Here is a 72,089-nt window from a genome sequence, read left to right as displayed (position 1 = left end):
TCCCACCATGTGCAGGGCCTCTGCAACGCCACAGGGGCACGACATGCAGACATTCCAGCTCCTGCTGTGGTCTCAGGGAAGCTCCTCATCCCTCCAGTGTGGTGGCACTCGGAGGATGCTACCAGGGGTCAGCAGCAGGAGTGAAACAGAGGACCTGCAACAAGCTCCCAGCAGATAAAATCTGAGTGAAGCCAAAACCTGTGGCTCAAATTGACTTTCTCAACATGGGATAAGGTGAGATTTAATAGCTCTGTGTTCTCCTGCCTCTTTCAAGGCTCAGTCTGCTTTCTAACAACTACAGAGTGCCAAAGCAAAAGGACTGGCCTAGAACCCACCCAAGTGAGACAGAAGCTCAGTTTGGGACTCCCTTGCTCTATGTCAGTAGTGTAACGTAAGGGAGTTAAAACAAAACCTCATAACCTGAATTTTTCTCCTCACCTGTTATGAATCAACCATTCCAGTGTCTCCCTGCAAGGCCAGAGCCCTGGCTGGCACAGCAGCTCTGGGCAGCAGCTCCCCCACAGCTCTTCCACTAATGGCAATTCTGCACACCTGAGCACCAAGAGGCAGTTTGAATTGTGAGCTGCCAAACCTGGCCTGAGCCCCAGAGAGCCATGTTTAAACCCAGACCACCAGCTGTCTTCATTTGCTAAGGGACCACAGCTGGAACCTCATCTCTTCCCTCAAAAGGGTTTGATGAGGGAACTTAGATTTGCTGACTTTTTTAGTAGCTCCTTTCTCCCATCTTCCAAAATCATAACAATACAGAGAAAGAAGAAATTTAATAGTGTGGGGGAAGAGGGGCACCAATAAAGAGAAGTCTGTAAGTTGTTGTATGGTAGGACTTGCTCAGTGGCCAGGCTGGCCAGCACAGGCTGCAGTGGGGCAGGGCTTGTCCCTGCTGAGCCCCACAGAGTGTTTCTGGGCAGGGGCCCAAGAGGCTGCAGTGCCCCAAAACAGGGGCAACATCACAGGCAGGCCTTGGTGCTGGCAAAGGCTGGGGCCAGGAGCAAGGGGACAAGCCCCTGCAGAGGTACCCACACAACAAAAGGGGAAACTGTCTTAGGAGCAGCAGTGTTTTTATGGAATCCAAACGCCAAAGCTCCAGTGAGACACAGACTTTCTGTATTAATTTAACACTGAGGGCTTTTTAGAAATGTCTTGAAATTGTTGCTGATAAGGATAAATGTGAGTGGCAGGAGGGGGCTGTGGTCCCATGTGGGGACTGCATTTCTCCCCAGCCCGTGTGTGCAGGGGGGTGTTTCTCCTCCTGTCTCCATCACAGAGAGTGGATTTGGCCCTGCAGTTTCTAGGAAACAAGCCTTCTCCCCTCTGAAACTCATGTTTTATTTTTTTGCAGTTTTAAATGTACGTCGAGGAAGCCAAGTTCTGTGGCCATTACTGCAGAGTTAATAACCCTTTGGAGACTGCAGACATGTGTTATATCCATCTTCCCCAGCAGTCACTTGGCTTGGTGCCTGGAAAATGCCAGCATGCAAGGGGTTAACTTGGCCATTACTCAGCCTTCTCCCTTCTCTCCAGCCACCCTTCTCCAAACCCTTCCTGTCCAGGTCCTAAGCGGGTAAGCCTGACCTCATGGATGCTCTCCTGCCTGGGACATTCTGATGCCTTCTCCTCTCTCCCAGCAGCTCCTGGCCTTGCTGTGGTCTTCGAGCAGCCAGGATCCCTTCCCTGCTGTGGGCAGCACCTGCCCTAGTGCTGCAGAGTTGGGACAGGCTGGTCAGGCATGGACCTGGTGGGTGCTGCTGTTACCCATGTACGTGGTCCCCCAAAGAAGCCAGAGAAACCTTAATGACAAGTAGGGACTAAGAAAAGCTACTTTGTCCTTAAAAAAAATCAATATATACAGCTCTGTAGGTGCCAGAAGTGGGTTTCCTACAAATCAGTCTTTCCCAGTGAGGCAGAGGTTTGGTTAAAGCTTCTTCCCTGGGTAAAGGGTGTTGAAGGGTCTGCTCCATGTGGAGTCTCCAGTGTCTAGTACAGTTGAGGCAGCTCTCAGGACAGACACTTACAGGAGTTCTCCTCTCAGCAGCCTGAATTCTTCCAAGCCAACGAGAGAAAAAACTCCCTCTGGGACATCTCTGTCAAGTCTGGGTGAAAATGGACAGCCTGTTCCTGAGCTCCTGGGGATAAAGAGCAGACAGAAAAGAGACTGTGATACTGGAGGTGTCCGGGGACTGAGCTGAGCCACCAGCACCTGGGTCAGCCTGCTTCAGTTAAGGTAAGTCCATGGCAGGAGACCCCTCCCTTCCTTTCTTCTAGCAGGAAGCTTTATTCACAGGCTGACAAGGATTCCCTTTTGACACAGGGAGTTTGCTCAGGTTTTTTGTTTGCATCTGTCTCATAAACAGTGGGTGCATTGCACGAGGTTTCCCCAGGAGATCTTCCTTCCAGAGCCTTCCCCTCTGCTTGTCTCAATGGGCTCACAGCTTCACCTAGCTGCAATGGGGGAAAACATCCTATTTTCATGGAACACAGAGACAAGAGAAGAAAAATATTCCTGTGGGATAAGGGCTGAGGGGTGGACTCCTGAAATTTTGGCTCACTTCACACCTGTCCCCATGAGAGTGGAGATCTGGCTACATCCCTGCACTGGTGCCACTACTGTCTGCACAAAACCTCTGGGCTGTCTGGCTGCCTTGGTGCAGATGTTTGGAGGGTGCAGCACTGTTGGGAGCAGAAAGTGACATCTCCCACGTGTCACTGTGGGAGAGACAAGCCAGGAATACAGAAGAGCATGCTCCCTTGAGTCACAGAGCTGCAGGGTGCCAGGAAAATCCACTCCCTCCACTGCAGATAGCACTTTGTGGAGAGACATCAGCAAGGCAAGTGTTCCCCCACCTCTATCCAGATCATGCTGGGGTTTTCACACACAGACAAGGCCAGTCCAGGGTCTGTGTGGTGTCTGAGAGCTGTGCTGAGATAGTCATCACCCAGGCACTATGCACCAGCCACACATCACTCCCCAGGCATGCAGCAACAAATGGACAAAGGAAAGAGCTGTTGTTGTTTGAGGCTGACCCTAAAGTTCAGCAAGGCTTTTTATGAAGTCCAGTGTTGCCACCTCTGATGATGTTATCAGGAACCTGGGAATAGCTGGCACTTTCTTTTGTTCTGATTTATCGTTTGTTTGGGTTTTTCCTCTCGAGGCCTTGACTCCTGCAATCATGAGACTGATTCCTCATTTAACTCCATCACTCCATGTTTGACCTCATGACAGGCTGGGAAATGTGAGCTGTGGGAAGCCTGGAGGCTTATTGCCCAGGAGCAAATGAAGAAGTTCCCAACCACAGGATTTTTTAAAATAATCCCTTCTCAAAAAACAATGCTGTTGATTCCTTTTTTTGGTGTGGAGGCAGATTTTCTGAATGCTTGGAGCTAACAACACAGAGCCCTTCATGCAGGCATTACCTCCTTCCTTCCCTGAGCTGGCCATAACCCACATCTGTTGTTCCCCTTCTCTCAAATCATCTCCCTTTGTATCCAACACCAGCCTTGGTGTGGATACCCACCCCCTCAAACCGAATATTTCACATAAGGCTCCTTCTTCTCTGCATATTCCTTGCAGCAGGGCACAAGAAGCCAGAGGAGGGATTTGGAAGCCAAGGAGGTGGTGTGTGGCTTGGAAGAGAGACAGAGGTGATGCTGAGGGGATGCACCAGACAGTTCTGCTGTCTGTGTGGATCTCTACAGGGGCCTGGATGTGGTGGCCCAGTGCAACTGTACAGACCTAAAGTGGCTTCTTTCCATCACAAAAGTACTAATAAGGGAAACTGCTGACTTAAAACACTTAATAATGTTTTCCTATTTCTTTAACACCTCTCCCTTGAGCACTCTCTCCTCCCTTCACAGTGTCTTGGCCAATTACACTTGCAAAACAAACAGAAAACTCAATATCCCCAGGAGCAGGGATTGCCAGGGGTCAGGGGCCCTCGTCAAGCTCTCTGGTGGGGGCTGCGAGGTGGGTCACAGCACAGGAGCCTGCTCTTCTCCAGCCAGCAAGGCACCTTCCTGTCCCCTGAGAGGGGGGCCCACAACCAGGCCGTGCTGGGCTGGGGTGCCCCTCACTGTGGCCCACCAGAGCTGCAGGGCCATGAGGGGGGGAGTGTGCCAAGGTGGAAAGGGCTGTCCTCCAAGCACAAGCACCAAAGAGCTGAGAAAGGAGCTCAAAGCTTTGTCAAACCATTTGAACCAACTTCTACACAAATTAATTGATCAAAACCCTCCACCTTTAACCCATGAGCAGTGGCAAGACAGACAATGTAACAGCATTCAGAGTTACCTTTCCTCACAGGATCAATCCTTTACTCAAGTTTGTGCTAAGTTTCCTGGTTGCTCCCATGTTGGAGATGAGCAGCAGTTCTGTAAAGCCACTGTCAGAAGCAGTGAAGGGTTCACAACCCAAAACCTCTGACTGCCTGGAAATTTTTAAAAACCAGTAACACAGTTTTGCTAACCCCCTCCCCACACTTGTCTGCTCTGTAGTTTTCCTGCAGTTCTCCCCCTCTGGGACACACAGACTTTGAGCTCCCTCCCCATCACCCCCAACTGAGTCAGGAAATTCCCAGGAGGACAAACACCCCCAGCAATGAGGGAAGTGTGGTGCCACAACCTTTACTATGAGCTCCACAGCCTGGAGATGCAATCTGGGACATTTGGTCTCTTGATGTCGCAAATCTGTTAGTTGTCTAACCTAGGGGTCACTTGGAGCACCTACTTGAGGAAACAGGCCCCCATTTTAGGTTCAAGAAGCAAAAGCTTCACAGGGGACAAAGGAGCAGGGCAGACAGGATGTGCTGTGACTGTTGCATGGCCACGTTTGTCATGCTGTGCACTTTGACAGTTTGTACAAGTCACACTCTTCTAAGTGACAGCAAGAGCTGCCTTTTCCTCCACAGCCAGTACGGAAACCCGACTGCCCGTGTCAGCAAAGTCTGCTCAGAGCCACTAGGTAAGAACTGGCCAGATAGAGGGTCAGTGCAGGATCTGGAGGGAGCAATCCTTCTGCAGCCCAGTGCACAGCCTGCTCTTTGATCAGCAACAGCCACCAATATCTCATCCCAAGCCTTTTTGGGCCAATATTGTCATGCTTTGCAAGGTCGTACAGTGAACCAGGAGCAGAATCAGGACCCTGCTCTGACACTAGATCCTCTCTCCCAACAGAGCTGCAGTTGACCTGGCTTGGTTGCAAGTATTTCTTCACAAAAGCACAATATTAGCCTCACTGAGGACTCTTCTAACTGCCTGCTTTCTGGGCTGGACACACACAAGGAATGAGGAGTCTCAGTTAACCTGCTGGCAGTAGGAATCCCACTGGCTCTGTCCATGAGCTGCGGTGGAATGATGGTGCCAACAGCCAGGTCCCACCAGCCCACAGCACCCCCAGGCACAGCCAGTGCCACGGGCAGCCTCAAAGCTTCCATCTCTGCTGGGACACTGGAGTCAAAGCCTCCTGGCTCTGAAAGAGAAATCTAGAGAAGAGATGGGAACCATAGAGGCTGCCACACGGTTACAGCTTCCGAGCACCTCCTGTTCATCCACGGCCACCTATGGAGAGAGCTCAAGTCAAAACTTCATCCCACTATCAAAGCAAATCAGTTCTCAGCTCTCTGGGCATGGCCTGATCCTGAGGGTTGTGCCCAGTGGGATTCAAGATGCTTATTTAGACCAACAGATCCCTCTTCCCTACTGACGCTCGCGGGGAGCGCGGGAGCGTGCGGGCGGGTTGCTTGGCTCAGGGATCCAGTGCACAGGGGTTAGTCCATGGGGAGGGTGCCCTCCCAGCACATTCTCACAGGTGTTTTTTCTTACACAAACCCACTTCTCAACATTTTCAGTCCCTTGGGTTGCTCTGGCCATAATGCTCAGCCCCTGTTGGATTTAAGGGGTTCGAGATGCAACTGCTCCTCAGTCTCCATCTCCTTTTGTGCTTGGGAGGTCCCACTGCTCCCTCCCTTGCAGATGACCACACTGAGCCTGGCCCAAATCCTTCTACCCTTAGAGCTTTGCTTTGTTGCTGGCAATGGTGCAAAACACAGAGCACCTCATGTGAGAATCTGCCTCCTAAGGTGGGATAACAGTGTAACCCTCCCAGAGTTTTATCATCCTTATTTGCACTGCAGACGTTCAAGATCCAGGTGAGAGTTGGGCTTCTCTTCCTCGCTGCTGAAGACTCTGTGGCTTGACCAGTAAGCACTTAAAACAGACAATACAAAAAAGTCCAAGCAGTAAAGCAGAACCAGAGAAGATTTAACATCCTTTCTTCCCCAGCCCTTACCCCAGCCACACCCGGTACAGCTCTGGTACCAGGGGAGCCAGCGGGACCCAGGGAAATGGACACTGGTGACTCTCAGACAGATGTCACCCCTCAGGACACCAACATGTGTCCCCTGCTCTGGTCCCAAACACTCCAGCTCAGAGAAATTCGCAAGGCTCTTTTACCCACCTTGTACCAGGCACTTGTCTCAAGCTGGAGACCGCCCGAGGGGAAATTACCAGTTGGAAGGAAGACTTTTGCACCCCAACATTCCACGGGATCTCTTTCTTTTAAAGGGCAAAAAGATGGACAAAACGGCTGTCTGGGAGCGGGGTGGGAGCAAGGAGCCGTGTCCTGCTATTGCCACCTCGTGGGCCCTTGCAGCAATAACCAGCCCACCAGGACCCGCCAGGTTGGTGGCACAGGTTCCCCAGCACCCACCGAGCTGCTCCAGCAGGACAGAGGAGAGTCCATTCCCTCGGCAGGCCGTAAGATCCTCTCCTGATGTGTAAGCTGGAGAAATCTAGAGGTTTCTCTGTTCCCAGCATCGTGTTGCAGAGCAGGAATTTGTCTTCCTCTCAACTAACGTTCAACAAAACATTCAGTCCTTTCATGGCCCAGGAGGATGCTCAGCTGAGGGACCTTGTGTCCCATCAGGATGTGGGACTAAGCCCAAAAGCTGTGGCTGAGCTCTGACATTTGCTCTGGATAAATCCCTAAATGTAGAAAAAAACCCCAAATAAATTATTGCATACAAGAAATGGAGCATCAGTATCTGCAACCCACAGCACAGACATGGTGGTGCTGCTTTACCATTTCCCTCATGTTGGCCCTGTATGCCAGGCCAGAGGAAGGCACAAGCACCCCAGATTCCCTCTGGCCTGGATTTTATGCCACAGCAGAATTACTGCTGGGTACAGAGGGGAAACTGCAGCACAAAAGTGGTTGAAACATTCCTTGCTTGTTGAATAATTCCTCCTTTAAAACAGTAAAGGAACTAGGTAGGATTTGCACAGCCTGATAAGAGGTGGCACAACCTGATAAGATTTAGTTTTTGCTTCCCACAGATTTTTCTCCTGAAATACTAAGACTTCTGCATTGTGTGCAGCCCACAACATAACCAAGAGACTTACCCCTCCGTGTGAGCACTAAGAAGGCCTTTTGGCAGCTTTCTTCTGATCTTTGTTGTAGAAAGCAAACACACAGATCTTCTAGGGACTCTTCTAGGACTCTCAGTCATCCAGGAATAGCACCAAACCAATGCTGAGAAGCAAAGGGTGTCAGGCTTGCCCAGCAACTGGAGGTGAACCGTTGAGTCATTGCCACAGCTGCAGGTCTGTTGGCCCCCACTGGTGGCTGCCCTGGCCCACTCTCTACCAATACCCTCCCTGTCCACTCACTCACATGCTAGGAACTTTCTAAAGGACCATTTCCTAGGTCCTGCTGCCTTTGCTCTCACCTTGGATTGGCTGGGCTCAGTCTGGAACTGCTGGTGCTCATGGAAAACGAGTTGTCCTGGCTACAGAGTTCATCTCGGGGGCCAGGCAAAGTTGGCTTCTACTGCTTGGAAAGGGCTGATCCCTAGTGTTGCTGAACTACCTTCTTTTTCCTTCTCCTCCTCCTCTTTTTCTTCTTCCTAGCCTCATTCCTCCTTTGCTCTGTGGTTCTTGGTGATCTGAGTTCTGTTTAAACTCTCACTGTGTCACCCCAGCTATTGCACTCCCAGTTCTCTCCCTCTGCTCCCTGCCCTCCACTGGCCCAGCAGCCCTCTCACACACTCCCACACGAAGCTGGTTGTGACAACCACAGCTCATCGTGTGCCTTTTCCTGGTACATGTGGCCTTGGAGGGCAGGCTTTAGTACCAGTGACCCAGGCTTTGCTGAGATGCTGAGCAGCACAGAGGACAGGAGAACTGCTTGCTGAAAGTGAAGTTCTGGTTTGAAAGGGGTGGGATCCTTTCCCAGGGATATCTCCTGAGGGATAGATGCTCAGTCTGGGCAGAGGCAAAGGCAGAGCTGTGGTCAGGGAAGTGTCCTGCAGGTGGAAAATCTCATTTTCCAGGGAGGATGTTGCTCCAGGCTATAGGAATAGGAAACCTCAAGTGTGGTCCCTGCTTCTGTTGGCTGGAGAATGCAGTGCCATGCTGTCCTTATCATTTCATCTGGTGGAGGTCTGAATCCAGCTCTCATCAGCAATCAATCATCTATTTCACTGCTCAACTCTAACTTTTTTAGACCAGCTTCTTTTGTGGCAAGAAAAATATGGACTTTTCACCACCTGAAACAACTGCCTGGGAGCTGTTTCTTCCCACCCTGCTCAAAGCAGAGTAATATTCTATAGCCACAAGGACATGCTTCTTGCACTTCAAAGTCACCATGGATAGGGTTTATACTTGTTATTCCACTTCATGATTCTGACTTTGAAATGATTATGGGGTCTCCTCTGAATGCTTTATGGGGTAACGAAACTCCAGAAGAGCAGGGCTCTTTCCAGCTGAGTAAATAGAAGGTATTTTCATAAATCTTCAGACTATTGAAACATCAACAACATTATCCTACATGGGTTGTTATGACTTTGTATTTGCAGAGTCATATGTTGAAGCTTAGACTCTTTCTTCCAGCCTTGTCTTCTATGAAGCTAGAAACTTCAAGTAATCCCACCGAGGGTCCTTCAGTCGCACGAACACCCACAGCCCTACTTGAAGTTCTCTGTTGTCAGCCAGGCTGAAGAATACATTGCTTTGATCACCTCCATGTCCTCAACTGGGAATCCCATTCTTTTGCAAGGGATTAATGCCAGGGCTTGGTCTCCTCTCTGCTGCGTGAGATCTCAACACATGTGGATGACAGGACAGAAAGTGGAACTATGGTTCTTCCTACAGGAGTTCTAGTTTTCTGGCCAATGATTTCCCCAGTACTTGGTGAAGTTTCACCTCTCATCTCTGCCATCCCAAATAGCTTACACTTCAATAGGCACGTGTATGGAGTATGTGCAAACACTGCTGCAGGTTGGAGCAGGGATGAGTCATGGAGAAATCTCTGCTGCTGAGGTTAAGCAGCAATGCAGGAGACCACAAACCTGTGTGGCAGGACAGCAACCACAGCTTTTCCTGTGGGTGTACAGATGTTGTGTGTGACCTTCAACAAGTCAGAGGTGTTTATGCTCTGCCAGGTCCACACCTCAGGCAGCCAAAGCTCAATCCCTACAGGCAAGAAACAAACCCCCGACTCCCTGTGGCACAGATGGGGCAGGAGGGAGCCCATAGAACTGGCAGGGACATGGGCACAGACATTTTCAGTGACTGAACATGCCCACTGAGATCAGCCCAGAGGTAGATTCCTGGCTCCTGTGCTGCTCCACAGAGAAAGGCTCCCCAGCCCCTGGGCAGCTGATGGCCAAACCAACTCTCTTCAGCATTTCCACAACTGGGTGCTGTTCCTTCTTGGTGTGGACTTTCCTTTCTGCCCACTTGTTATCTGTTATTCTCCAAACCCACATCTGGGGGAAGTGCCTGTTGAGATGGTGTTTTTCTTTCTAAATCAGCAAGTTCTATTTTATTTTATTTTTTTTATTCTTCACAGTTTGCAAGTTGTTTGTTGCCAAAACTCACATATCCCTGTTTGCTTGATTTTCCATCTACTTTCTTCTTACTCATAAGCTTAAAGAAATGAATTCAGATAATAAAACCAAAGTGTTCTGCCACAGTTAATTATTTGGGCTGAAACACCTTCCCTTATGTTTGCTTGCCCATGGGCAGAGATGGTAAGTCAGAACCTCTGTGATCTTCCTGACCAGGGAGGCAGAAATGGAAAGAGTAAGAAACATGGAACAGCTTTTCAGCTGACAGAAACCAGCACAGCTCCCTTGTTTTCAGCAGAGCTTCCCTGCTTTTGCCAGCTGAAGATCCATGTCTGAGTTGTCTCAAGGTGCTTCTGGTAAGCCATGTAGGTAGTAATCCCACAGCAGCCTCCCTGGGCAGCTGGCACCACAGGGTATGTATTAATATGAGCCCTCCTAGGAAAAAAAATTAAAATCATTATCTCTGTATTTTCATATTATTCTAACATTTCTCAATTACACCTCTCATCATAAGCAGCCCTAATATGCACAACAAAAAACAACTGAGTAAAGATACAAAAAGCTGTTGGCATCTAGAGTGTTCCTGGTGTACACAGGACCACTGGCAAATACTTTGGTCAAAGCATAAATCCTGAATAACACAAATGATGGATAATGCACCCATGAATTTTGCTCCCTCTCCATTCATGAATTGTCCAGGAAAAAACAAGTTTGTTTACAGCAACTGGTTACCTCTTATGAAGGACATGGATCATCCAGCCTTTTCCAGGTAAAGTAAAAACTGGGAAGAGTAAGGAATTAGCTCCTCAACAGGCCCTCACTGGAAAGCTGGGAAGGAATGGAAAGTGGTGACAAGGGCACAGCAAGGCAAGGAAAACAAGGAAATCCTCACATAGGTACCTGTTTTTTAAAAACATTGATTTATTATGTGTAGCACAACACACCAGACAAATCCAGTGGCATTAAGAACAACAAAAAATAGATAATTATACTGAATTACACAATTGACAAAATGAGTCCTGTGGAGTAAAGGAGATATATACATCAAATTCAGGGTGGACTGGTGAATCCATACAATGAATGAGTACAGGGGAAGCATGGTACACATGGACAGGAAAATCTGAACAAAATTCAGAGAAATTAAATGGAACAGAAGAGTTCCTGCTGTCTCATGGACTAAGATTTCACTTTTGGTCTGTAATTTTATCCCAAATATTTTGGCATGGTCCAAGTGACAGCAGGGCCAGATGCACAGTTTCAAATCATTAACCCAGGACCCATTTTGTGAAAATGATCAAAACAATGCGTTGGAGTCTGTCTTCTGTGCTCACACCCATTACCTACTATTGTTCTGCACTTGCATTTCACAACAAAATTAACAAAATTAAAAGAAACGTAAAGGGCATCAAATAGACTGAAAATCTGGAAGCACCATGGACATTCATTTATTTAGCACCAATTGTGTTCCTCCTGACCTCAGCTTCCTGCTTCTGAGTTTCTACCAGCAAAAAATGGACAATGAAACATGTGACTTCAGGAATGACAAATCTGATGTTAACACAGGACGTGTCCAGCCCTGCTGTGACAATCTGTTCTTCTGGGCTGTGGGGATTTGTCCACAGTGGTTTCTGTTCAGAATTTTTGGGTCTCGTCACTTTGGGTGGCAGTGATCTTTGCCTTCCAGGGCCTTCCCTCCATAGCCCAAACTGCAACTTGATGTAGTTATTTGGTTGTTTACTGTGCTTAGACTTAATCTTCACCTGCAGGACATTATTTTCTCCATATTCTTCTGTACTCATCCCAAATTTGCCAAAACATTTGATGTTTCAGTGGATTGCTCTACCTTTTACTCTTCCTTTAAGACCCCAGTTTCACATCGATTTTAAACAACAGGTCTTGTAATTAGGTTGGATAACTGCAACCCAAAGTTTTTCCTAGGCAAAACTCCAACAGAGTTAATTGGCTTCAGTGGGAGACTTGTCCAAGTAGGAAGGGTAAGATTTGGCCTCAAGGAGACTATAAATTCCAGTCTAAAACTCAGTAGTCGTTCAGAGACTCACTCCTGTGACAACGTCATTCTTTGTGTTTCCTTTCCTGAATTCCTTTCCTAGCCCCAGTGGGAAAGCTTTCTGGGACCAAAATCAAATGATAATACCCTGGCCACCTCCCCAAACCCCGTTATGTCTTATAGAAAGTATCATTGTCTCCACTGCTCTCCAAAGGGGTGTAAAGACTCCAAGACTTTCTGTCAGGAGAGGCCAGTTCTGTTCACAGAGGCAATAAACAGCCCCAATAAGCAACCGTGACCCTGCCAACCTCACCAGTTGCTTTCCATGGTGTAATAAGTACTTACACTCCAAATAAACCCACACTGCAGTATTTAAGGAATTCTCCACAGCTCTGTAAGGAAGCACACTGCAGCATAGCAACTAACTAAGGGAATTCATCCCAAGCAGCACTGTCGAACTGCAACCACGGCCTCGGGATTCCTGTCCCACCACTGCACATGTCCCATCCTTCTCAGAAGCTGTAGGCCATACTCCTTTCTCAGTGTAACTCCCTTTGTGCCAAAAAAATGAACATCTGAGGTATTACATGGTCCAAAATATAAGCAAAAAATTAAACACAGCCTAGTTCAACAGACCATATATATTTTTTTTCATACTGCCTGCCTCTGTAACAAAGTACTCCTACAGTTTCTTGTAACTGCAGAGAAAACAGTTCATATCTGAGATCCCAAACATTTCCCATCCTTTCAAATGCTTCAGCCACAGAATTATATTCCCCTTTGCCAAGGAAATCTTGAGAAAACAAGTCCCTCATCTAATGCTTCCCATAGGTCACCAAGTTCCTGCCTGAGCAGCCTGAAGGGGAAAAGCACCTTTCTGAATCAAAAGCTCTGCACTGAGGCTGTTCTAGCTCTGGTCCCCCTGTTCTCTCTCAAGCTACTGGATGATCACCAGATGATCTCAGCTACTGTAGAAGCTCATGGAGAGCTTCTCACCTCTGAAAATTATGAGACACATAATTTATGATCCTGTGAGCTAAATGCACCTGGAAATGAGGCTGGTACTGCCCTGCTGAAGAGCCCAGGCCCTCCTTGGAAAGCCCCAGGACTAAAAACACTGCTGTGCCCTGCACTGGTGCCAGAACAAAAGTGCAGACGTAGGATAGAGGCACTTGTGGTAGGAGAGGCTGATAAAACATCCACTGTTCCTCCACTTGTTACAGCAGGAACAGCAGTACGTGGCCTAAGTCACATACTCACAGCCAAGTTTGGCTCTAGTTGATGTGATTCCCAATTTTCCAAAAGAGCAGAGGTGGAAATACAGACCCTGATATCAAACGGATACACAGCCCTGATGATGGGACATCCCTTGCTTGTCTCCTGCTCCCCCAGTGCCCCCATAGGTGCAGAGGACACCCAGGGACCACAAAACAGAATTGAGCAGACTCCTTCCTGAGCAGTCATCCAGTGCTGTGTGAGACAAGCTCACAAGAAAGAAATGGATGACATTTATTTTTAATCTCTTGAGCTGTAGATGTGTCAGGAGCAAGGGCTGTGCAGCAGTTCTGAAGACAAACAAGAAAAGCAAAAGAACCTGGGAGAAGACCAAATTTTCATTCTCTATCTTCCCTCCCCACTGCAGCTTCTGTTCCAACACTGGGCTAAAATGACTCAGATAGACATTTGGGAAACCTGGATCTCAGTGGAGAAATGAGGCTGAGTTGTGCTGATTTAGCAGTGACTTCCTTGACAGGTAAACCTCAGAACACAGTATTTGAGCTCCCTCTCATACAGCATATTTTGGAGAAAGACTAAAGTCCTACAGAGAAGTCAGCTCTTCACAATAAAGTAATCTGGCATCCTCCATGTCAGCTTCCAGTGGCCTCCAGGACATGCAATATAACTCCCCCAAAATAGCCACTTTGATGACAGTTAAAAACTGAAAATTAAAGACTAAGATGTTAGTCACTGTACAACAATGTTAATTTTTTTCCTACACTGAGTAGTTTTGATTCCTAATAGAGTCCACACTACCCACCTACCACAAAACATCTGTGAATTAAACTGCTTGGTGAAATACACCTTATACCAGATTGAAAACCAACGTTGGAATCAATGGGGCAGTAAATAATCTGACCCTCCTGAGCTCTGAGCTTGCAGATACTGTCAGAGCAGAACAGGCAGTGTGTCCAAACACTTAACAAGGATTCAGAAAGTGGGTCATTAACACGTTTTGTCATGTTATGCAATTTTTCCCTCCCCTCCAAACTGGGCTGTTTTCCAGCTCCAGTAGCCAACAATAAATCAATCACAGTCTCTCATAAGCCTTTTGACTTAAATTCTATCCTGTAGGTTGGGTTAAAAACAGAGCAAAAATCACTGCAGGAGGTGGCTACTGGTGACTGCTGTTTAGGAGATGTTTGCTTGACCCACAGCCATTCTTGTTGCCATTCTTTGTGGGATCCTCTTCATTATCTGTAACAGAATCTTCCTCCTCTTCATCACTCCGGTCATCTTTTAAGTCCTAGGCAGAAGAAAGCACTGTGAGCATATTCTGTACTTGCTGTTCACTGTCAGAGAAGTTACCAGGCTGCTATTATCAGTGCAATACAGACCTTCCAAAAAGGCCTACTGGTGCCAGACCAACAAGTCTTTTCTTTTCCATGTGAATTGGGTATCTGGATCTTCGCAATGGTTTTGAAATAAGAGCCAATTAATTTAATTAGTCAGGTGCCCCCATCTGTAATTGCAAAATGAAGAGATGGTGCATAGAAGTTCCAGAATATGAGATTTTTTTTCCTTGGAAGTTCCCCATCATCCTTTAAAGACAAAACCTCTCTGTCCTTCATTTGCCTTGAAAAACAAAAACACATGCTAAAGGGAACAAATGAAAGGGGAGCTCTGGATACACTGGACAGTATCAAAGCTGCCCACCCCAGAAATACTCCTTTCCCCCAAAATGGAGGCTGACATCCAAGGACAGACCAGTTATCAACACTTTAATCTTGCAGAACCCAATGGTCTTCAGACAAAATTTCTCCCATGACCTTGGCCCAGTCATTCTTGCTTGTTTCCCTTTTCTCCTGTAAAGCCTTACCAGTAATCCCTGGGTGCTGTGGGATTAATTAACAACTGTGAAGTGCAGAGAAGATGAAAAGAATTTTGTATAAAAGCTGGATATGATGAATACACTCACCCAAACATAGGAGTTGAGAGGCTGCCTGCTTCTGACAGGTATAAACTAAACAGTGACTAGTTGTGCCAGCACCTCCTGCTATTCACTTTGCTTAAAGAGACTTATGGGCCCTAAACCCTTCCTCCCTGCTGGATGGTGTACACAGCATGTCAACCTGTGCAAAGGGGAGGGTCTCCACACAGCTGTCAGACATAAGCTGGGTATGTCATCCTGCTCAGGGAACTGCCAGGGAGGAGGGGACAGCTGCTCCATTAGCAGGGATGAAAGGGGGTCAGAGAGCCAGTCTGCCCACATGAAAATCCCTTCCCAGCTCTACAGGAACAGCTTCTAACACTTGGCAATCCTGCTTCAGCCCCAGACAGTCAAATGTGGTCCTTGCTAATCAATGTTTTCCACCACACAGAGAGAAGACATTGTGTCACCCCAGCATTGCACAGCACATATTAGGGATGGGTAAGACAATTCTGTGCTTTTTGGCACAGTACATAAAATATACCTTTACTCTCTTATTTTTCAGCTCCTGCCATAACCCAGGACCCTACAAAGTGTTCAGAAGTTTGGGTCAAACAACTGAGGCCCTGGCATTAAAACCAAACATCTCTGCTTCTCTTTCAGTGCAACAAGACCTCTCCAGCTTCTCACAGTTTAACAGCCCTGCAGGACTGTTTGCTGAGGGACACCCAAGGCTTCCCTTCATTCCAGAGCATGTTGCCTCCAGAGCTGTGTGCTGGAGATGATCTGCTGACCATACAGCGACACCAGGGACTGCTCCATCATGGATAAATCTGATCTCCTTGTCATCTATCAGGACCTCAACTGCCCAGGCACAGACTGCATGTACTTCCTCCTCCCAGGGTGATGTGCCAAGGTCAGAGATGAAGCACAGAAAGGAGAAACCAGTGTTGTTCCTGCCCATCCTATATCTGCTCTTGGAATGAACTAACAAGTTCACTTCCTCAGCCTGCTCATCTGAGGTCTGTCGTAAGCATCAAATTCACACAGAGAAAACAAATGACAGTTCAGTTAAAAACTCACCCAATTGCAGCCTCACATCCCTCTATGTGTTACACTTCTAGTGACATGCATAGGACTGGAAAGAAAACAGGACTGAAAAGCCCAAACTCAGTCTCATCAGAAACTATAAACTTCCTGGAGATTTTCTTTTGCCTTTTCCCTAACAACATACAAAGTGTATCAAAACAAACAAATCTTACTGTAAATATTGTGAGACAAACTTGGCATGCCCTCAGTTGGAGAAAAGGAAAGACAGCCTTTCCCACAAACACAATTTATGAGGTTCTGCCTTTTTCAGATCACCTCTTTCACTCCTGGTAGCTTTGCAATTTTTATTTGCAGCAAAGACCAATACTGAGGGTGTGGGGGGAGGCTTGTTACCTTTTTGCAACCAGAAATTCTTAAAAAAAACCAAACCAAACAACCAAACCTCAGTACAGTGTGGGGTGCAGAATCTGCCAGACTCACTGAAAGTGCTCTCATCCTCCTGAGCAGCCTCTGCCTGGAAACATGGGGAGTGCCAGGGAGGAGCTTGTTTGTGGTCACTGGGGATAGACTCGAGCCAGTGAAGTTCCTGTGGGCAGGTGCTGAGTACCTACCTCAGTGTGCTCCACAGAATCTGCTGGTGCTCAAGTGCATGCTCAAGAACAGCTGGCAACCTGCTCCACTTGGAATGTTAACTGGAGTGTGACATCCATTCCTGTTTCCTGCAGGAATGAGCTGGCATTTCCAGCGTGGAACTGGAAACTCAGATAGGATTTGCTTCCCACTTTTAACACTCTCAAACTGGAAGCTCTGATTAAAGGCACTATATGTAGTAGTTAAAAGACATGCAAATGTTTTTTCCAGCACACTGAAAATCCCTGCTTTTGAAATAATGTCTTACATATTTCAAAGCAGCAGCAATTAAATTGCTTTGTAGTCTGAAGCAACCATTGCAAATTTGCTTAATTCTGGGACAGATGAATCCAGCCAAAACCCTACTATTCATAAAGAAAAAAAGCTGCTAAATAAAATCTAAAATTTTATTGTATTTTTCATCATGAATTTGCTTCCTGACCAAGTCTCTCTACAAATTCTTGCTTTAGCAAAGTCTGGCTATTTTGTCTAACTTGTTTAAGTGACAGAACAGAACTTTAAATAGCAATAGTTTCATCTGTAACTAGAAAACTAAACAAACCTGTCTCTGCAAACTGTTTAACAGACCATTATAAATCTATTAAGATAACACAAGTGAAGTTTGTGCCTCTTAACTCTGACCTTCTAAGAATAACAAAAAATGTAACATTTCTAGGATTTAATACCAAGATGTTTTCTGAGCCCCACACATCATATATCATAGCTGTATTTTTCAACTCAAAGACTCTGCTCTTCCTGTCCCGGAGCAACAACAGATGAATGTACGATCAGAAACACAAGAGCTGGCAAACTGTAAACACCACAGCTGAGGCCACCATTAATACTCAATGGTTTAATGGCAGCAATTGCATTTATTATACTTCAGATGGTTTAAGGTAACAGACAAAATGGATGTGTATATTTTATGTTCTGGATGACTAACCAATTTAATCTTTCTAAATGGATGAATGGTTTCAAGGTTTATGAGAAGCAGCACTAATGCTATAAAGTCTGCAAAAGAGCCATTTGTAGTGAAGCCAAAGCCGCAAACTTTTATAATCTTTTTTCCTTTTGTTTAACCCTTCCACCTGCTGCTCAGTCTGCCTCTTTTAGTCAAATGAACCATAGTTGTTAAGGTAGTTTTGGCTTCTTGCATTTCAGTGCTGTTAGAACGTGTATCATTCAAGCCATTAGCACCACAGCCTATTACACCAACAGTCAAGAAGCCTCCAAGAGACTTCACCAAGGAAAAGGTCTTCTTGACATTAAGAGATGAGCCACTTCCCAGCCTCTTGTAAGCAGAAAAACGTTGGTCAAATCTCCATCCAAACTAACAAGAGAATTTCCTCATTGTGGAAGTGTCTCTCCATAAAGCACTCAGAAATCACCTCCCTCTTGACCAGCTCTTGTGGGAAATGGTCCTTCTTCCCCACAGAAGTCTGAGCAAAATGCCTTTTAAGCCAGCGAAGCCCTCCTGCTGATTGTACCCAGCTAAGGGATCAAAACCTGGCCTTCCCAGGGAGCACGCCGGGTCCTGACCCCGAGCACCGGGTCCCAACCCCCGAGCACCGGGTCCTGACCCCGAGCACCGGGTCCTGAGCCCTCCAAGGCGGCTGCTCGGGCTCCTCCCTCCCTCCCCTTCGGTCCGCAACCCTCTCGGACAGAACATCTTACGGGCACGGGACATTTCTGCATTACCGCCCCAAAGGACATATTACTTCCTTGATCTATCTATCCCCTGGGAGCCATTTGCCATTTTTACATTTTCCCTAAACCTCCTCCCTCAGTTTGTGTTAACCCTTAATAAACCGGTTAACTAGTAATCATTTGCCTCCGCAGCAATTAGTGAGCGTGGTGAGGGTGGTCTGTTCTAACCACCCTAAAACTGGGTCCCGTTGGGGCTGTTCCTCTGTGAGAGGCCACGTGTGAGCTCTTGGTCTCACTCAAAAAGCCCTCCAGATTGGGGAGGGGGAAGTGTAAGAGCTGAGGGAAAGATGCTGCCAAGCAGTAAGAAAAGCAGCAAAAATATATTGTAGCAACGTGGATTGATCCTATAAAGAGTGAGGAACCCTCAGCAACCTGCCTTCTGCTTCCTCAGGAGGGGAAGGGCATTTGCTAGCAAACCCATTGTCAGGCCAGTGTGTCTCACTGCAGGTTGTCAAGCTGAGCTCTCACAATAAGCTGGTCCTGCAGGGACATGCTCTGAAACAGGAGCAGCCCCTGAGGCAGCACGGAGAAGAAGACAAAGAAACTGGCTGAAAGACATCAGAGCAGAAGTTGTTTCTGCAGTGAAGATGTTTCTGCATGAAGTCCATTTGCCACATTGACTGGAAGCTGTAGCTCTCCCTGCCAACACCCTGGCATTCCCAGGAATCTGCTGCCCCAGACTTAGCTGACTTTTCACCTGCTCTGTTTAAAGCCAGCACTGGCTATAGTTCCAGTCCTGCAGGAATCAAAACTGAAGCAGCTCTTTGTATCTCCTGATAAACTCCCTCTGAACTAGATCAGTTTCAGTGTACTAAGATCTGCCACCAAACAAAAATCAGCTCAGAGTAAAAACTTCCAACTCCCAAGAGATTTGTGGATCTGAACAGAAACACTAATTAAAATAGACTTATAAATAAATAAGAAGCAGTGACTCCATCCCAAGCCTTTCACTAGATCATTTGTTTCTTTATGGATAGCTTGATCCAGAGGAACCTTATCAGGTTCACCAGTGCCCTCATTTTTTGCTTATTGTAACAAACAAAACCATTAGATGCAGGCAAACATTAACTATAGAAAGATTCTGACTCTAATACACACAGAGGTCACCATCAAAGGGCAGTTTCACTGTTTCAAGTGATATTTTAGTTCGATACACTACTTTAAAAAAACGAAAACACGCAAATCAAAAAAACCCCACAAACCCAAAAAAAACCCAACCTGGTTTCACAGTGCAAATTAGAAGACTTGAATCCTAGATTGTAACATTTTTAAATGCCTAGAAACCTGAACATGTTCAATAAAGCTCAATCCTAGCCCTCATTTGAAACATTATCTGCACATTCCAGCAATGTCACTTCCCACAGAAAGTGCTGCAGTTATGGCACAAATCACAACAGGAATGGCAGCTTCTGCCCTGATAGTGCCAGTCAGAATCCAGATCATCACACACACAGACTATGTATTAGGACAATGCAATGGCTTTAAACTGGAAGAGGGGAAATCTAGGCTGGACATGAGGAAGACACATGTTATGAGGGTGGTCAGACACTGGCACAGGCTGCCCTGGGAAGCTGTGAATGCCCCATCCCTGAAGTGTTCAAGGTCAGGCTAGATGGGGCTTGGAGCAACCTGATCTCCTGGGAGGTGTCTCTGGTGGGTGGATATCTTTAAAGGTTCCTTCCAACCCTAAACAGTCTGTGACTCTATATAGAGACAGCAAGGGTGGCTACAACATCCTGAGCACCTTCACACTACTGTAACTACTGGGAGTTACAGTCTGTTTGGGAGTCCAGCTTTTTAACTCCTACAGCACAACCCTAGCTGACTTGGTCTATCACAGCTTGGTCTGTTCATGCATGTCCTATTTCCAAGCAGATTGTCAGTCAACTTGTCATAGATTGACTATGAGAAAGACCCTGCACCTGAGATCAGCCAGCTCAGATGCTTACAGAGGAACCCACCAGTTCCGCAGGTGCCACAGAAGACTTATTTCTGCCCTTTGCTTCATCTGTGGATTACAAGTTCTAGGTTCTGCAAAACCACTAGGCCCACAGGAGCCTCCTGGATATCAGAAACACAGGGACATCCAGGTCTCTCTCTCAAAGACTGTGCGACTTAAGGAGATACATTTGGGCCTATTAGGTTAAGCATAATTTATGTGCACACAAAGTAAGTGGATTTCTTCTACCAGGTAGAGATTATAAAGGCAACTCACAGCTGATTCTGGAATTTTAATTATGTCTTTTTCTCACTCAGTGAAATTTAAGATTTTTTGCATTGTCAAATGTTTAGTTACATCCTTTAGTTAGAATTTCCTGACTCTTAGAAATCAGAATTTAGAAATCAGACTCTTAAAATCAGTACATCCTAAATACTACAGAATCACAGAATATTATACCTTAACTCTACCTTAAGAATATTTTAAATATATACAAACATATTGACTAGATCTTGATTTTTCAGTGTAAAGACAATAAATTCCATAGCACCTGCACATATGGAACCAGCCTGCCATACAAAGATGAAAGCTGTTAGTCAGGTCAGCAACCACTGACTCAAAAGAGATAATAAACAAGAGAGATGATAAAAAGTCAGTCCAAATAGATAGGAGGCGGCATTTTTCTAACAAATAATACTATAAAGTTGATGAATCTCCAAGTTCAACATGTTCAATTCAACATCAATAATTCAACTCAGCTGACATATGACTTAATAAGTCTTTACTTTCCTGTGGAGACTAAGCAATATACATTTGGATTCAAGCAAACTGTTCTACATTTCCAGTCTAGAAGATTTTATGGGAAAATATATTTCCCTTTTCAGCTTATACATGCTAGGCAACTGAAATAAAGTTGATATTCAATGGAAGATATGTTGTTGGACTCTTTTTTTTGCAGTTTTTAAATAAAGATGCAGACTCTCTACATTAATTGCATTGGACATCTTGCAGCCAGAACTCATCTTATTTCATCTCTCTCTTCTATGGAACACCCACATCCCCAAGTATTTCACTGGGAGTTTTCAGGGGGAACTCAAAGACAACGTATGAAAAAGAAGTTAAAATAAAAGTTACACTAATTCCACAAATACTGAAAAGAAAAGCCTTAAAAAACTCAATGTTACTATTAAAACATGTTCCTGATTTTGACTGAAGGAGTAAATTTAACCTCCAAAAAGCATCACTTGTGTTGTCACTCAGCATAACACACCTGTAACTGGAGCTTTAATGCCCTGAGTGTTGAGAAGAAATAAATCATTGTTTACAGTTAATCAGGTACTCTGTGCTTTCAATAAAGTCTGCTAGCTGTGTTATTGAAATCCACTAACTAAACCTTACACTCCAGTGTATGTGGCTTTACGATAATGTCAGAAGCCCAGGAGGTACTGAGTGAGTCATAATGTCCCACTGCTTTTTGAATTATTCCAATTTTAAATCCACAGTTGGCAAAGAAACAAAGAACAATATAATAGGCATTTGATACTGTTCTCTATAGTGAACTTTTTTTTACCCTAGGACAGAACTTGCCTTAGCCAAGGAGTTCAGTGGTATGAACTTTTATCAGAACATGCACTTTTATTCCCTATAAATGCTTTTTTGGCTACAAAACAGCTGATCAGAGGCACTTTTCTCAGTGAGGTATGATACTGCATTTAACATCAACGTTTTGAAGCAACACAGCTGCTAAAGAATATTCTTGCAGAAGCCTTAGAGCACTATCAAACTAACCTGAAACCACCATGTAAATGACAGGCACTTCTATCCCATGTTGTGGTGCTTGGTTCTGTTTTCATGCTTAGGAGGCATTTTGTTCCTTTTGTGATGTGTTTAAAGATTATCTCCATCCTTAAATACTGTCCATCTAATTTTCAAGTCACATACCTAACAAGTAATGCCTTTTCATTTGACATTCTTATCACAACACCTAAAATCTTTCCAATACAGTATTTCTAAACGCTCTGATACTGAAGCTGGATCTAGAATACCTGAAGTAGAACCTAAGGAACAAAACCTCTTAAATAGCATTAGAAGCCCCTGAGAAGTGTGTGCCTAAGTCACCTGACAGTGGATTCACTTCTGTGAAGTTCAGCATTCTGAAACTCAGGTACCTACTCAGAGATTGTTATCGAGGACTTCTCCATAACCCCCAGAAACAGGTGCTTCCAGAGGGTGACCAGCCCCACCACTGTTGGGGTGACAACTCCAGACAGGCTGAATTGCTCCCCGTGGACACCACTCTGCCTCTACTGATCACAGAGGGATCCTTGAGCTTGAGTCCAGCTAAATTGAGGTGAGATAAATCCTACCCTCACATGCACCACAGCCCTCACTGCCTGATCAGAGTAATCAGGTTGGTTTGCTTGCTTTCTGATGATGTTAGAATTGTGTCACAGAAGAGACACTGCTCCTTGTAAGATTCCCTCCCTTCTTGCATGTAATAAGGATTATGGAGCACTCCCAGGTCCCTCTAGGGAAACATACTTTAAGTACAAGAAAGGACAATTTACTTTTCTCAGTTGATATTAGTCCATCATTAACTAGAGCTTTACTTCCAGCTTTCTTGATTTTAATGGAAGCAGCAGACTGCAGTGCTGTGAACTCCTCTGAAAGTGTGAGAATTCCTCACCTCATAACAAATTTCCAATTTCAAACCTCTGCAGCATATATTAAAAATAGCAAACGAAGGCACCAAAAGTTCTGTGGAAGGCCCAGGATTTGCTCTGTGAAATAATTTTTGGCAATTGAAAAAATAAATACATATGCACACTATTATATAGATATAGTTTTTATGTAGGTGCATATATATAAAACATACATATAAAACATATCATAAACATCCTGCTAGAAAATTAAAATATATGAGCAGTTAGCAGGGGAAGCCAGAAAAAACTGTCAGTAAATGCCCTTCTGTGTCCAGGCAGGTAAATCAATTTTAAAGCAAAAACTTTACCAACATTTGTCTTTTATTGGAATTAGGAACTTTGACATAAAACGAGTAATTTGGATCAGGGATTTACTAAAAGTAGAGTTACCTTGTGCCAGACAGACATGCAGAGAGAGGGGTGGGGGTGCATGTTTGGCCAGATCCATTGCTGGTGAAAACTAACACAATCCCATTGACTTCCAGTCGAGCTGTTCATTTCCACCAGCTGAGAGCCTGGCCCTGCTTCAACCCCTCTGCCTCCCGTGGGACTGGCCAGGGCAGGAAGCTTTGCTTCCAGAATTTGGGCTTTGATTTTTCTCTTCTGGGAGGCAGTGATCATCTGCAGCTCCTCCTGAAGAAAACCTCAGCCACTCTTGAACCTGGAGACTTTTATTGCAGCACAATAAAGAAGAAACCTGCACAGCCCCATTTATGGCACAGCTAATGCAAAAGGGGCAAAGAGGGCATCCACATGCACCATTTGTTGAACTATGGCCAGAGGACTGACTGTGCTCTTCCACAGTCTTGTGTGAGGAACAGGAACCCTAGCTTTGGAAAAGGTGCTTTGTCCTAGTGCTCCCACCCCAGCACCCTTCACAAGCCCTTCTATTCCAACCAAATGTTTCTCACCAGTTCATTCATCCGTATGGTCACAACAGTCCTTAAGTTTTCTAAACTTCACACGATTTTTGTGTAATATTTAAGCGAAAGGTGGTGTTGAATTGTGGGCATTCTGAGCAGAGTTTGTTCAAAATAAAATTAAAAACAAAACAAAAAAACTCCAGTGGAGAATATTTTTGCTCTCTTGAAATCTGAGAAGTCTATTTTAGCATATAGCATAACATACCTCCCTGGAAGTCATTACTCAGCTGCTGCCCTTTTCATAGCCTGGAGTAGAAAGTAGAGACTTAAATACCAATCTGCCTTTTAACTCACTGTGCCAGGAAATGAATTGGGTGAGGCAAAGGAGACCAGACAGTGCTTTTGGATTGGCACATGACATTTATGCAGTAGAGAAGACCTGGTGGCTTTTCCCCTTTCACAGATTGGGCTGCATCCTTTGACTCTGCACATGACTGAGCACAGCCTTGACCTCAAATCCCCAGGGAGGGAAGGACTCCAGAGCTCCCCAGTGTGCACACAACAGCTTCTCTCCTTCTTGCCTATCACTGGAAATACCAGCCAGCAAACCTCTTACTATTTTATACTTTCTTCTGCCTGCCTCTCACCCATCCCTCCCTCAGGTGAATTTGGCAGTGAGATATGAAGCCAGGCTTTGGGCTTAACTAGATTGCTGCAGCAGAGTGGGAAATATGCAGATGAAAGAAAGTCACAACAGGAAGTAATTTCCCTTTACTAGGGCATGAGCCTTCCGGCTGCTGACCTGGCTGGCAAGCTCCCATCTCCAGGCCATTAAAAAGCTCATGTCCCAAAGGCAATAACTTGAATCAACTGGGAAGGCTCCCAGATAGACTGTTTTTCATCTCCAAGAGGGAAAACTTTGTTCTATTTTGTTCCCCTAATAAGCCATCCTCATGACAAAGACTGCTATAAAATATTTATCTGTAAAGAATCAACACATTCAACTTCTCCTTTACTCGTTTTACTTTAAAATGGGGGGAGGAACTCCTGGTAACCCAGTTCAATCTGCCTTGTGATCGTGCTGAACCTTCACCCAGACAACTCAAAGCAGAGCAGTACTGGCCCCAGCCTAGAAAGCAACCACACAATCTCCAGCAAAAGCTTTTCCACAGCTTCCCAGTTTCAGAGTAAAGGAATTATAAAAAACTAGATTATCTTTATCCTCTAAAATGTATTTCTGCTTTTAAGAAGACTAGCTGGAATAAAGGCAAGCACACCCCTCTGGGCTGGTTTATCAGCACCCATTGGCACAGTACAGGCTTAATAAAGAACATAAGTAAAAGAACACAAAACTTAGTGCCTCTAGTTGACAAAACTAAACCCCTTCCTCAGTTTAACTCCTGCGAATGACATTCTTCTGAAATTAATGACTTCTCACTGAATGTGCTAATGCTCATTAAATTTCATTTTCTGGTTATGGATGTCCTGAAAACAGATTTTTCTTTTACTGCTTTAGAAAGAAGTAAAAAAAAAAAATCAGCTTAAAGTCTGACTTTTGAGGAATCCAATGAACTACTGTGCATGCATGGAACTGAATCTACATTTCATTACATGCTTCATTGTCACATGCCAATAACTGCACAGTATATGGAAGCACAGCACTGTTGTGCATGATCAGGGTCATGTTATGACCCTTCACAGCTGAAGTTAAAAGCCAGAGTTTAGCAGTTGGGAGCAATCAGGCTCAGCTCACCCAGGGCATGCCCAGTGCCCCCTGAGCAGCACACAGCTCAGGCAAACCAACGCTGGATCCAATTCCACTTGCCACAAAAGAGATTTAAAATGTAATCTCTTTAGAGGCCATTCTACTTTCATGATACATAGAGTGTTTTTTCCCTTTCTGTAGTTTTAAATATAAGATTTCTGCTTAGGATTAAATATCTCAAGTTACTGCACAGTTCAAGGAGAAAGTCAGCATGGCCTCAGCTGGCAGAGCTCAGTGCTCAGAGTCCCAGCACTCCCTGGGAATGGAGGCTGAAGAGTCACTCTTGGTTAACAAAGGTAAACCAGCCTCACAGAATGGTTTTAACCACTGTGGATCCATATTGGTGTAGATTTTAAGCACTCTGGATCCATGTCTTTGTGGATTTTAACACTGTGGATCCATGGCCTAACTCCAAAAGATATAGATCTGATTCTAAAGGTAACTTAAAGAAAGCAAATCAAGTGCCAGGGGCTCATATTTGTCTGTATTTCCATGGGGAAATGTTTAAGGACCTGCCAACAAACAAAAATAATGATCCATTGCTTTAAGCCATGTGCTGTGGGCCTGTGTTTCAGTAATGAAAAAATTCTCACCCAAGTTCAGCACCGAAATTCCCAGGACCCACATGGTACAAAATAAATGTAAGATTCAAATGAACTATTAAAAATAAAAGTTCTGCCTGATGCAAACAGATCAAGCACAAAAACTAAGAGGAAAAACAATAAAAGGATCCCAGGGAAGGGAAGTTCTGCAGAAGCTGAGGTGGGTGTCAATAGCCTCAGGCTAACCTCAGCTAAGGCATCTGTCAGGAGCAGGTAGTGTGGCCTCTTGGAACTGTATAAATTCATTTAAAAATATACATGAAGGGTTACAGCAAGTCTCTCAATAGATAAATTAACAAGAAAGATAGAAAGTACCTGCCCCTCTACGGGAGTAAAGAATCACTACCAATCTAAGTAGTGAGGGCATGTTTTATAAGAGCACAGTCTCTCTGTGTTCCAAGGGACTTCAGGCCTTGCCTACCCTCAAGTATTCTAGTCCACAGGCACAGTTTTAGGGATCCAGTTTTACTGGTGTGTCTTCTGTTGATACAGAAAAAGGTAACTGATTAAAAGATTAAAAAAAGATTAAAAGATTGGGTTAACCACTTCACATGGTTCTTCTACTGCTGGAAGTAGCAGAATTATAACAAAAAGTATTTAATGGATCTCACTTCAAGCCAAAATAGTATTTTTTCAGCATTTTCAGCTACCCCGCCCCCCAACATCAGCTGCTCCTTCAATGCAAACTCTCATTGCTCCCTCTGAAATTTGGACCAAACAAGGACTGAACAAACTATGGAAAAGGAAACCAAATTCTTAAAAAAAAAAAAAAAAAAAAAAAAAAAAAAAAAAAAAAGCCTGCTCAGCGAGTGTAAAATACCAAAGGGAAAGGGAAGACACCCAGGTGGCACCAGCTCATATTTTAAAGACTGACAAGTCCCAAACCTGCTCTACAGCATTCACAGGGTCTTTTCTGCTTCAGGAAGAACCACAGTGAATCCAATAACACTGCAGCTGATGACTCCTAAATATGAGTGGCCATTAGCTAGAAGCTCATTGCCTTACTTGAAAACAGTGCGATGGTAAGAATACAATTAGGAAAAAACACATTCCAGGTCACAGAAGAGTCTGTTAAAAATCTGCCAGTACCTTCTGCCACTGAGGGACTATCTGAGCCATGTGGACATCATGCCCATTTCCTACAACTTACACATTTTTCAAGACTCAAAGCATTGTAGTCCTGAAACCTTAACTCAGTGTGTAATGGTTTTAACATATATTTTACATCTTAATTTGCTATAATAATGTGGCTATAAGCTGCTGTCATTTGCTCCCTTCTTCTGACCTTGGAAATAAAGTGTTTAATCTCCATGGGATTTTCCTGGCGAGATATTTTAAATCAGTGCATATGTACATACTTCTCTATGTTTTTTCAATTTTCTTAAAATATTCTCATATGTGCAGACATGATGACTAGACATGTTTCAGTGGTGCTTGAAACTTGATACAAGTGGGTAATTTAACCATGTAATTGAACAATATTACAGAAACACACTGAGTTTCCTAGCAACAAAAGGCCTTGGCCATCAAGATGGCAGCCAGCAGCTAACATTGTTATTGCCTGACCTAACTCAAAGAGAAATTACATGGAAGAATGTCCTTCTTCCTCTTGCAGCAGAGCTGATCTAAGATACATGACTACAGGTCTGACCTTCAAGGGCTTTCCTCACATGCAGATGTCTTTCATACAGGGTCACACAATGTCATATGAGAAGGGACATTTGTGTTCCTTTTTGGATATTTTTTTGTATTTTTCCAGAGTAAGAACATCCTTATTCACAAAATTTAATGTTCCTGTCCCCTTAAGTTCACCCCAATAGAGAACATAAAGCTTCTTAATGCAAACTATTGATGCATGTTAGGGCTGGGCAAGGGGAAAGGTGGCATGGAGACCAGTGCTGCTCTGTGCTACCAGCTCCAGTGTCAGAGAAAATGGACACAGAGGGACAAAGCAAGACCATCTCCTCCCTTCTTTCCTTCTTTCTCATTTTTATTCATCTGTGGTCACATTTGGGAGGAGGGAATTCACAAGAGTTTTAGTCCAAGTTCTTTTTTGCTGAAGCCAGTCAGTTGGCTGAGCAGCTATACCAGAGGACTGAGAACTGTCCCTTTTATTAGTGCATTGGGGAAGTGATACCTGAAATGAAGGGCTTCTGACCAGCCAGTCTCAGACAAAAGCCATCTCTTCCTGAAGAGGACAAGTAAAGCATGGAAGAAGCTACCAACTCTGGAGGCTGCAGCACTCAATGTCATTTCTGTATGAACTCCTGCCTTCACCAAAGCCTCCTGCCTCAGTCTGGAGATAAGAGCATTGGATCTAGACCCACAGCCCTAAGCACGATGTGACACAGCCCTGTGTGACTTTCTGAATAACAGCAAAGGGGACTTGGTGGGTACGTGACATCCTGAAGATGTGGGCCCTCCTGTTTACATTCTCCCTTGAGTCCCACCATTTGTGTCTGACCAAGATGAGCCTTTAACCTGTCCTTTGACAACAGACCACAGCACTTCCTACCGAGAATGAATACATTCAAGCTCACTGACTTTCAGACAATGGGATGACATGGTTCAGAAGGACACAACTAGGGGAGACAGCTGCCCCTGGACAGAAGCTAGGAGCTGCCCCACTGCAGTGGTTTTCATTGGTCACCCCAACAATCCAGGGGGGCTCAAGGTGCAGAGGACACTGAAAAAATTCCTTGCACCCTCATGATGTTCAGATCTTCCTCCAGTTCAACATCAGTCTCTACTCCCAGTTACATCAGCACTTCATTTTTCCATCTGAAGTGTCTAACTTGCTTCAAGCAAGATGTCCCAAACTGCCTGTTTTCTGAACGAAAACGTAAAAGTCTTGGGCAGAAAAGCAAAACTCTTCTAATACCAGGGTGGCAGTTTACTGGCATTGCACTAAAATAGCAAGAGCTGTTTATGTGGAGTATGTCTACAACAAATATGTTGGTATCAAAACACTGCCTTGCCAACACTGTTCTTTCCAACAGTGCCTGGACAGCTCTGGAGGCACTGGCTGCTTTCACAGCCAAGTTTGCCACTGCTATGGAAAATAGGCTGCACATGCAAGCCAGCTGCAGTCATGCAGACTGGGGAGGGCTAAGGCTGCTCCTACCACTGTGAAAATATTGTTTAGAAACCATCTTCCCAGAGAGCTATATAAGGAATCAAAAATCCATGGCAGGGATGCAAGCTCAAGGCTTTATCATTTTTTAGCAATGACCAATATAAAAAGCTCATATCTCTAAAACATTCCTGTCCCTCACAAAGGCACATGTGCAGGCAGGGCACAAGGCCTTATATAGCTGGCCTAGTAATGTCCTCTTCACCACTGAATCTGAAGACCTTCTTGCATTGTACTCTCATAACATCAACCAATGTGGATAGAGAACTATGCCAAAGCCTTCCTCTTACTCAGCTGGAAGGCAGAGGGATGTCCCTCTTGACTTCACTAGAGGGGTTGTGAGAGAACAGCACAGAGACAAGGCCAAAATCAAAACAAGAAAATGAGAAGTGAAACACTAACCCTCAATAAGCCAGGTCTGAAATAATTTTGTAGTTAATCTAACAGTGACTAATAAGTGACATCCAAGAAATACAAGCTTTTCAGTGTCCAAGGGAACACAGAAACATGTTTTAGAAGAACAATGCAAATTATTTATTCTACAGATTTGTCCTTTATGTGCAGCTAGTTGCTGTCTAACAAGGGCTGTTTGTAACAGCAGTTTTCTTTTAAGGAAGACACTGGGGCTCCCTATGATATCCAGCTGCCTACGTGCATATGATTTGAAGGAGTCCAATAATCCAGTAATTATAGGATGGTTTCTGTTACCAGTCAGACAACAATTAAATACAGGTAGAAAGGAATATTTCAATTTCCTTAAGATGCTTCACAACATTAACTACTTCAGATGAAAAGACAGAGTCAGCTCAATTAAGTTTTTGCATCCTGATCCTCAAAAGAAATACCATTTTTCAACAGCACAACTGAAATTTCACCTGAACTAGCAAAATATACCTGTCAATGCTTATGCCAAACCTTGAGACATTCTCCTAAGTCCTTTTCTAAATGCTTTTTGCTGCATGTTTTATCTACACCACAATGCACACTTCATGACGAGAGACCTTGTGGAAATGTTACTACTTCAGGCAATCAAACAAGACCACAATGGCAGCAAATGTTTCTTTATAGTTTTGTCCCCACATGAGTTTTCTCTACAATAAAAGCAGGTTATGGCAACACCAGCCTTGCACTGCTTCTCTGAAATACTGTCATATTCAGGTGGTGCACTGTGTCATAATCTAATACCAGATCAGCTTCATGTGATTTTCTTAATCCAAAATCAGTGTGCAAGTACAGATGTCTCAGATTTAGACAAACCTGAAGAACTTTAGTCAAAGTTCTAAGTTTTGATGTTCTGATTTATGACCTTAGGTGTGACAATCTATTAGAGGTATTAGCATCTATTCAATACTCGACACGTCTTTCTGCAGAAGAAAAACTGCTTACCTTTAAGAAAATGAATCTTCTCAGAATCTTGAAAGTTAAGTAAGCCCAATATAAATGCAAGCCTTGAAGGGTCAATAGCATCCCATTGAATAAAAAGTATGCTATGACAGGAGTTGTGGAGTAGTATGTGGGCTGATACAGCGTGCAACGGAGTATCCTACGAAATAAAAGTCACTGTTAGTCTCTGATTAATTTCACATTCCAAAGTCATTAACTATTTCCACAAAACATTGAAAAGCTCTGAAAAAATGACAGATAGATTAACAAGCCCCATCTTTACCAGATTCAGAAAATACTTCACTGTGAGAGTGACAGAGCACTGGAACAGGATGCCCAGAGAGGTTGTGGAGTCTCCTTCTCTGGAGAGAGTCAAAACCAGCCTGGACAAGTTCCTGTGTGATGTGCTCTAGGTGATCCTGCTCTGGCAGGGGGGTTGGACTGGATGATCTTTTGAGGTCCTTTCCAACCCCTAAGATTCTGTGATTCATAGAATCACTTAGGTTGGAAAAGACCTTTAAGATGATCAAGTCCAACCACTAACCCTACTCCACCATCTCTATTGAAATACAGACTCCAAAAGATGAGAAATGTGAGTATTGCAGGAAAGTTTTCTAAGTAAGTGCCTTGGGTCTGGCTGAGATGGAGTTCATCTTCCCCACAGCAGCCTTCACAGGGCTGTATTTTGCATTGGTAGCTAGAAAGGTGCTGACAACACACCAGCTGCCCCTTTCCTCCTGAGAAGGGGAGTGATAGAGCAGCTTGGTGGGTACCTGGTAACCAGCCAAGGTCAACCCAAGACAATAAGGTTAAAAAAAATCCCATTTTAGAAAGATACTTGAGCTCTGTGTGGTCTAGATACTATGCAACTCAGAGCTTGTCTATGCCATTTTTTCTAATGCAAATTCTTTCTAATCTGAAATCCATACTAGAGAGAAAATCCTACAGGCTTTGCAACAGGGCTTTTTCTTAATTAAGATCTTTTGTCCATCCTCAGACTTTCACTACTCATATATTATTTGGTGCTTTTTGAGTCCCTTTAATTTCATCATGTTTTGTTTCCAAGCTCAAGAACTCAAGCACAAGAAACTCAGTGAAGCAAAATTATTGGAAATCACTTGTACAGTTAATAAAATAACAAGAAAGTAAAAGACATGAGCATTTCTGAAAGAAAATACTACAGGAAATGAAAACCTTGTGTTGATCAATGTTCAGAACTATTAATTTAACCAGCTTGAGTCTCTAAGGGTTTGTCCACATGCAGGGAGGGGCACGAAGGCAAACTAGAACAAGTCAACGAAACCGTGAATGTGAAACACATTAAACAGTTTTTAAAAGCTAAACATGTTAAGCATTAAGCACACTGAGCACCCGTGGGGGTACCCCAAAGCAGATTAAATCAGAGCACTCCAAAGTCATGCAAGTACTTAGCAAGTTATGATTTATTTGCATTGACTTCCTAAATTAATTGGTTCACCTTAGTTTTTCTGAATGCTCCTCGTCTAAGTGAGCAAGGTGAGGTACTATCCTAGAAGTAGGTAGCAGAAAGGAGGGTCTACAAAAAATTAACTACAATTATTTAGGAATTACACTCTACTCTGACTTTGCAGCTATAGCAGAAGGGAAGGAATGAAAGGGAAAATTATTCTTCCTAGTTAAGTAGATCAATCCCCTCGAAAATGCAGGAGCTCAGAGTATTAAACTACAATTTATTAAAATAAGTAAATAATATGCATATAAACCCCCAGCTTTAGGTTAGCATGTTTTCAAAAGGTTCATTTAAAAACTATTTTTACTTAGATTAATTTTTTACAGAATATGACAGGTTTTGTCATTAGTAGCCAACAATAATGAAAGTTCTACTTCTGTTCTTTCAAATACAATCCACTCCTTTCCTTTTCCCATCACAACCAATACTAACCTCTCAATGGAAATGGCAATGACATAAAAGCCTGTGACTATGTTAAATATTGCTTACCAGAAGGGGAACAAGATGATTCTTGTGAAGAAGAATGCAACAGAAAAGATGATAAAGAGAATATTGCAGGTTTTCTCCCAGTGAGCGTAATTAAACATTTTGGCTGCCTGTGTTGAATAAAAAGCACCAAATATATTACAAATATCCTCTGAAATAAGTTCCTTTCTGCATTGTCAACAACAAGGACTCATCTTCTACCTAAGCAGGAAGAAAATTTCCTCCCTGTTTGACAGGTAAAGCCATCATTTTACTGACACCTAATAAAGCAGTATCAAAACAAATTCTTTGTTCATGTTTCTCCTTTCATCTTAAAGGAAAGGACTCTGTACCAAAGGTCTAAAGATCAGCTCTCTGATCAGAATGTAAAAGTGTCATGAAAACAAAAAGCCCTCTAGAAAACATAACTGGAGATCTCAGTGTTGGTCTCTTGGTCTCTTCCCACTAATTAAGATTTGAATTGCTGTTTCCCTAGCTGAACTGCACAACTCTCTATGCTTCATTTAGGAACCACGCTGGACACTGGTGAGTACAAGAGATGTTCTCAAGCATGAACAAAGTTCAGGTGCCAAGCCTAAATTTTGAGCAGCACTTTGATGAACGTTGGAGTGGCAGGGCTGCATTAAATTATTCTGGTACCCAACTTCAGTTCCCATCTGAGTGCTGACCTCACAGTTGTCAGCTCAGCTGTTTGAAGGCCGTGCAGCTAATTGGACCACAAAGCAGCTCAGAATTAAAAGAATCCAGAAAAAAACCCATACCCATAGGTTTAATCTGGATCAATCCTAACTGCATGACCTACAAATTAGTTTTTCCAATAGAAGGATGGAGTATCAGGAGCAGAAATGAACAGTGGCAGACAACAGCCAACAAGGGCTGCTTACACTGGCACTGCCACTAAAAGAGGTGATAAAACTGTCCTCTCAGTCTTAGTGTGACAAAGCCAGGGTAGCTCTGTTCTAGGAAGCAGTGTCCATTTGTCTTCCAAGAAACCCAGCAGCAAGTCTCTACAACCACAGTGCTACGTGGTGAATAGGACACTTGTCAAACTTTTCTAAACATTGATATTTAGTTTAGGGGAGGGGTTTCCCCTTCCCCAGGGCAAGAAGCTTTCCCTCTGCCAGTAGGTACCTGTCATATCTTGTTCAGGGACAGCTTGACTGTCTCCAGTCAGAACTGTGTAATGTAGATGTACCCCTTGGGTCAACACAGGAGTGTGAATGCTGACAAAATTAAGCCAATTTGAAGAACTACCCAAAATTTTGGTGGCTAAATTTGCTTGAGAATTGGGTATAATGACAAGCTGTTCACAGGCTAGGCAACCTGGTCTAATTTTAACAGTGAAACAAGAATCATCCAGGGAGGCAGCTGTATTTCCAGTCCCTGTTCCATACTGAAGAAATCTCTCTGCTCTTTTCTCATAAAGCATTCTGTAACAGAGTATCAGCTTCAACTATCCAGAAGCTCTTTTTTATCTTACATTTTATAAATCTGTGAAGTCACACCTCTTTGAGGATAGGAAGGGATTGTGTGAAGCTTGTGACAAAAAGATTAAAACATCACTGAACACAACCTGGGCAACAACCAATTAAACTCACCAACCAAAAAACCCCAAACAAACACACACAAAAAGACAGGGAGGTGAGGTTACCTCGAGCCAGAAATCTGCAATATCGTGCACAAACATCACCAGTGTTCCAACCCGCACGTAATTGCCACACCAAGAGCCACTCATCAGCCCAATGGCTGCCAAGTGATGGACGACGTGAGCCATAAAATCCTGTGGAGGAGAAAAGAGAAGAGGTAGAACCAAGGAAGCACAGCCCTCGAGGGTGTCCGCGCAGATGAAGTGACAAGCAAGATGTGCACAGGTGTGCCAGGGACAGACTGATGCTGCCCTCATGTGGCTGCACCAAAGCCCGTGTCAGTTTTTCCTTATCAACCTTATCTCCCCCTTCACAGAAACACAGGCTCCAGCTAAAAACAAGCACGACCACTTGCCTTCCTTTTGTTGTCAATTCCGAGTGTAAATAAGAGAGACCAGTAAAAACTAATCTCGATCATGTAGTACCAGTATTGGGAGGGCAGCAGAGTCTGTAAGGAAGAAAAACACAGTTAATTCTGAGCATAGAAAAAAGTGAATGCCAAGTGAAAATTACTTCTTTTTTCCTTTCCTCGCTGCTTTTGCTCCTCTGCTGAGTCTTGATTAAAAAATTAAACTAAACTAAATCCCTCTTCTGGGCTTCATTAAGAAGGATGTTCTGGGAGCCAAATATTTTAACCTTTACGCAGACCAAACTCTCAGTTCCTGCAGTTCCTCCCCCACCTCTGAATTTTAACATGTTTTTTGCTGTGTTTTTGTCACAGAGCTACACGCAGAGTGCTTCTGCATTTAATTACAAGCAATTGCAAATAAATTAAGCCCTGCATTTTGGGGAATATTTAACATTTTAAACGTTCACACATCCCATGATTAAAATGTCAGCTATTTGTGCTAAAATCCTATGCATCTGCTTCAGATAGATGCTGAGCTTGGCTGCCCCCTTGCCTCAAAACATTTCCCAGGTAGGAGGAAGTAAGCTTGGTTATCAGGTCCCATGAGTAAGAGAAGCTGGGAAAACTCAGCTGGGAGACAGGATTCTTTTTATTTGGTCCTTGAATCAGACAGAACAATAAGGCAGTGTGATTGGCCACAGATTTATAAAAACAGCAGTAGGGGGCACATGAGAACCTCTGTCAGGTGGGCAAGAAGGCAGCTTGATCGGTCATCTGTTATGGGACTGATAGTAAAATATTTAAAGAAGAAACAAGAGTCTTATGACATTTGGGAACAAATGGAGAATTGAGAGGATCCCCAGAGCAGGGACCCACATTATACAAACCAAGTAACAGAATCATAGAATGGTTTGGGTTGGTAGGGACCTTAAAGATCATCTAGATCCAACTCCCCTGCATTGGAGTTCTCTCTCCTCCTGGCACCACCAAGCAACAGGGCCCAGCAGGCACACAACAGCACTTGACATCATGCTCTGAGTAACACTAGTTCACAGTGCCTTGGAGCATCGTCAGGGCTGCTGCAAGCTCACGGGTTGTGCACTGAAACTGGTGACACGGATAGCATCTACTGTGTGCAACTGCTAACCTGGGATGGGTGGAAATAAGAGTGGTTTGGTTGGAGGGCTGAGTTGCAGCACAGACAGATCATGGGGAAGTCCTGCAACCATCAACAGGAGGTACCAAAGGAGAACAAGGGATTTTGGTGCTGCACCTCTCTAGGCGGTGCCCATTGGGAGGGAGAAAGGGAACAACGCTTCTGTGGATTAGCCCTTCCAGTGGGGAAATATCTAGGATGCCTCAAGGCCAATGGCCCAATGCCCAAAACCTCACCTGAAATGGATAGCCAACCCACGTCTGCCATATGTCATAAAACCAAGGTTTCTGGGGAAGAAAAAATATTCAGAGACTGATCAGCTGAGCAACAATAAGTCAACTTAACTCTACATCTTCAATTCTTAACATTTCTCTAAGTGCAGCAGGCTAAGAAACTATAGGCTTGATAAGTGTTCTCCACCTATTTCTAAAGGGAACTTACATCTCAGATTTACTATATAGGTCTCAGCTTTTTGGCTCCTTTTCAAGGTACCTGAAACTTTCCAGTTTATCATAATTTCATCATCCAAAGCAGTTGGTGTGTTTTATTACTGCAATTACTCAATATATGTTTCCACAGGTTTGTTGTTTTTTTTGCCATGTTTACCAGCCACACAAATCACTGGTTCCTGATGATAAACAGTGTTTGGGGAAAAGAGCCAGATGAACGTAGACACGCTGAGAACTGTTCTGTTGTTCAGGAGAAGCAGTAATGACACCCCAGGCAGTGCTCACAGAGTTACAAGCAGCACTCTCCCTGTTATTCCCAACTTCTGACTCAGCAGCAACACCTCGATAAATAGCTGTGAAATACACCATTGTTGTGGTCCCCCAAAAGTGCTGCCAGAAAAGGTTTATGGCCTCCTTTGCGAAAAACATGGCCATGTGATGCATTTGTAGGTGTTAATAAGGCATGTTGTAAAACCATCTGTGTGACTTCTTAAAACTTTCCTTAAAAAATACTGATTACTCATTAATTATTGTATCAGAGAAGTTCAAAAGATAATTTAAATTGTAAGTAAAACCTTTGTGCCTATTGCAGACTACCATCTAGATTATGTACATAGAAAGATCTGAACCTAAAGAGCCACTGAAGCCAGGGAGTCTTTCAATGGACTTCAAAAAGATATAAAAACCAGTCCTTATTTAATTAAAAAAATTATATCAGTCCTTTAAAAAATTAACTTACATCACAAAGAACTATAAATCCAACAACGGAGGATGTAAGATAGAATGAAAATCGCCAGCTGCAAAATAAAATTGAAAAAAAAAGAACAAATCATTGTATTTTTTAATAGATATTCTGAACCAGAATTACTGCAAATCACTGTGTATCACAGCTAAGATTCATATAAACGTGACCTCACACTCCACATTAATGGTCATCACATATTTATCTCCGAATTACTAGTATTTAAATACTTAAGCTTTGACTAATTTCTAAAGAAGTAAATTATTTCACACTATCATAGCACAGGTATCTTGATTGCAATTCACAGCAGCAGTTTTTCAGCCAGACATGAGGTGATGAGAGAACAGACACAACAAATGTAATAAATTCCCTAAAAATTAGTGGTTTATAACACAAATGCTTCCTGCTGTATCAATCCTTCTGGAAGATTCACACTGGAATGAGAACATCTCACAGTTCTCTGACTCCAGAAGGTCTTTCATCCACATGGCACATACTTTCCAATCTGATCAAACACTGTGAACGCTGTGAGCACCAGCAGAGACTTGTTTCAATTACTGGATTAATTTCTTTTGATCTCTCTTAACATCTGTTCTTCAATGCAGGGGAGCCCTGTGAAACTTTATAAACTAATCCAGTAGTTGTTGTTGTCTTACCAGAGAGGTTTGAGTTAAATACACACCTCAACTTTTGACTGGGTTTGCCAGCACTTAGCCTGCTCTAAGCTTTATGTGGCTTAAACAGGATACCCATCAAGGCAGATAAAGCTTTCAGGTTTTCACCACTGATCTAGTAAGTCAGAGGGGGGAAAAGTTCTTGTGTATCACAGCGAACCGAAACTATGTTGATACTTATAAATGTCAGAGCAGGATTCTGTGATTTGGAGCCAGCAATCAGCATTGGAATTACTCTGGAGCCTGCGTGGGAGGTACTGTCCTTGGGAATGGGTGTGGCTGGAGACTCAGCCAGAGCATTCCCACTCCCACCTCTACAGGTGATGGAAAACTTCCTTTCCACTCTTCTTGACAGGAACAAGATTGACCTTTCGCAGAGCAGCTCGTCAAGATCAATAGGAAAACACTTGCAGGACTTTGCATGCTGAGAAGGTTGTGACCCAGAGATAGGCACATGGCCCCACAACTGATGAGAACAGATTACAGAACAAGAGATGTCCTGGAGGAAAGCAACAGCCTCCCAGTCAGATAAAACAGAGAAGAGAGCTCCTCAAGAAGAACACTGCACTTATGCAATGAGAGCTGCCTAAAAATGAGATTGTAGTCTTTGGCAAACATTAATGAAAGGTCATGTGAGAGAAGAAGAAAACCTGCCTGGTAAAAGCAGCCCTTCCTTTCTGAGCCCTACATTACCTGGAGGCTGAAACCCCAGGTGAAAGAATGAGATGTTCAAAGACTGAGCCAACTTTTTACAAGTAACCAAACACAACTCTTGCCTCCTATTTCAAGCACTGAAGGTGTGAGTAGCTCAGTGGATACAGTGGGACTGATGCTGTGTTGATTGTGAACTGTAAGGAGTTTCCTGAATCAGATGCAAAGCACAGAGCCCCTAATAAGACTGTGTCATTAGTCCCCAGCACTACAAATGGAAATTGAACACACTTGGCAATAAACAGTGCTTCAGATGAACTCGTTATACATGCAAGACTGCCAGAGCACTACCTCATTTTGCATTTAGCCAAGCTTCCTCAGGAATTTGGTGAACAAAACCTGAAGTAAACCTCTTCCAAATTCACCAAATTTTACTCAAAAATGTGCCTTTTAAGCTCTGAACCTGGCCACCAGGGAGAGCACCAAACAACAGAAATGCAGAAGGATTTTCTTGTTTAACTTCAGGAATCTTGTCTCTTCAATTGAGTCTAACAAAAAATAATTTATTATGTGAAGTTAAAGGCTTTTAAGGCAACAAAGGTTTCATGCAAAGAGATTTCAAGTGTTGCTTAACTGGGAGCATTAATAGCTTAAGCATGGCTTAGATCTGGCTCATCAGACACGCTTTGGGATTCAGAAAAATTATCCTGAAGATTGCAGGCTTTCAAAAATTTCATAATGCTCACAACACTGGCTATTAATGTGGAATAATTCTGTTCCTTATTTGTGGCCTTGAGAATTATATCCAATTAAACTCACTGACAAAGAGCAGAGCAAGGTTCACAAAATTGCACAAGAGAAACCTGTTTGCTTCATTCTCACCCAAGTTGCCAAGCAAGTTTTCTTGTCAGTCTCTGGCTGTGTAGTACTAGAGACATGCACCCATGGCAGGAAGATCTTTAATCAATAGCTGGAAATCTTATTGTTACTTGTAAAACAAAGTTAACTGATCCAAGAAACAAGAGCAGAAATAAACCATAGATTTTGGGTTGCCAGGACAGTTGCCTCAACTCAGGCTTAAGAACGACATATCTATAGCTATCAACTGGATTTCTGCCCAACAGAGGACATCATCAAGTCATTATCATTTTGATTCACACTGAAAACAATCTTGATAAAGTACCCAGCTGTGTAGCTGTACTTGTAAACCTCGTTCCCTAAGTCAATCTACACTAAAATAGGTTAAGTATTATAATCATGCAATTTTTTGCCAATGTAATTATGGCAGTCAAAATCCAAATACACAGAATATAAGGGAAGTACTTCACACCAGTGCAGTTAATTTTAGTATCCAAAAGGGACAAGCTATATGTAAGGAAAGCCATGCCCATCTGGGGATTTGCAATTTGCAGGAGACTTTGGATAACTGTGGAATAGTTAAATAGTACCATGTCTAAGTATGGGGAAATTCTCACACATTTGTGAAAAATCAGACTCTTGAAGCCATTTCCAGTTTTCAATCACATGCAGGAGGTTTTGAATCTCTTCACATATTCATTATTGTCACTCAGAACTGCCCAATGGCCCAGCCTAATCAGTGCATATGAGCTCCTGTTTTGCAGGGCACCCCATGTTCGTGCTGTGACACCTATCATTTTGTTAGGGTGCCATGACACCTGCTCTTCTTGAACTGACTTCTCTACACATAATAGCATCCCCAAATGACAACATGGGTACCTTCATAAACAAGAGCCAGCAAGTAATTTTGTTCCCCTATGATTACTGGCAGACAGAAAAAAATATTTTCCTGTGCTCCTCATGTTTTCATTAAGCACTGTGTAGGAGGAGCGTAGAAATAAGTCCATTACTACACAGTGAAGAAAACTATATATAAAGTCCTTTTAAGTTTGTTTGGGGTTTTTTTTTCAGGAGAAACTGTTGATCTAACCTTTTAAAGTCACACCACTTAAGAGAAATGTTACCAGAACCTTCAATTTGTCAGTGTATGCACAAAACAAAACCCTTGTCAGATGGATTCAGCTTTCTGGAAATGGGTCCACCTGAAAAGGTACCCGAGGACCTCAATCATTTATTTTGTTTTCAAACCAGTAAAAAACATATTAATCAGAAGCATTGTCTTTTCTTACAAAGCTTCCTGGAATTTCCGAAGCACTGTTGGGATCTCAAGATTTCGCCTCCTCCTAAACCACTTCTCCACCAGGTGGGCTGTGCAGTTGCACTTTTTGGCCAGGCCTTGAATCTCTGACTGCAAAAAAGGGAACAGTGTTAGCAACAAGATGCACTTCACTGTCATCTGCATTTATTTCGTAGTTCACAGATCAGCTTCCCACTGTTGCAAAGTCTTCCATTTTTTAATATTACTAAGATAAGATCTTTGGGGATTTACCTTGCAGGCTTCCTGGTTTGATTTCTGAATGACATTCAGAGAAACCCTGGATTTTTTGATACTAATTTATATAAATAAAGCAGGTATGAAATGTACACATCCATCTTTTTGGTGGCTTCTGATAGCTTCAAAGAAGCAGCTTTTACTGCTAAGCAAGAGGTTGGGGCTGGAAGGAAAACACCATGTATAAACACACATGGACACTGTGCCTAATACATTATCTAACTACAAATTATTATCAGATTATATTTAAACTAGTCTTGCAGGTGAGACATAGGCCTGGAATGAAGGTGATCTGAGCTCCATTCTCAAATCCAATGTACTCCTGTGGCACAGGACAAGCCAGCTAATATTACTGAGCAAAATCCAGACCTGCTTTTTGACATCTAAAGATAAATTAGAACTAGAGCATTGCCTAGGAATGTATCTAGCTATTCCAGTGCAACATGCAGGTGTCTCAGCTTTACCTGTGCTCTGCAGGTGAGGTGGCTCTGCCATGCAGCCAGACTAGCACGTGCTAAGCACAAGGCAGTGTGGCTTGTGCATTTCTGGGTGCTCAGCACCCCACATGCAGCAGCCTGTGGGCTTTCTCCCTCTTCTCCATCCTGAAGGTGGAGGCTGACCTCCCCCAGGACCGCTGAAGGAGAGGAGGTAGCCTTGGACCCACCCCTGGGGAAGGTCTTTCCCTGTGAGGCTAGTATGCAGATAGAGGGTGGCAGTGTTGTCACAGGACAACAGCACCAGGACAACAGCACCAGGCTGCCTCCACCAAGGAAAGTCCAGTTCAGTTAGTCTCCTGCCCTCAGAGAAAAGCTCTGGAATGTGAGCAGAGGCCACTGGGAAGAGCAGGGGTGCAAACAGCCTATGTTCATCCCATCCTGCTGGCTGGAAGCTCTCTACTTGCCATGCAGGTACACCAGCTCTGTTTTGACTGACATCAGAGCCTAGGCACCCTCAACCAGCAGCCAGGCCTCTCCATGCCCTCAGGCACACCAGGCCCCAAGCTCAAAACCTGAAGGAGACAGCCTGAATTTTTCCCATGTAGTGTTGAGGACAAAAATGCTGCTTCCTTTCAGAGATGAAGCCTCAAACTGTGCTCATGCAGAGGGAAGGTATGAAACAGACATCAGGATACTTGCCCACAGAGAGAAGAGCTCACATGTGAATACCAACACATCTAGACCTGATGACATCAGGCAAAAGACACAGTAAGAGAATACAGCAGTTAGGGACAGAAAGTGAAGTTCCACATACCAGTAATTATTAATATGACTTTTAACTAGAAAACACATTTCTTTTCAAAACCAGTGTAGGAACACTGCAATTGTTTGGCAACTGTAGTTAGGTCAGTGAACTTTCCAAGGCTGCAATCACAGCAAAGTACCTGTTTCCCATCAACAATCAAGTTGCTTCATTTTTCTGAGATAGTAAACATTGGCTATTTTTTTCTTGTTCAATTGTAAAACAATAGCAGGGTAACAGAAAGATTGCTTTTCTTTCTCACATAAGCCAGCATTAAGTATGCAGCAATGTAAGGGATCAAAAGGCTTCCATGCCAGCGTTCCAATATTATTGCTTGCAATAAATACGATACTGCTCTCCAACAACAGATGTCAGTTGATGTTTTCTCCAGGCAGAATGAGTTAAGGATGGAACACTGATCTTCACTGGAAACATTATTAACAGCCTAACCTAGAACAGCATGCCAGAAAAATCAAACATCTTAAACGTATTTTCTGTTTTGGATGCTATATACTGTTGTCAGCAGAACAGCAACAAAAACCCAAATAAATTAAGTCATCTGACGATCAGCTGGAACTCATCCCATGATGTCATTGCTGATGTTGATTGAAACAGTAAGTCTTGGGATTTTCCAAAACCAAAACCAGTTAAAAAAGAAAAAAAAAAAAAAAGAGAATTCTTACTTGGGAAGGATGTTTTGAGCACTCATGATAATAACTCTCCAAAACAGGATTAGGCTGCGGCTTCACACGTCTTACATTCTTTATACCCAAGGCTTTTGCTAGAGGTATAGCAACATACCTGAAAATCAAACCATGAAAACTTTTAAAGATACAACATAGTCACTAGATCTTAGCTATTCTCATGCCAGGATATGAAGAAAATAAATCTGAAACAATTTCATCTGACATAGGATATGACCATGCACTGTGAATCTCCCTCTAGCTGATCCCAAGAGAGAAGCACAGCAAACTAGTGGTCATGCAAAAAAGCAGACTCAAGCGCTCAAGTCTGTGGTAGTGAAATGCCGTAAAACTAAAGGAAAGCTTCTCCCTCCCTGGAAGTGTTCAAGGCCAGGTTGGATGGGGCTTGGAGCAAACTAGTCTAATGGGAGGTCTCCCTGCCCATGCAGGGGAGTTTGAACTAGATGATCTTCAAGGTCCCGTCCAATCCAAACCATTCCATCATTCTATGATTTTTGCGTCCTTGTGTTTTTCAGAGGCATATGGGAGTTAAGTAACACTTGAGTGAAACAGAAGCAGATGCTCTCTCCATGTGAGCTGAAAGGTTGCTACTGGGACACTTTATCTTAGGGGCAGCTAGTCACTTAGCACATTGCTTCACCAGGCTACCATTGCCCAAGACACTGGATTTTGCTTGTGACACACAGCAACTCCCTCAGAGACTGAAGGCTTCCCTCTCTTCCCTTTTCCAATACTAATCACTGCAGACCCTGCCAAATGCTTTGCTCTTCTACTGGGGCAGACTGTGCTGAAAAAGCCCTCCCTCACTCCTGCTGCATCAGAAATTGATTCCTTATTACTCATAGCAGTGGGCAGTTTTCCTTGTGCACGAGCAGATTCACTGCAGGCCAGATGTGTGGGCTAATGGTTCACACAAGCAATTTCTTACAGCAGCACAGTAAGACACAGTTGGGCAAGCACTTCCCCAGGAGACAGTGTGCATGGTTATAAACATATGATCCAAATTGCTTTTGATATCCAACAATAATGATCTTATCTACTTCCTTTTAAAGTCTGTCCAACTTACAACATTCTGAATTTCCTCATTCTATCCTGAAGTAATTATAAAACCTACTAATCACATTCTTTAGACCAAAAAAAGTAAAGCAAAACAAGGCACAAATAAATAAGTCAAAGCACTGCAAATCTTAATGTATTTGTATCTTTCCCCTGTAGAGCCAACCTCTTGCTTGTCCCATAAGATTCCAGCTGCAAATACCATCCATGCCCAAGTGAGGAAAAAAGGGAATCGGCATTAATAGATCTGCATAAAATGTCCACATCAGACTTTGAGATCCCTCCAGTCTGCCTAGCTCTGCTACAGCTAAACACTTGGGATCTATCAGCCCCACGCAAATGTTCTGGTGCATGACCAAATGAAAAGAGAGGTTTGGTTTGGACAACAAATACCTCTACCTTTCCACCAAAGGAAAAAAAAACCAAGAGAAAACACAAGTGGTTTTGTAACTCTAACAAGAGAAGATAATTAGAATTATCCAAATGCTGTTCTAGAAAAGCTAGATAGAAATATTTTCCCTGTAGAATGGACCACAGCCATGTGTCCTTAACAGTGCAAAAACTTCCCAATTTTCACCTGTATATTATCTGTACTATATCTTTCTAGCAAACCACCAACTAATTCTCCTTTATAAAAACATAAGAACATAGATCTAAAGGCATCTTATTAATAAAAAGAGCATTACTGAGGATCAAAACAAGCATAACATGGTGTTTATGTTTCTTACCTTTCACTGAAGAACCGGATGATCAGCAACACAAAAGCATATGGTATTGTGGCATATAACTGGTGGGGTTTGGGAAAGACAAGTCCATCACGGTCCACAAAATGCTCCCATGTGCAATTGATTGGCATCCAGATATTCTCCCACCAGAACCAGCTGTTGAGTGTCTTCAAGATGTGTGCCATGCTAAGCAAATCAAGGGAGAATCACAAATTATTCCTGGGGTATACAAAAGAAAATGCCTGAAATAAAACATGTTGAACCTTGTTGTGTAGAACAGTGGTTCATGGCTGGCAGGACATTTCCTAGAGATAAGATACAAGCTAAAATCAACTGCAAATACACTTAGCCAGGGAAGTCAGTTCTTAGGGGAAAAAAAAAAAAAAAGAAGAAAATAAATAAATCAGTTACAGGAAATTAAAGACCCTTGGTTTAGAGCATGCAGGAGGGATTATAATCCAGCAGAAGATAAAATAAAGCTAAACTTTGAGCTGGTATTAATCAATGCAGGGCTTTTGAAATCTACAGGGCAAGGAGGTAATATGCTGTCTCACTTCAGTCATTCCCACTAGCCTGCTTAGTAACCAGTAAAACATTCTGGAATTCTTTATAATCTATCATAGCAATACACAAAAGATACTAAAGAGTATCTTTAGTATCTTCCCTAGGCTGCCTTCATAAATTAAATATAAGTGGGTAAATTAAATATAAGTGGGTGGAAGAGTGGAAAAGAATGGAGAAAACCCAGAGGGTGACTCAGTTCTGGAATAATGAAGACATTTCACTGCTGAATTACTGCTGCTTAGTATGCTAATGGGATTATACACCTTGATTCTGATTTTGCAAACACCTGTGTACAGGACCATGTATAAAAAATACAGTGCACAGCAAGCTTTTCTGGGGGGTCTGCAGGAATTACTGAGATTTAACTGTTACCAAATCCTAGATCAGAATAACATGTAAAAAATCAGTCCTTGAAGGAAAAAAAAAATTGACTTAAACCAAAATGTCTAATTCTTGTAAAAGTCTCATTTTTAACCTTTGTATTCTATATTATATATTTAGAAATTTGTTGTTCTTCATTTAGTTGTAAGACTTCATAGCAAAAACACGTTAGAAAGCCTATAAAAATATTGACATTGACATCTAACACTGAATAAAAGTACAAGTTACTATAATGTTTTCCACAATGATGAAATAAATACTATTTCTATAATTTCTAGGAGTAATAAATTTAAATAACATTTTCCATAATAAAATTTTCTGTAAAACAGAAGAAAATAGGAGGAAGTAAGTGAATTCACTTAGCCAGAGTTTCAGTGAGGAAACAGTTGAGCTGGGAGAACTTCAACAAGTCTCCTCAGGGCATTAATTGTCCTGTCAGAAGATGTCACAGCAATCTGTTTTATAGGATCCAGCTATAAGATCAGATCATGTTAAGAACAGAGAATAGTTGGGGCCCTTTCATATTCCTCTATATCTGAGCAGGGCCACACAACTTCAGCTTTGCCTGCAGCCACTCCTAGCTTCCAGCTGTGCTGGATCCCCACACCATGCTTAGTGCACTCACACTGGCTTTCCAGACTGGGACATGGCTGGCTCTGGAGCTAAATGAACCATCACCACGATCCACATTGTTCTGTTTCCACCAAGCTGAAACCTCACAGCATGTTTGTGAACCAGTATCCATCTCAGAGCTGGGTTAACAGACACTGTGGATCAATTTGCTGGCCAAGCACAGTAGTCAGTACTGAAATATTAATAACCCAACCATTTAATCTTTTTAAACGCCGAAAGGGGACAGTAAAAACCTACTGAATGAGTTGTGTGTGTTAAACTAATGCAAAAATAAAGGAGGGAGAAATCGCAATTGTTCCTGCACTAAGACTTTATATAGCAAGTTTCAGCCTAGAGCAATTTTTTACTGCTGAATTATAAATGCCTGGAAGTAGGGATTTATAACTGGGCTGCTGACAGACCCTTAACTGCAGCTTGCAGGCGCCGTGATAATGAAGCAGGGCTTTAAAACCTGACATTTTAGGTCAGACAGAAAGGCTTGCAGACAAACTGCCCTAGAAGAACAGGAGAGAGACTCATTGCACAGTTCTGCTTCCTAAATACATCTATATCTTAAAAGTAGACTGTTCACTGCAAACTATCACAAACTGTAACTGCAATAGAAATAGGCCAATCTATTATAACACAGTGGAAACAGAATAAACAGTTGGATTATGGTAAGATGGTTGTGGCTGAATACACACCCTAAACAAACCCTAGAAAAACCCAGGGGGACATATTTTCATCTTGGATTCTTGGGATCTCACTAATTCATACCTTTGCACACACACCTTTTCAGGTCTTAAACTACCATTAGTTAAATAACAAGTTAATAACTTAAATTGTTATTAAACCAAGTTCATAAGCACATTCTTAATCTTAAAATTTAAGGGAATTCTGGGATTTTGGGGTCTGATCCAGAGTCCATGGATTTCAGTAAAAATCCTTCCTCACGAATACCAACTAGACTCATAGAAGCAGTGGGTCCCTGAAACTCTTTCTTCTGTAACCCCCTGTATTTGTACCAGGTCTTGCCTGACACAAAAGGCATTGGATCATCCTTGATTAAAGTTGTCCAAGTAATTCCTAGAAAATTGGTGATGAGTTTCCACATCTGCCTGCAGCCTATTCTTATGTTTCATTACCTTTAAAGTATATATTCACCCTACACCTGATCTATGTTTTCACTGCAGCAAACCTGGCCATCAGGAGGTTCCTGGAGCACCTGGAAGGTGAGGAAGTCCTTCAAAACACCCCTGGGCAGCAGTGGCCTGAGCATTTTAGTTTCTCTTTCTGCCCTTGTTGCTCATAAATAAGTGACAGCTGTGGTTGTGTGATTAAGCATCTTTATCCCTCCTCGAATAATGGAAATCCTGAAACACAGAAACTCCACAAATACTGTTTTGCTCCACACATCATGTACAAGCAAAGTTCTATTCTCCTGTACTACAAACTGGCCTTTTCAACCTGCTGGAAGAGAACCCATGAAACCCACACATACTTTGTATGCTTCTCTGTATGGAAAGAAAGCTGATACCTGACAGAAGCCTCCACCTCAGGAAGCACCACTCAAGACAATTTGACTAGGAATAGCTTTGTCATCGGCTTCTCCACAAATACATACTTGCTGCTTCCTAGAAACCTTGATTAAAATTAGTATTGGAACTCAATTACACTTTTCAAGATGAACCTGCCAAAAAAAAGTTCTTTCAAGGCTTCTACAGCATCACAAATACAAATAATCCATCTCTGTGGTTTACATACATGTACAGCAACCACAATCCCAAATGTTAATCTCCATTACCAGCCTTCTCCACATTATGACTTGGCTGCTTAATTTTAAATTATTTACTTTGAATTGTTCTAATCCCAAACATTGGCTGTGTGAATCATGAAGGGAGAGGCCAGAGCATGGAGAAAGAGACAGATAGAAAGCACACAGTAGTTTCTCTCTAGCAAGCTTTGTCTCTTAGAAAAAGCATACCTGCCACTTGCTAACCTCTCCTTCTTCCTACTACCAGCTGACTGGGACAATTGTGGCAGATTGACCTCTCAGAGCCTTTAATCCCATATCTGTGTCAATTCTCCAGGCAGAGAGGGCAGATTCTGCCTTTAGACCACATCAGGTTAAAGGCACATTGCCAGTGCCACAGGAGGGAAAGTGTTCTGTTTGCATGCTACTTTTTCTGCAATAAAGTTCTTCCCCCACAAGGGCTCTTGTTCTGGCTTGTTACATGCAGACCAATCTCAAGCACTCATATTTTTAATTATACCATCTATACTATTTAGTTTTGTTTTTAACCCAAAGATTTTGGCAGCTTGTTAAATCCTAACAGGTGAGGAAGGCCTGTAGCCCTTTGGCCACACAATCTTACACTGAGAACACCTCATCCAAGTGCCCATAGTGTGAGTGGGAAAGAGAAGGATCCATCACAGGTCCTCTTGTGGAAGAGACTAATAAAGAGGTAGAAGTCTTTCAGCTGTCCCTTCTGCCACCCAGGGGCTATAGGCAGTGATGGTGAGAGGTAGATGGGCATTTCCTCATACAGTGCCTGAAATCTGGCTTGGAAGCAGGAGAACCACCTCTTAGGTGAGTGGAGTGTGTTTTGCAAGAGGCTCATTTAATACTGCTGAGAAATTTTTGCCTCAGGAGTGCTCTGACTGCAGTCCTTGAGGTTCATTTCCCTACTCCACCAGCATAAAACTAGAGAACACTTTTATCAGGATCCCATGTTCCAGTGTAACCACAAGTGGTGGCGACCAGTTCCAGTGCTGCAATCATGCTTTAGATACTGGATTTCAAAGTTAATCTTTTTAGTTTGTATAAACTATCACAAGTTTTTCCCTCCCTCACATGCACTGTTTCCAAAAGATGGACAGCAGATGCAAAGGCCCAACTTGTCCTGATTTGGGACCAGCTCTAACAAGAAACTTAAAAGGCTACCCAGTCTGAACCTGCTACTGCTCTGAGTGCTGAGCTCAGGGATGTGTTTTCCTTATGGCTCACAACAGCACCAAAAGAAAAGCAACAAAACGTCTTGAGTGAGCAATGCCAACAGCTAATTGACCTGTTTTCTGCCTAACCTAGGGTGAAAAAAATCCTGCTCCTTCCCAGATTCCTATCCATACACCAGCACTGCCAGTATTAACTTCATTGGCACACCTGGAACCTTTGGCCTTGCTCTAGAAGGACCTAAAAGTCAGTCTAACAATAAAGATTTTTTAGAAAATGGATGTTTCCCCTGCATTTTGGAAATTAAATACTCCAAACCTAATCACCTCCTTGCTGAGAAAGGATTTCCCCTGTAGCCTAATCTGGTTTTAAATGGGCTACTGCAAAACAGGAAAATCAGGAATGATTACTTCAGGAGCTGCATCCTGTATAATTACAGGAAAGCCTACACACTTGGGAAGTACCAACTTGAAGTTTCTTTCGAAACACTGTTCCCTGGATCCTTGACATATCCACTTTAAAAAAAAAAAAAAGTCTTGTATTTTTAATGCTGTTAAGCAAAAAAGGGGCAAACTTTGGCTCAACAAAAGTAGATGGTTACATTTTGAAAACCAAATTATTTGCTTTGAAGTGGAATTTTCTGGGCAGGCAGTCTGGGAATAAATAAAGAGAACCAAAGCTTTGATTGTGTTCTTCATGCAAAAGCTCTTGCTTGCAAAAACTGCATTTCCAAAGCCAAAACAAAGGTGATATCCAGGTTTGAAGGATGTGTTGTGAGGATTTCCTATCTTTATTAACTGGATAATTTAGAAAACCAAATGGCTCATTAACACAAACATGCAAGTGAAAGAAGCCTTAATTTACTTCTTGTGACTCTCGAAGTGTGACAGGGAAAGAAGGAAATGAGCAAAAAGCAAGAAAAACATAATTCACCTATTCCTCTCATCATGAGTTCAAACTGGTACAGCTGGTGCTGTGACTGTTGGGAAAAATCAAGTCTTCCAGATATCAAAAGAGACTACAAAGCTGTTGCAGGCTGTTAATCATCAAGATTAAAACAAAGTGGTTTAAAAGAGTAAATAAAGATCAGATCTATAGCATATCACAGGTTTTGGTTTTGCTTAAGTCTAAACAATACATGCAACAGTTAAGACATAAGCTTCAGCAGCAGATTAGTGTTCTGCTAAAAATAGATATCGCACTGTTTAGACTCCCAGCTGTGATCATCACCATGAAACAGGTGAAAAAATAGGGGACCTGCACTTTGTTGGTAACAGTTGTGCAACCTTTTCCTACCAAGGACAGCAGAAGCTCTGCCTAAGAGATAACCTTAAGAAATCCCAAAAGCGCAGAAAAGTGAGCTTTCATAAAATAAAATCCATGTGTATGAACTCTAACTTGTGAATGGTTTCAGATTGGTGGAAGTGTTGACAGTTGATATTGTGCCACAGCCCTTCAAACGCACAACAGCTGCTTTGTACATCTTCTGGACATACTTGCAACTTGCAAGTTTGAGAAATCTGAGGACGTGATGCCAGATTAGCTTATCCACTGGTAATTTTTTATGTTAAAAAAATTATTAGACAGTAAAAGCAACACTGACCCTCCACCATTTTCTTCCACACAAAACAACTGGTCATTGATTGCTAGTTGTAGGCATCTGCCAGCTGGGGACACTGCTTATTCTTGCTTCTTGAGACTGTCTTTTATATTTGAGCAACCTGATTGGCACAAAAGATTTGAACTATGGTTTGTGGAGGGAAGAAATGAATTCAGGATAATGGTTTGGTGTTACAATCTCTTTGCATCTTGTCTTTTCTCATCTTGTTGGTCCAAATGTGAACACACTATTCCAGTTAAATTCCACACAACCTGAGCTCCAGCATGAATGACATCCCACCAAGCCCACATGCACAACCAGTGGCAGCACAGAATGAAAGGGCTGTTGGACTTAGAGGTTCTTACGACGAAACACTGAAATACTCCATACACATAAAACAGCTGAATTAAGATTGCTGTGAGACCCTTAACTTCAAATTTATTCCCTAGCTTGTACAAATCTCAACTGTAAACAGTTTAAGTGCCTAGTTATAGGGCAATTAGAGGATTTTACTTCTTTTACTAGTCTATCACATTACCTTGTAGCTTGGTTACTATATTGTAGCAGGCTAAAATAGGACTTTGAATAAATCTCAATTAAGGTGGCAATTAAGTTTTATATTTTTCCCTGTTCTCTGGGGTAAAAAGAACCAGATCTGTTTGAAATAATTCATTTTCTGGATGAAAGTTACCTCTCTACGTAAAGGTAAAACACTGTTGAGGAACTAAAATGGTTTTAGACAATCACAGGCAGCTGAGGAAAGTAAAATACAGCTCTCTCACTGTCCAGTTACAGTGCAAACTATGTCTGCTTTTAAGCTTTAAAAACCCATAACATTGATACAGTCAGATAAAGAGCTATGAAGTAACTCAAATGCCTGCAATAATTCTGAGGTTAAAAAAAAGTCCTTTAGGAAAAAAAAGAAGAGCCCTATTCTAACTACAGATTCTTAATAGATGCTTAGTTCATACAAAGTTTGAAGAGATCTAGAGGGACAACACCAGCTGCTTAAATAACTTGTTAGTGACAATTGTCTAAACGAAAGGAAAATCTTTTAAACTTTTTTCTTCAAATTATTACTACCAGGGAAAGATGCAAAAACAATTATCTTTTGTGGTTTGCCAAAATTTTATTTGAAATAAAAACCTGAAGTCTAACTTAATATTTTAAGTCACATAATGATGATTTTCCCAGAAGTGTGAGCCTTTTTCATCACTTTAAGATAAAAGTTAAGGGCAGAGAAGAACAGAGCAGAGTCTGGGGACACAGTGGGGCCAGGACCCATTATTAGAAGTACAACAGTACCACAAAACATGTGAAGAGAGCAGAAGAAGGTAAAGAACAGGAGAGAGGACCTGAGGTCGCAAAGGCAAAGGTTGTTGCTTCTTCACCTGCATAGGGGATGATTCAGGGTTTTAAATTACCCCTTGTGAGGGAGGGAAAGGGACAGGGCTGAAGCATTTACACTCTAGAAAACTGTCCTGTTTGCAGCTTCTTGAAACAGGGTCTGCAGCTATGATATACGTGTAGTGGCTCAAGCTTGTACTCTGACGACTTCTACACCACTTTGTAATTCAACCAAGTCTGTGGTGCTCCACTCTTCTCAGTTCTGCTGCTGGTTATCCCCTCCTTTGCAGTTCAACCTGCCCAGACACTCTCCACCCACAAAACCAACCAGGGGAGGAGCCGGAAAGTAACTGGTATTTCATTATTTCAGCCACTGTTTGACATCCTTGTCATGTCCTAACAAATGCAGGAGATCTTCATCTAAATGTGTTCCAGCCTAGCCTCTTCATCAACAGTGGCAGCCCAGCTGAAGTTTTGATCTAAGCTAGGAAGCTAGCTAAAAACAGGTGTACAGTACAAAAAGGAAAAAACAAATCAGGTTCCTCCCTCTGAATGTCACAGTGTTACTAGGAAAGAGCCTTTCTGGCAGCTTTTTTAAAAGCAGTATTTGTAGCACTAGCTTCTTCAGATCTTCAACAGGTAAGTCTTACAAAAAAAACCTCTTTAAAACAAATTTCTTACAAAAAAATATTTTTAGCATTTTACAGAACAAAATTAGAGCTGGCTTTTAAAGAAACTTCAATTCAAGAGTTTTTTTATCTAATCACATTTACATCACTAACTCACACTATTTTTCCTGTTAATAAATTTTCCTCCCTTCCAGTTCAGAAAGAAGTACTCTCACAAGCACTGAGTAATGATACAAGAAGTAGAAAAGCAAAACTACTACTGCAACCTGTATTACTTTTCTCTGAAATGCAAAGCAGTTCTCATAGGCTGGAATACTTAGTGGCAACATATAAAATCTCATTAACACCTCTAACCCTCTACATCCAAAGACCATCATAGGAGTCACTAACATTTTTCCCCTCCTTATAAAACAGATCCCATGCTCACCATTCAGACCACCACCTGATGTAGGGAGGAGGGGGAAATAAAAAAGCACCACCAGAATAGAAAAAAAGGGAAAGAAAAAGAGTTTCCTACCTTGATGATGTTGCACTCAAGGAGAACATGAGCACATTAACAGGGAAGAGGCATTGCACTCACTACTCTGACAAAGGTAAACACGCCCTATCTACAAAACACTTTCAAATTCTTCAGAGACCCACCCAGCAAAGCTGCACTTCAAGATTTCTGACTGAAGGCAATCCTGATGTCATATGGATGGATGTACCTGCTGAAACTCCGGAGCAGTAATGCCAAGTGCCTTCCCTCATGCTCATTTCAACACCCTGGTTCAAGAAACATCTGCAGTCACATGGGGCTTTGCGGCTTGATGAGAATTCCTCTCATCTTGCGCCGCTCCACGCACACACGGGAGGATGTTGCACCTGCTGCTGGGGCAGAAAAGGAAACCCCAGACACATCACTTCACACTGACATATTCAGATGCATTATTAGATGAAACACGGGTTTTCAAATCAAGTCCAAGAAAGGTTTCTGCTCCTATTGACCAGCCCTGGGAACACTCCCAGCCTCAATCAACTAAATGTTTTACAGATAATATTTTAGTTCCTCCAGGGACATGAAGTAGAATACCTAAAGCAGGGGTTAGACACACCACACAAACATGCACATTTTACTTAATCCAATGTGACTTTAACTTTTTATTTTTTAAATGCCATGACTAAGGAGTAAGGCTGGAGGTCACTCCTTATTAGCCCTTCCCAGTTCCAAATAATAAGTAGCAGCCTTCAGAAATGTTGGCATTACTTAGCGTTCTGGTGGGTAGGACACCTTAACGTAGCTTGAAAAGGAGAGAACCTCCCTAACAAGCCAGGAGCAGAGAACCTCCTATTAGCCCTTTTTTTCTGCTTGCAGTCAGCAAACAGCAACCCATGAGTAGGAACAGACGTGTCAAAGTTGAAGCAAAGCCTCACCTCTCCCAGCATACTGTCTCTGAAGGAAGCTAAGAGCAGATGACTACAGAAGAGCACAAGAACAGAATAAACACAAAACAAGAACTGATGATACCCCCCAGCCTTCAGTAGTTTGCAGCTCACAGACTTGCTAAACCACAGATGGCATCTACATAAATAACACTGGAGGGGTTTCCCACCACCAGCAGCTTTAATTTTCACTTCTTTTGAGTATATTGCAACTTTCATCATAATTCATAAGAAGACGTGACCCAGGCGGTATTTGGACCATTGTTCATTTGTTTCCCTCCAGAGAAAAGTTTGGTTTTGTTCATATAGCTGCTTTTTTTCTTTCTTTTTGAGGTATAATGTTTGCAGCTACAGAAAGTCCTAAAACCTTCCATAAATCTGGGGGTGGCATTCAATAAACTGATGCACCAGAGAAATATGAAACATGGATTATTTCAGAAAGGTAGTATTATGGCTTTGCTGTTGCATTAAATTATCCCCACATACTTTCCCACATCTAAACCACTAGTGTGAACCAAGCATGATACTTAGGAACACTTTGCCAATTAGGAGAGCCTAAAGCAAGCTGATTCATATATCACTGAGCTAATACTGTGCCAGTATTGTAACAGCTAATTGGCAGAAACTCAAATTTACGCCCTAATCCACAATTTCTTCACTGTTCCAGGAAATTGCAAAAAAACCCACCTATGTTTGACTGGAGCAACTGTGGGGCTGCTAAAAATCATAAAATGGGAACAAATATTTTTACTGACTTTCTGAAAAGCATGTTAGGGTAGCACTCACCACATGTGTAGGGCTCTTATTATAGGATTAAAGATACTTCATGGTAAGTAAGAAGCTAACCATAGCCTCTTGATCAAAGCTACTAACTGACCTTTCAATTATTGCTGCACTTTCAAAGTACTTGTCCTTCAGGTATCTTAAATATGAATGCTGCAAAAAAGAAAACCAAGCCAACTTGGTCTATATGTCTTGCTGAGAAAAAAAAAAAACTAATAAAAATTCAAAGTGTTACTATTCCTTACTTGCAGCATCAGACCTACTCAATCATACAGTGATTAAGTGTAACTAGATAACAAAGGCTTGTATTTGACCCAAATAGTTCTTTCATATATCACTGGAAATTAGAGATGACTTTTCAGTGAAAAAAATAGATTAGAAAAAAATAAGAAAAAGTCCCAAAATTCACTTGTTTGCATTTTCCAGACAGTTAAATATATATATTAGGTTACAGGGAATCCACATCAGATGTGAGCTTTCACTTAGGCTGCTAAGCAGTTACATAAGAAAGATTATAGTATTAGTTAACTTTCTCAGTAGAGAAAACCCTCTCAGCACATCTTTGGGACTGTATTAAATCTTAAAACTTCTTGAATCAGAGCTGTTGTGTAAGACAGCCCCTGCAGACAAAAGAAAAAAAAAAAGAAAGACAACAAAAAAACCCATAAAAACTCTAAAACCAAGGGGTTTCTTTCATTTTCCTTATATAAAAAAAGTCACCTGGGGAACCCACATGTAAGTGTTCTAAATATCTTGCTTATTAGTACCTAGAGTCATTTTTGCTAACTGATTATCTCAGCAGTGGCAGACAGATAATCAAATCTCAGTCACACACATACACAGAGAAAAAGTAGGAATCAATTTGATTGAATAAGAATCATTTGGACTCTGAATTCTCTTTCCACCACCAGTAAAACCCATCTGCTTGCCATGTGCCATTCCTTCAAGATTAAGGTAAAAAAACCTTTATACACCTGTCCTTTCTGCTCTTCAAGAATCAAAAATTATCTGAAAATAAATCACTCCAAGTCACGTGTTCACAGACATCAATATCATAACTCATAATATTGCCATCTATAATTTAAAAGCTACGCTCTTTTTCTTCACATCAATTCATACTTTTTCCTAATATACCAACCTTCCCTTACATAAAAGGAATCAAGAAATCCATTTACAATCTTATGAAAAGCTTTCTCCTCAAGACTTTTCTTATTAGGAAGTATGACCTGATTCCTAATCCATACAGGGTGTTCAGTAAGGACAGGTTAATTTCTAAACTAATTAGTAATGCCATCTGGCATAACTGAAGACTAGATGCCCAGTTTTGAACAGAGCAAGCATAAAGGTAATAAACACTAATCATTAAGGCTACCATTGCAGGACTAAATCAGGAATACACTAAGGAACACTAACTCTACTGCTGACCCAAGCCACCATCACTTCACTAAAATGCAGAGAAAAAGATTATTAATAGGCTTCAAATATGCCTGAGGGAAAAGGCTCCAGGAAAAGACACTGACATTACCTGGGGACTGCTTTCTAACCAATTTCTCTCACACACTTAGCAGCTGATGAATACAAATCCCACAATTATGCTATCTCTTTCAAGTTGTTACAAACTCTTGGTTGTGTTTCATTTAAATACTGAACATACAATGTATCAATAAGCCTCCAGGACAGCAATTAAGAATGCTCACAGACCCAGAGGCACAAAAGTGTGTGATCTAGTGAAGAGTTCATCTGGTTACAGTTTTATCAGCATTCTTCATGCAAAATCCTAGTCTCTTTGGTCTTTAAATTATCCTTGGCAAGAAAATTTTTTTCTTTCCCACTTGATTTAGCATCACCTTGTGAATCACCAAGTGCATATTTGTCAAATTCACCCTTCTAATAACCAGAGACACCAGAGAAATTAAAATATAACTGCATATCTATAGCAAATACTTTTTCAAATATATAAGAACATATTTAGTAAAGGTAAATTTAGTAAGAATAACTACATGTTACTTTTAAGTTGCTTACATTTATTAGTCCATATTTTCCCCACCTTTAGAGGTACCAATATTCTGTTGAAGATGATGAAATACTAGATTCTCCCTAGAGAGATAAATAATTAAAAACAAAAAAAGGTTGAGTTTTGCTGCATAATGGATCTTTGCCTAATTCCCACAGCAGCTGTAGTGGTGTCAGCAGAAGGAGAGCACCATTTCACACTTGATTTTCTTGAAGAATGTAAATCCTATCAAGGAAGTCAAGCACTGAAGGTAAGTTTCCAGAAAGCATTATTTGTTTCAGTTAAATCCTGCATGAAATAGATATTTAAAGGCATGTAGAAACAAAGTTACTCTAAGAGCTGACAAATGCCTGAATTTTATATTTGAAGATAAAGTTATTAAGCAAAGAAACACTGTGAATGTTGAAACACACAAGCAGGATTTTGTCATTTGACAACTAATCTTTTTTTACTTAGTCAGTACATGCTGTTTTGCACAACAGGTTTCAAAATCTTGTTTTCTATGTAGCTATTAGTTCCTTCAAAGTAGCCATGAACATTTGGAAGCCCTTTGAAGCTCCACAGAAAATCTTCCAGGTTTGAACTCCCTAGTACCAGGATGAGATGGGGCAGATTCCTGGACAACTACAATTAGCAGGTAGAACTCCTGATGCAGTTCCAGGATATGTGCATACAAACCTTCCCTAAAATCTTTTAAGAAAGCCAACATTCAGAAGTGCAATTACTTTTGGGGTTTTATGTGCTACTTTTCTTAACATTTCACTGTGTTGTTTTTTTTTTCAAATCTTCCCCCTGAAAGGACACAGCTGACTGACAAAGCTCATGTTTTCCAGCACAGATAAGAAGAAGAGGAAACAGAAATAATTGATATAACTAAGGACACTGTAATTCTCCATGCAAGGTTTTTGCCACAAAATATATTGTTGTATTTCTTCCTTCCTTGCTGTATGTGAACAGCAGCAAGCCAGCTTGTCTATTAAAGAGCATCTCTGACAGTTACCAGCAATAAACTCATTTGCACAACATTTTGAAAGACAATGACTTGGAAAAGCTTGAATCCCTGAGATGTTTCTCAACCAAGTCCAGGTCCTGCCTGCTGCTGAGCTAGTGACAGCTGAAGACAGCCCATCATCCACTCTGACACATAAAATTGGCTTCTAACAAGACTTCAGAGTGAAGCAGGTAGATGAGAAGAGTTGTACAAAATACAAGAACTTGCAAATTCATTTGGATAATTCTTTGATGGAAAATACACAGATGTAAATTTGTAGTGACCACAGTATTTTCACTTCTACTGACACAGAAAGGCTGTGCTAAATACTTGATACTGACTTCAGACACCATCCCAGATTGAATTTTCAAGAAATACAAATAATGCTTAACCTGCAGTCATAAACCAAGGCACAGGCAGCTTTACAAGAGTATAGAAATTCACAAAGTTGGTTTTTATTCTTGTATTACAGGATTAAAACTTGTATTTCAAGTCTTAAAACAAGAATGGAAAGCAGTCAAAAATATTGGAGGATATCCAGTTTGCAGAACCACAAGCATGGAACCACCTGGATTCAGCTGTAATCCCAACCAAGCTCTACAAATATTCAAGTTAAAAAATACTTTATAAAAAAGAGCACATCCTGTAGGTAACTGCTAGTGCTAACTGCTTACCTCATTAAAGCATAATTTACTCTATTGTTGTTGAAGGTAAACTCCTCAAAACTGTGCAGATATAAAAAGAGACTGTGGACACTTCGGGATCAGTCCTCAGATAGAAACCTGTCTCCAGACAGCTCACCTGGGCTGTTCTGTATCTTGCTTTGAAATAATACAAGAAAAGTTGTTAGATATCAATACCCAAAGGTAAAGCACACCAACCCTCCTAGTAACAACTGACCTACTTTCTAAGTTCTAATTTAATATTGGTAATAGGTCCAGTACCAGAGTTCATTTGCTCTAGCAAATGAAATATCTCTGCCTGAAGATTTTATATAGGAAAAATTCAAGCCACAAAAAAAATGCAAACAGACCCAAACCACACCACCTTATATACTCAGGAATAGATTAAAATACAAATTCTTCTGTTAGTTTTCTTGGTGCTAGACTTTTTGAGCAGAGCCATGGTTTTACCCCACCTCACGTCCTACAGTTCATAAATGGTGAAATATCAACACATTAAGGTATCTAGTTGCCAGATACAAATCACATTTACTCATTCTTACCACTATAACATGCTGAGTATTAGAACAATGGCTTTCTAGGAAGCAAAACATGTGGGAATGATCACTACTAATAACCAGCTGGGAACACAATCAATTTTATGCCTGTAAGAATTAAATACTGTTGGATTGAAATTGGATTTGCTGTATTCAAAAATAAAAAATTAAGGCTCCTGCACTTCTTGCTAAATTCTACACATTGTTCTGAGATATCTAAACATTTGGTTCAAGAAAGATTATAGTTGCAGCAATCACTGAAAAAACAAGATGACTAACACTTAACAAAACCAAAATTTTGTCCCCATTCTACCTTTCCCACCTCGCTTATCTTATCAGAGTCTGAAAAATAGTACTCTAATTTAGACACTTCCAGCTTGCAAAATATAGACCAAGAAATGCTGAGCAATAACATTTTCAGTGACAACAATCCTGTTACTCAATTAATATAAACTAGTCAGCAAAGGTTAGATCAGAAGTGACTAGTGGAAAGGATTTCACAGGAATACAAGTACCTACCCATGTTTAAAATCGTGATCTTGAGAAACTTTTGCTCAACTGCCTCACCAAAGGCACTTCCCTGGTTTGAACTGAAAAGTTCTCAACTTGTCTCCAGTTGCATCTTTGAATGTGTCCAGGGGCATTTTAGTCCTAACAAAAATTAGCTGCTGAGCATCTAGAGCTTAACCAAGTTCACACCATAAAGAGAGACCAAGCATTCTTCTGCCCAGCATAGCTCAGAAGTTTTTAACTAAAGTAACTATAAGCATGAACCGGCAAGTTTTGATTTGTCGATATTCTCACCCACTCTTATGCACAGAAGTTCTCAGGAAGCAACCAAAGCACAACAAATGCACAGGACACCACTGAAGGGGATCACTCCTTCCTATATCACTGCCAAGTGATTACAACTGTCACCCTGCAAGTGCAAGACTGAGGTTCAAACCTTCCTGTCTGAGAGTTCATACCACTTAGTGTTGCTGAAGAGCACTGTCATTTCCAGATCAATTATCCCATAAACTTGACTTCATTGTATTCCCCTCCCAATAGTGTTGATCTACCTCTTCAGAGCTCAAGACTAATCTAGAAGATGGTCACAGAGATCTGAGGGTCAGAGTCTAGAGACTGTCTTAACTCAGTGCCTATTTTAACATAAAACTAAATAGCCGTTTAAAACAAAGGCAGCTCTTACTTGGTTCTCAATCAGTATTGAGCACATACATTCCAGAGATGATTTAAAAGGAAAGCTGCTTCTTAACAGGCCTGATGAGGTCTGAGATGTTTACAGCAGTCCCTCTCATCAGTACTTTCCCACTGCCTAACCCCTGTAAGGCCATTACAAGCTGCACATTAAATGCACCAACACTGGGCTTCCGAAGTGCACACCTTGGTTTGGATCGTCTTCCTGAAGTAACTCTCCCCAGGAAAAGTCTTAGACACTCTTCAGGTTATTCAAATTAGATCTAATAGAAGATCTAAGTATAAGACTTTAAACTCAGTATCCAACTTATTGCACTGCAGGCAATTTCTAGTTATCTTGTTTCTGACTTAGCATATTGATTAAGTACATATTCTATACTGTCCTGGTTTGAGCCAGGATAAAGCCAATTTTTCTTTTTACTGATTTTTTTTTCCTTCAATAAGCTTTCTTTTAACTAGCAACAGTGTGTTCTGCTAGGCTGATAAGACAGTGGAATGTTTTTCTAACTACTGAGGCTTCAAGGTCGCACCTTCACTCTGCCAGATCAGACACTATGGGGAGATCTGTGACCCCCCCGTAGGAGGCTGAGTTAGACAGACAGCAAAATTGGCCAAAGATATTCCATTCCATATATCTACGTAAGCTCAAAGGAAGGTCAGAGAACACAGAAGACAACTTCCTTCCTTCTTTCTTCTTCTCCCTCTCTCTTCCGTCCATGGCCGGTGTCCAGGGAGGACTCTGTTCATCCATCACCGTCGATCCTCAGGCTTGATCTCTCCTGACCCCCATAACTCTCTGCTCTTTTCCAGCAGCAGCTCCAGGATTCCTCGGGACTCTTCCCAGTTCAGGGAAGTGCTGTGGGAGTTGCTGGGGTGGGGGGAGGCGAGAGGCTTTTGCCCATTCCTGAATATATTTGTACATAATTGTATATATTTTCTTGTATCATTCATTAGTGTTTTAATTAAAGCTGTGTAGTTTAGTTTTCAATCCAGCCAAGTCTCTCTCTTTTTCTCTCTCTCGTTCCCTACCTGGGTTGGGGGGAGGGGGGATCGAGAGCATTGTTGTCGGACCTGAGTCAAACTGTGACATATACTTACATAAAATATGTATGGGATGCAAGGAATTCCTTTGGAATTCCACTTTTCCATTACATAAGCCTGGTTTTAGATATAATGCTCTACTAAAATATTCTATAGTTAGGCAATAGATGCATTAGTCCCACATCTACCTTTCCTTTTAATTAAAGGAATAAACCCTAAAATATTAAGAAAAACTAAGCTCAATTTCTAATGAAATTGTAACACTGCTGATTAAATGAGGTAAACAGTAAAAGCTAAAAAAAGCACAGCCTAGACATCAGTGAAGCACTTCAGCCAAGAAAAGCAGAGCCTGGATTATTGTGACTGTGGTAGAGCACATCTGAATGTCCACTTAGAGCATCACCGAAACTGTCCCAAACTAAAATACTTTCTTTAGCTCAATCTCTAAGCAAACAAGTGTTGCATTAACTGCATTGTAGTCCATAAATCTCTGCCGATCTGGTAATTACATTAAGTATAACTGACAATACTTTAAGTATCACAGATTGTTCATAAGCTTTCACATTAGTCATTTATTATCAAATTTTGATTACCTAACAATTAATCCTTAGATAAATGCAATGACATACATACCATGAGTAAACCCAGGACCCTAAGGTCGTACAATGAATACAACTGCAGATTTTTAAGGTGTCAACCAAAAACATATTCATCCTGTTTCAGCTTAAATACACTGACAGATGCAAGAGGCACAAGCTTTGGAAGTCATTAATCTCAGAGAAAAGTTCTCCAGGGTACTAGTTTAAAAAAAAAAATAAAAATCACTAGAACACTTCTTTGCATCATTGGGGATTCAGGTTCTTACTGATCTTCTCAATATGGTTCAGTAGTTTCAACAATGCAGATGGATTATATGGGAAAAGATTTCTTCTCTGCAATCTAGAAATAGCTTCTTGCAGTTCTTCCAAACATTTTGTTGATTTGTAAAGCATTATTCTTAGGGGAGTCATGTTATCTGAAGACACCACACAAGTCAAACAGGATGAAGTATGAGATGTCTTTTGCTTCAGAGGCAACAGCTCAGACTTGATTGTATTCCTTTTATTGTCTGTGTAGCTGCAACCAGCTTCCCTCCTCCTTGCTTCACCCTGATTATTTAAAGGCACCTGTTTTGTGTTTACCAAGCACTTCTCTCCATCTGATTCGAATTCAGAGTCTTCTGAGCAGTCATAATTAACAAGGCTTTGAAGAGATCCCGGCAGAGAAGTATTATCAGTGCATATCAATGAGTTAGACTGGTTAGACTCTGCAACTTCATTATCACCTTGTTCTATTCTAAACACTAAGCAATTCTGAGAAGGAGCCAAAGATTCCAGAGTCTGTGGTTCTTGTTCACATGCATTCTGCAAACTCTCACCAGTCACACAGCTTTGTTTTTCTTGATATCTTGGCTTGACAGAAAGAATTGATTGAGATGTGCCATGCTTGGTATCAAAACGGTCACAGACATTTACAAACTGCTGCCAGTCTTTTCTAAGAAGCTTTAAGTACCTCACCAAGTACTCCAGAAAGCAAGTTTCTGAGGAAATTAAAAAATCTAGAAGTACTGTGGAATCAAATGCAATTTTTTCTAGAAAAAACAAAAAGATACAGTGAGGATTATATCCACCTTCATGTGTAAGGAAGCTCCAGGTTTCTTCTGTTTGTCTTAAGTTACCAGCAACATCGTGCTGTAACCTGAAAAATAAGTCATGAAATGGATTAAGTTCAGTGGAAGTTTAAAGGGTTTTTAAAAACCAGTCCAGAAAATTGTATTCTTGCTCTTACTTTAAAAAGTAAAAACTAAAAGTTTTTATATTAGAATGAGAAAGAATAAAGGGATGTGGGGCCAGGAGATCAGTTAGTTTCAGAAGCCAAAGCACTTAAACCAGGCCTCCTTGAACAGAACTCCTCCTCAGAAAACATTCTGGAACAAACAAAATTGCTGACAATACATGAACTGGTTTTTAATATTTTTGCAAACCTGAACACAGATGAACTTCCAGAATGCTAAGCACATTGGAAAAGAGCAGCCAACTTTTATTTCGGTGTCCAAGAAGAATTGTGTGTATCTAAGGAACTACTTGTGATGCCTTCACATTGGAAGCTTGTGAGACTTTTTATAACTTAGGAATCTTGTATTCACAATGAAGCACTGAATGTCCAGGACAGGTTATTAAAGAACACACTTCAGCAACGACAGGTTTTACCACCTAGCTCACATTAACATGGATCCAATCCTTATGGGGCTATTTTGTCAGAAGTCTCTGAATTCTTGAAACTTAATTATAATATCCCATTCTTGTCAAACTCTCAGTGATGAAAGAAAACAGTTTTGCCTTTTATCTGTGTCTAACCACTATTTTAGACTGTGAAGTCTATTCTTCTGAATCACAGGATAAAGTATTCAATATGAAACTGTTGCACAACTCCCTCATTTCAATCCACAAAACACTTGATCAAATTATTAGCAAAGTTAACTGCTCTTAAATCACACATTATTACAATGTCCTGAGGTTTTGGTTTTTTTTAATTATTAAATATATTTTTTCTTTATACCAAACTCAGCAATAGAAATTTTATGTAAATCACAATAACCTCATTAAATTACATTTCTTCATTGTTCTGTCAAATGAAATGCACACTAACCTGTTAATATTTAAATAAATGAGTAGCAAAGCTTTAGCTGCTTCCCACATATCATCATCTTGCTCTATGAAAACCAAGGAGAGCCATTCACAGTGATGTACAACAGGGTGAGACTGTGGGAAAGACTTCAGATGACTTCTCCAGAACACCAACAGATGGGACATGGAACTCTGAAAGTCTCCTGAAAATAAAAACAAACACAGGTGACCATGAACTTTGTTATACATTTTTTTGTAATTGTTTTTTAAATTAACAGTGCATAGCAGTTTACGAATGGAGGTATAATTACTTTTCTCCACTGATTTTTGGTACCAAAGAAATCAAGAAATATTTTGCAGAAACCCATAAGCACTTACCTAACCTTAAATTCAATGTCAATGCCTATAATATTGAACTCTAAACATGTCAATGTTAAGTAACCTGCAGAAAACTAATTTCCTCATTAGACAGAGGACTTCCCCTGCCAGACAGGTAAAATCTAAGGATAATCCAGTCACCTAACAGCATTCTTTATTTTCTTGGAGCTCAAGGAAGAATAATCACAAGCGACCTAGAAATTTTGGGTACACCAAGACAAATGCCCTCACACCTCAATTTGCAGACTAATGAACCATATTACACCACCAAAATTTGCATGTATCAGGAACCTTACAAAAATGTGCCTATACCTACACAGCACGGATTTATACTTCCCTTTTGCTCCCCAATTAAGTAGCTTCATTGGTACAACAAAAACCAAAGAAAGGTGAATTGTCGTCAAGCCAATGGCATCAAATCAAGGTCTTCCCATATGAAATAATAATGGAATTGCAATGTTTTGATGGGATAGAAGCTAAACACCCCACCAGTGTGATTCACTGTAGAAATTAACTGCAGTGATCTCAAGTTGACTGAAATAATTTGTCATTTCTACAATAACACAAAGTAAGAAGCTTCCAGTATACCTATTTTCTTTATTAAATAAATTCTTCGTGGATGATGTTTTCAAGTACACAGAGACTTGGAATAAAGGTACCTTCATGAGCTGGCCTCAAAACCTTGCTGAAAGGATTAACATAAGCAGTGTTTTTCCTGCAAATATTACAAACACTGCATGGGATCCATTTTCCTGGATGGGAAAAACACCTCCAAAATAATGCCATTTTTGTGCAGTAAAAAAAGAAAAAAAAAAGGTTCTTAAATACTAATGACATAATATACTACATGCTATGTGCAAGTAGTATATACTATGTAGTGTGGCATTGGTACCAGTTTTTCATGTAATGCTGCATACATCCCATGTTCAGGAAGCAAGAGAGATGTAGTGACATCTCTTTACCCCAGAGGTACTCCTTCAGTAAGAACTCTAATGCTCCTGGAAGTACACTATGACTTGAGAAGCACAGTTGAATCCTTTATATAAACAGTGATCATTGCTTTTGAAAAATTTCCTGCAACAGGGGGATCCATTTTACTTACTAAACCCTCTTTATGTGGTTTTCTTTAATATTTGACTATAAAATTGGCTTTTCCTCTTTGCAAATAAGAGGAACAGCGAATTGTCTTTGTTATTAATAGTTACTATTCAGACTGAAATTCCTTCCTAGAAATCAAAGCTATTTGGAAATGGCTCTCAAAAGTTAAATTAATTTAAGCCACTGTATTTCATGTTAATAAAAAAATATAAGATCAAATAGTTTCCTGGAAGGGAAGTTAGCATATTAAAGCACTTTGGTGCTTGTTTTAACCACTTAATGTCACTAAAATAAAAGCATAATTGCTTTCAACTTAAACTTCCTCTTGACAGTTGGGGTAGTTGAATCTCATTAAAGAAGTCATTTTTGTCATGATTCTAGAAAAGAAAGGGGATTGTTTTTCTTCAAGAAAGCATTTTCATAGTAACTTCTAAAATAGATTTAACCTGCATGTTTTCTGTTCACTTGTTCTTAGACAATCCCAGTCTCTATACATTTTTCAGAAGGTTCATCAGAAGAAAACTATTCTCTACAATACTTAAAAAACTCTAATGCAACTGGCATCACAAAGTGTCAGATTCTGTCTTAAAGACTGGTTTGGGTTGGAAGGTACTTTAAAGATCACATACCCCACACTGAATGGACAGTGACAACTCCCACTAGATCAAGTTGCTCCGAGCCCCATCCAACCTGGCCTTGAACACTTCCAGGGATGGGGCAGCCACAGCTTCTCTGGGCAACCTGGGCCAGTGTCCCACCACCCTCATAATGAATAATTTCTTCCTAATATCCAATCTAAATCTCCCCTCTTTCAGTTTGAAACCATTACCCCTCATCCTATCACTACACACTCTGGTAGAAAGTCCCTCTCCAGTTTTCCTGCAGGCCACCTTCAGGTACTCTCAGGTCTCTCCAGAGCCTTCTCCCTTACAGGCTGAACAGCCCCAACTCTCTCAGCCCATCTTCATAGGAGAGCTGCTCCAGCCCTCTCATTATCTTTGTGGTGTCCTCTGGACTTGCTTCAAGAGCAAGTGTCCTTGTGCTGGGGACTCCAGACCTAGACACAGCACTGCAGGGGGACCTCACAAGAGCAGAGCAGAGGGGGAAGAGACTGCTCCCTTGACCTGCTGGTAATGCTGCTTTTGATGCAGCCCAGGACATCCTTGGCTTTCTGAATTGCAAGGACACATTGTCAGGTCATGGTGAGCTTCTCATCAACCAACACCCCTAAGTCCTTCTCCTCAAGGCTGTTCTCAAGCTATTTGCTGCCCAGCTTCTCTTTGTGCTTGGGATTGTCCCACTTGGGGCCTTACTGAACTTCAAGAACCACAGAATCACAGATGATGTGCATCATGTGGCTCTCAGAAGTTAAAAAGTGGGAAGATGGCATTCCAGGAACAGCTCTCAGGCAAAATGCCTCATGCCACCTCCTCACTATAGTATAGGAGAAACTACTAACTGGCTACCAGCATGATATGGCAATGCATCCTCCCCCATCAGGCATGCAAGTTCCACAGCATTCCCTTGTCATCCCACTGCCTGCCCTGTGGCACTGCCCTAGCGCAAGAGCCGGGTCTGCTCTTTTACTTGTATGATTCATCTGTTCAACAGAGCAAACACATTCAAGTGAGCAGGAGTGAGAAGTATGCCCAACACCTCCTAATTCAAAGGACTAGACTTGTTAAGCTAAGATGAAGAATACAACAACTATACTCTGCAAACTCCCACAATTTTCCTGTCTCTAACTTTACAATTTCATTATTTTTGCCATTTCTTCTACTGCTGGTTTTGCCCTATGACATTATTTATCTGACAATAATGTCTATGTACTTACCTTGTTTGAAGGCACTAAAGGTCTACCTCCACATCAGAAAACAGAAGTGCTACCTGCAGCTCCTTTTAGTTACACACCCTGAACAGAGTGGATGCTTGTGCTATGGGCTTGCTTTTCCAACTGGAGAAAACCCAAGTAGGCTCAACTATTTCTACTATTAACACATGCTCTTCATAGGAAAAGTTTTCAATACCAAATGCAGCTGTTTCAAGCCCCCTACATTGCTGGGCTAAGGAGAGGATAAAATTCAAGCAGATAGCTAATTAGATAGGACACAGTGATAGCAGGTTTCTTGGGTGGGTCTTCTCTTTCCTCCCTCCTGCCACCACTGACTCAGCTGAATTCTATTTGCAAACTTAATGAGCTGTGACTACAAAATCAGAAAGATTTTAAACTCTCGCTGCTTAATGTATCCAGTCTTGCTGCTTTATTGTGTCCAGTTCTGGACTCCCCAGTTCAAGAGGGACAGGAACTTACTTGAGAAAGTCCAACAGAGGCTACTAGGATGATGAAGGGACTGGAACACCTCCTCCTCTGATGAGGAAAGGCTGAGAGACCTGGGGCTGTTTAATTTAGAGAAGACTGAGAGGGGATCTTATTAATGTCCATAAACAGCTGAAGAGCATCAAGAAAGAGGGGCCAATCTCTTTTCAGTTGTGCCCTGTGACAGGACAAGGGGCAATGGATACAAACTAGAACACAGTAAGTTCTACATCAACATGAGGAAAAACTTCTTCACTGTGAGGGTGATGCAGCACTGGGACAGGCTGCCCAGAGAGGTTGTGGAGTCTCCTTCTCTGGAGACTTTCAAGACCCATCTGGATGCGTTTCTGTGTGACCTGCCCCAGGTGATCCTGCTCTGGCAGGGGGGTTGGACTCAATCTCCTGTGGTCCCTTCCAACCCTGACCATTCTGTGATCCTGCAATTCTCTAATGAACAAAAGAAAACAAAAACTATTACCTTTGATTTCAGCTTCTGCAGCAGAGTTCTGAAACTTGAATTCCAGTGCTTTAAGCACAACCAGACTTAAGGCTCTGAGAACAGTTTGGTCGGACCCACCCTGAGCATCACCTCCAGGAGAAGCATCCCCGCCCCCGAAGCAGCTGGTCCTTCCACCCAGTGGGATCTGATTGAGCCAAGTCAAATTCATCACTTCCAGAACAGCATTACTCAGCTCCAGCATATCTTCATGTAAAGGTGGGTTTTGCGAGAGCAGTGATCCACTTTTAGCATCTTCTCTAGACTTGTAAAGGACACATTTTTTAAGGAGCATAATGAACTTCTTCTTGATTAAATAGTGAACTGATGAGCTAATGAGGTTCAGAACATAAGAAATTTTCAAAAACAATACTCTCTGGCATCTAAGAGGTATTTCTAATTCAATTCTGGAAGCCAAAAGTTCTTCAAGCAGATCTACAAAACTGATCAAATTGTTTGCAGCTTCAGAATAAGGTGAAGTATAGTGGTGACTGTCAAAACGATGGAACAGAATGGAATTAAAAAATCCTTCAAGGACAGCATCAAGAGGAGCCAACAACTTCTGCAAAATACCTACAGCAACAAGAAAAGGTTACAGGGCTGATGTGTAACAGTCACCTAAATCATCAAAGAAGCAGAAAGCAGGTGATTGTGACTGTTCTCAGTTTTAAAGCACGTTTAAACCACAACATTTTTAACAGTACTTTGTCAACCTCGTTATAAGGAAAAAAAAAATAGGTGTTCCTCAGACAAGTCATTCTAGATGAGATTACAAGTAACATTCCTCCCCCTAGTGGGTACTCGTATATCGATACCACCACAACATTTCTACAGTACCTGCTTTGGGTAAAACTTGGTCTTTCAGTATGTCCTTGATAATAGTTGTAAGAGTCCACAGACATCCTGCTACCCAGGCTTTTACAGGGAATTCTGAAAGAGTCTTCAAACTAAAGTCGAGCCAGGTGACATTTAAGGTGTTCTAAGAAAATGAGTTAAAACAACAATCACATGTTCTTTACAATTGGTCTGCAAATTAAATAATAATATAATGATTTATAATTGCACATCCAGAAGATTCAAGTGTAGGTATAGACTAAACACAAGTAGGAACAATATATTTGTCCAGTGCCTTTAAGTATATAGGCCTCTACTTATAAACATGAAGTCACACATGCAAGCAGCAGAAATTATCTGTAATTCACTAACTCATTTTTTTAGCTGTGAACAGTGATGCTATACTCACCTCTTCCTTCAGCTGGAAATACACAAGAGATGCTAAACTTTTCGAAGCCATATGAGATAACAGCTGATCACAGCTACAGAGCAGGCAAATCTGCAGGTGTATAGAAAGAAAAAGTATCTAAGACATGATCCTTTATTTTGTTCCTCCTTTCACAAATGTCTTTCCAAAGTTTATAGAAACTTACCAATTTTGAGTTGATTTTTCCCTCATTCAGAAGGAGGATAAAGATTTCACAGTACTTCTGCCTCATACTGAATTCAATTTCCTGGGAATCTGCTTTATCAACCATCATCTTGATCAAGGTTAATTGAAGCAGCATCACTTCTCGTGGACAGAATGAGGGGTTCATGTTTGCAAAGCTATGTGATATATCATCTGCTGTAGGGACAGCCACTTCTGACATGTCAGTTTCCTGGTGGCTCCTAAGAACATCACTAGTAGATGGCAGATGCATTGGAGGACATACTTCATCTCCTGCTGGTGACAGCTCAACACACAGATCAAGTAAAGAGCTATAATGATGGCTTTCCTTTGCTAGTGGAATGCCTACCAGTACATCCTTATACATCTGCTGCAGAAGAGAAATCTTCATTGTGAGAACATTCAATGCTCAAAAAAAAGCTGTATGTCTTCAGTGACTATCCTTGGTCGCTGCAAATCAGCTTTGAAGTGATTTTTTTTCCAGTAAGAGAAATGAAATTAGGCATTTGTCTTCTAAGTTACCTAAAAACAAATATTTTGCTATTACTGAACAGATAACTAGAAAGATACAAAAAAAACCAACACATTTTTAGAGTTAATACTACCATTATTAAATTTATTTAAAAACCAAGTCACTGTTCAAAAAAAGTATAGTTGCACAGAACTGTTCCAGTGAGACATTAACATGATAAAAGAATTATTATGCCATTAAGAAGTTTACATTTCCAGCATTGTACCACTGACATTAACATTAACTTGCTCAACTAACAAAACCAAAGCTGACTGTTATTAGAATCTACTTCTGAAGGACACAAACTTGATTCGAATCTTTCTCTACATTTTCAGAACTACTAAAGTCTCATTTCTTTTGTTACATATTCCTCTAAAAACAGGCACAAAATTTCACCTGCACATTTTCATCTGAACTGGCAACATTTATTGCTCCACTAAGGCTGGACACAGCAACACCTCTCAAAAAAAAGGAAACCAAAGGACAAAACTTGCCTTCTGCTGCACAAGGGCTCAAGGTGAGCAGTGTGAATATATAGGAGGGGAGAACTGGGCTCTTAATAAGGAGGTCAAAATAATTCCTTTATGTGCACAATTCTTAGTCTAAGGACCGACATGTTGAAACTCAAAACAGTTTTCAGAAAACACAAAGGATCAACAACACCACAGGGCTGGTCTCAAGGGCCCAGAGACTGAGAAGTTTAAAATTTAAAAAAGTAAGTTTACACTTTTTAAGTATTAAGAGCTAATAAAAATAAATACTTAACCATACTCAGGACATCTATAAAAAAATAAATACATCTTCATGACCATATTGATGGAACAACTTTCAATCACAACACTGGAACATTCACTATGGCTTGGAAAGTGGAGCTATTAAGGATTCAAATCGTTTTAAAGTGTGAGCACCTGAACACCCACAAACCTTGTAACCACTGTGGAGCTGGCTAGACAGGTATTTTATCTCTCCAGAAAATAAGTAGGATATACTTAAGAATATCAGAGCTTCTTATTCATCCATCAGTGAGGTTAGTTTGTAATATTAATCTTTTTTTGGTCAGATTTAACATGTTGTCTAACCAGAACTCTTTTAATTAAAGAAAACCCAAACAAACTCATTAGCTTTATCTACTGTGATAATAGAAGTGGGACTTATGTTCTTTAAGGAATTTTCTTTACACATGCTTTAGGTCTGGCATAATCAGCCACACAGACTTCCAGGTAGACTCCTGAACTCATCTGTCTGTAGTTGGCTTTTATTTAACTCTTACATTTCCCCTTTCTTACCAATAGAAGAAAACAGCTCAGTCTTCCAGCTGGTAAGAAATTCTAAAGATCATCTACATACCAGTTGCACTGTCATTTATCACCACATCAAATATTTTCAATTATTATTCCTTTTTAGGAGATTTAGAAAACAATGAAACTATAAAATTCCGTACATAAGGCATTTTTTGTTTGGTTTATAATCTTTACAAGTTTTTAAAACACTATCAAACACTAAGAATTACACCTTATTTTTACAATTAAAGTGCTACTGAAGTATGCATTGACAAAATGGCTCCCAAAGCCACAAAGGTTTAGGGGTAGCCCAATACCAAGAGTCCTCATTTTTTCCAACACTGGGCAGTATTTCCTTCAGAAGAGAATCTAAAATTAGAGAATAAGAAGATGCCTGCAGGGAGTGATCTGCAGTTCACTTTAGTGTGGTATTTTTAAGAATTCAGCACTGGCTGACCTGGCAACTCCAAAATGTCACAGTATGTTCCTCACCTAACTCCTACCTGATGGAGCTAAGAACCTTCTTCCCCCATCCTTTCCCTTCTACATTTTCAATGCTAAGAATAAATCTGATGCTTCA

General features: G+C 41.7%; 2 protein-coding genes across 2 annotated transcripts; both read right to left on the bottom strand.

Moving 5' to 3' along the window:
• Positions 1-14,257: 14,257 nt before the first annotated feature.
• CERS3 (ceramide synthase 3) lies at positions 14,258-53,195 on the bottom strand. Its single transcript, XM_009995338.1, has 11 exons — positions 53,167-53,195; positions 44,567-44,749; positions 42,762-42,879; positions 40,577-40,695; positions 37,102-37,159; positions 36,150-36,200; positions 34,764-34,856; positions 34,414-34,542; positions 32,766-32,872; positions 30,791-30,947; positions 14,258-14,389 (listed from the first exon to the last, which is right to left on the bottom strand). Exons 1-11 carry the CDS (start codon positions 53,193-53,195, stop codon positions 14,258-14,260), a joined length of 1,176 nt encoding a protein of 391 aa, XP_009993640.1.
• Positions 53,196-62,161: 8,966 nt separating this feature from the next.
• On the bottom strand, positions 62,162-70,109 carry LINS (lines homolog (Drosophila)). Its single transcript, XM_009995308.1, has 6 exons — positions 69,702-70,109; positions 69,518-69,607; positions 69,112-69,253; positions 68,257-68,847; positions 64,008-64,188; positions 62,162-63,056 (listed from the first exon to the last, which is right to left on the bottom strand). Exons 1-6 carry the CDS (start codon positions 70,107-70,109, stop codon positions 62,162-62,164), a joined length of 2,307 nt encoding a protein of 768 aa, XP_009993610.1.
• Between the last annotated feature and the right edge of the window lie 1,980 nt (positions 70,110-72,089).

Source organism: Chaetura pelagica, unplaced genomic scaffold (genome assembly GCF_000747805.2).
Source record: "Chaetura pelagica isolate M959 unplaced genomic scaffold, ChaPel_1.0 scaffold453, whole genome shotgun sequence".
Taxonomy (NCBI): domain Eukaryota; kingdom Metazoa; phylum Chordata; class Aves; order Apodiformes; family Apodidae; genus Chaetura; species Chaetura pelagica.
Note: the sequence above shows the minus strand (reverse complement) of the source record. Positions and strands in the feature narration are given on the sequence as shown.

Bases quoted from the DNA above. Each gene is read 5' to 3' on its own strand.
- CERS3 (XM_009995338.1), bottom strand. From the start codon at position 53,195: ATGTTCTCCTTGAGTGCAACATCATCAAG. The intron at 40,696-42,761 runs GTAAGAATTCTC...CCTTTTTTGCAG, and splicing joins GCTCAAAACATCCTTCCCAA to TCAGAGATTCAAGGCCTGGC. The intron at 37,160-40,576 runs GTAAGAAAAGAC...TTTATTTTGCAG, and splicing joins CGGAAATTCCAGGAAGCTTT to CTGGCGATTTTCATTCTATC.
- LINS (XM_009995308.1), bottom strand. From the start codon at position 70,109: ATGAAGATTTCTCTTCTGCAGCAGATGTATAAGGATGTACTGGTAGGC. The intron at 64,189-68,256 runs GTAATAGTTTTT...TTTTATTTTCAG, and splicing joins TGCAGAAGCTGAAATCAAAG to GAGACTTTCAGAGTTCCATG. The intron at 63,057-64,007 runs GTTAGTGTGCAT...CTTATTTTTCAG, and splicing joins ATTTATTTAAATATTAACAG to GTTACAGCACGATGTTGCTG.